The sequence below is a fragment of the Odocoileus virginianus genome, unplaced genomic scaffold (genome assembly GCF_023699985.2).
Source record: "Odocoileus virginianus isolate 20LAN1187 ecotype Illinois unplaced genomic scaffold, Ovbor_1.2 Unplaced_Scaffold_20, whole genome shotgun sequence".
NCBI classification, from domain to species: Eukaryota; Metazoa; Chordata; class Mammalia; order Artiodactyla; family Cervidae; genus Odocoileus; species Odocoileus virginianus.
This window is the reverse complement of record NW_027224282.1, coordinates 448,840-509,787: the sequence shown is the minus strand read 5'-3', so window position 1 is coordinate 509,787 and position 60,948 is coordinate 448,840. Positions and strand designations below refer to the sequence as shown.

The following is a 60,948-nucleotide window of genomic DNA, read 5'->3' as shown; positions in this document are numbered from 1 at the left end:
ATGGGTCTGTTAAGATCTTCTATTTCTTCCTGGTTCAGTTTTGGAAAGTTATACTTTTCTAAGAATTTGTCCATTTCTTCCAAGTTGTCCATTTTATTGGCATAGAGCTGCTGGTAGTAGTCTCTTATGATCCTTTGTATTTCAGTTTTGTCTGTTGTGATCTCTCCATTTTCATTTCTAATTTTGTTGATTTGGTTCTTCTCCCTTTGTTTCTTAATGAGTCTGGCTAACGGTTTGTCAATTTTATTTACCTTTTCAAAAAACCAGCTTTTAGCTTTGTTGATTTTTGCTATGGTCTCTTTTGTTTCTTTTGCATTTATTTCTGCCCTAATTTTTTAAGATTTCTTTCCTTCTACTAACCCTGGGGTTCTTCATTTCTTCCTTTTCTAGTTGCTTTAGGTGTAGAGTTAGGTTATTTATTTGACTTTTTTCTTGTTTCTTGAGGTAAGCCTGTAATGCTATGAACCTTCCCCTTAGCACTGCTTTTACAGTGTCCCATAGGTTTTGGGTTGTTGTGTTTTCATTTTCATTTGTTTCTATGCATATTTTTATTTCTTTTTTGATTTCTTATATGAGCAGATTTCATTTTAAACATTCTTAAACTTTTCAGTTTATTTTTTACATCTGTCATTCAGGTTAACTTCTCACTTTATCACTTTTATATTGGCTACTATTGACTTTTGACTTTGGGAAAAATGAAAAATTCTGGGACTATGAGATCGTGATCTTTTTTTTTCTTCCCTCCTTTTGTTCAAGTTTAGTTGTTAAGACATAGGAGGGAAGCGGGGAGGGGATAGTAGAAGTTTTGGCTGTTTTTGTTAAGGTTGTTTTGAACTGCATTATTATGTGCCTAAGGTAAGTTTAAATTATCTGAATGATAGGGAATTTCAGGCTCTGCTGTTATAAAATGCCCTCTCTCCTTATAAGCTAACTTCCCAGATGATTCAGATGGTAAAGAGTCAGCCTGCAATGCAAAAGACCTGGGTTCGATCCCTGGGTCAGGACGATCCTCTGGAGAAGGGAATGGCAACCCACTCCAGCATTACATTAGTTGAAAGTATTTTTTTTAAGTTTTAAAACAAAACAGTGAAAGTATACTTGATATGCTTTATTAAAGTATAAATTAAAAATTTACTACTTAACATATTCTAGGAAAATGTCTACCTTTAACCCACAGTTAATGAACTAAACAGCCAGTTGGCACGTGGCAACATTTATGATGACTGAATTTGAAGTGATTGTGATTTATCATCTTTGTTGCCTAGCCTAATATATCTATTATTTCCAAAAGTTGAAACTAGGTCCCAAATTTGTGAGTCATAATCTGTCCATTTCCCTGTGTGATAAAGTGTAAATTTTTATTTCCCATCTAAAAATTTTATTCTCAGGAATTCCCCAATAGTCCAGTAGTGGTGAGGACTCTATGCTTTCACTGCTGAGGGCCCAAGTGCAATCCCTTGTCAGAGAACTGAGATGCCACAAACTGTGCAAAAGGGGGCCACATTTTTAAAAAATTTTTTTTCTCTAAGAACATTAGTTTTTGTTACTAGTTCCTAGAGACTGAATGGGATTGTTCTCTGATTTTCATTCAGTAGGGAAGGTAGTTTAAATGCAACAGTTATTAAAAACTTTTTATTTTGTATTGGGCTATAGCTGATTAACAATATCATGATAGTTTAAGGTGGACCGCAAAGGGGCTCAGCCATACATAAACATTCTCCCCCAAATTCCCCTCCCATACAGCCTGCCACATAACATTGAGCAGAGTTCCCTGTGCTATATGGTAGTCCTTGTTGGTTATCCATTATTAAATATAGCAGTGTATATGTGTCAATTCCAAACTCCCTAACCCTTACCCCTACCCTTCCCCCTAAATGTAACAATTTTGTGATATGTGAATATTATGGATTTCCATTGGATTCTCCTGTCTCCTCTACAGAGTAGATACTCAATAAATGCTTATTGAGTAAATGAAAGAAAATATATTAATTTATTTCAGAAATTTATCATATCTTTCATTGAGATTTTTTCAGTAAAGATCTGCCAAATAGCAGCTTCGGTAGCATATTCTTTGGGAAAGAGGAGGGAAGAATAAAAGAGCTAAGAGTATTTCATTTTCAGCCCATTAGAGTTACTGCTTCAAGCTGTGTTTTAGTCACCTGAGCCATAAGTTAAATGGGAGGGCTGTTGTAATTGAAATATACTTTTTTGTTCTCCAAGGAGACTTACCTAGTTCTCCCACCTCCTCACCTGTTGCTCTGATAAGATTTTCCCTCCTTTTCAATTTATTTCACAAATGTAACAGTTGAAGAAGAAGAAAGAAAAATTACCCACAGTTTTACCCCATCAATTGTCTTTAGTATTCTGTGTTCCTTTCAAGTACTTGTCTACATAAATATATATTCTGATATACCTATAAGTAATCACTCATAATTTTGTCTTTTGTGTTTTAAGATTTTGGCACCCAGGCAAGACAGCTTCAAAGAGATGGTAGGAACAAATGATCTGATGTGAGGATGGAAGAAGGCCAGAAATAGTAAGGGTGGTGATTGAACCTTCCCTGTTTCATCAAGCCAATCCTCAAGCCACCCTAGAGCCATCACAGTTGCAGTGGGCAGCATGCCCAGTTGCAGAGTTTCAGAATGTATTGTTTAACAGTGAGGCTTAACTTGCATTAAATAAAGGGAACTGTGAGTAGGGAAACACTTCAGACTGGTTATATTATGAGCTGTAGAACTGTTGCCATTTTTCTGTTCCCCAGTTGTGCCCATGAAAGAGGTATGTTCAGGCTGGAGACTCAGGCTCAAATGGGGGAACAGAGAGCCAAGGACCAATCTCAGTTTGGTCTGACAGGTGAATTTAATCTACTCCCTAAACTCAGCGTTTGTATCTGTAAGACTGAGAGATACAGATAGTGATGGGAAAAAACCTTTTAGAAAATAGAAGACAACTTAGTGGTTACTCTGCTAATGTAATGGAAGTTGCCAACTGGAAAATGAATGCAAAGAAAAACAATGCAGTAGATTGTGTGCCACAAATTTATTATTCAATAAATATTCTGTGGTTTGATGTACAGTATCATATTTTTAACATGCTCTTATTAGAAATCTCCTAAAATATTCTGGAAGACTCCACTACTGTTGAATTGGAAGATATTTGGATATATTAAAACATATTTGGCCTCAATAATGTCCCTTAGCCACTTTTCTTGAAAGCGAATCTTTCCTGGTCTGCAGAGGAAGAAAAACAAACACAACAAAAGCTTTTAAAGGGAAACAAAACACTGAGCCAGGGATCCATTGATTCCCTGTTTACTCTGTTATATTCCTAGTGAGCAAAATGCCTTTTGGGGGTGGGGACAAAGATTGTCTCCATTCCTTAGGCCAAGTCAATAAAAGGGTGAGTTTATATGTAAAGATTCTGTAAGAGAGCTGCTGTACAAATAAAAGGAGTTATTGAATATTATTTATGAGTGAGTTCCATGTGATTGTGAAGTTTCCCATTGAAACAATAGACAGGACCTACTTTGGCCCCACCCTACTCCAGCAACTAACCTCAAGTTGCTAGTCACTGAAAAGCAAGACATTGCAGATAAAATCCATTTTCTAGAACAAAAGCAGAATCTTACTTTCAGCCCATCTTAATGGAGTAGGTGGTCCAAAGAAGAAAAGTGACCATTACATAAATTATCTGTCATTGAGGGCTTCCCAAGGTGGCTCAGTGGTAAAGAATCTGCCTGAAATGCAGGAGACTCAGGTTCAATCCCTGGGTTGGGAAGATCCCTGGAGAAAGATTTCCCAGTATTCTTGCCTGGGAAATCACAAGGACAGAGGAGTCTGGAGGGCTACACTCCATGGGGTTGCAAAAGAGTGAGACAGGATGTAGCAACTAAACAACAGCAACACAAAACATGCCCACTGGCTTCTTGGAGTGTGATGACCTTGTCCTACTACCCTTTTAAAATCTCTAAATTTTCTTTACCTGTGAACTAATGAATGGCCCTCAAAGACATAAGAGACATCAATGGGTGTGTCCTAAGAGAAAAAGACAACTGTCAGCCAAGACCAGTCATACCAACTCATGATTCTTTCCATTGCTACATGTATCCATAAATACACTCTTTAATTTCTAGAATTCATCTTCCCTGTGAATTGGAGATCTGTGGGTGGTAGTTCTTTGTCACTTCAAACCTGTGTTCCCCCAAAAGATCTTTTAGGGAATAAATACCCTAAGAGTCTCCACAAAATTGAAAACAAGTCAGGGGAGGCTGTGCTCTCATTACTTAGGAGCATAAGGAAGTCGTGTGCCTTCTTTACGTGGTCCAGTTTACTCAGCCAACAGCACCAACTTACTTTGTAGGGACAGCCTAAGAATGAAACTATATAGATGAACACGGTACAAAAACATTTAAAAAATGTCTTTTACAGTTATAATTCTGTCTCAGTGACCCCCATCCAGTGTCCCCTCCAAAATTATACTTGGAATTCTGAGCAAGAGCCTGGCTCCGAAGTCCTCTCTCTGTGTGGTCTCGTTGACCTCCAGCAGCCTCCCTTTCCAATGTTAGAACTTGCCAGTTAGCAAGATAGCTGATGGTGGACTGTATGACCAGGAGAAATGAGAACTCCTTATAGTCTACCTCTTTAGATCACTCCAGTTCCAAACTCTCCAAATAGGTAAGTTTGTACTAGGATAGGATAAATATAGGACATGGTTGGCTCACTATGGTGTGGTTATCTATAAAGCCTTAGAGTCAGGAGAGCCTCAGATAGCTTGGGAAAGGATGAAGGCAAAGGGTAAATAACACTTTTATGTCTCCTGTCTTCCAGGCATCATGGTTAGTACCACCCTGGTTCTAAGGATCCTAACCCTGGATTTTGGGGTGTCATTTGGACTCCTTTCACAGCAGCTGTCAACATATTTCATATTCACAGTCAACCTAGTGGTGACAAGCAGTCATTCCTTCAAATACTCAGTGCCAACTATTTGCCATGTCTTGTTTTACAGCAGCACCAAAATCCCTGCCTTCATGGAGCTTACATTCTGGTGGGGGTGCAGAGTATAACAAGAAATTACATAGACGATTAGAAGATGGTAAAGTATTAGGGAGGGAAGGAGGGTTCCAGTCAGAGGGAACAGCAAGTACGGAAACCTTGAAGTGGAACTCTACCTGGCTTATTTGAGGAGTAGCAAGATCAGAGTGACTGGAGCAGAGTAAGTGAAGGGGCAGGGGTAATGGGAAAGCAGAAATAACAAGGGACCAGATCACACAAGGCCTGTAGGCCCTCACTACTCAGGGTGTCGTCTGTGGATCTGCAGCATCAGCAGCTCCTGGGAGCTTCTTAGTAATGCAGAAGCTCAGACCTGCTGAATTTGAATTTTCCTTTTAACAAGATCCCTGAGTAATTCACATGCATTTTGAAGTTGGAGAAGCATGTTGGAACATTGGAGGTGTGACATAACTTCATTTTTCCAAGACCCCCTATGGCTGGCTGAAAAGAGACAGGATGCAGGTAAAGGTGGAAGCAGAAAGACTGGCTAGAAGGCTATTGAAATAACTTTGGTGAGGGATGATGGTGTCTTGGCCTAAGGTGGTAGAGGTGCAGTGGGAAGAGAGGCTTGGATTGAGTGCCTATTTTGAAAGTAGGGCCAACAGGATTTTCTAATGGATGTGACTGAAAAAGAAGAGTCAAGGAAGATGACAAGGATTTTGGCCATCAGCTGAGATGAGGAAGGCATAGATAGGTCAGACTTTGAAAGGAAAATCAGAAGTTCAGCTTTGGATACAGTAAGGGAGATGTTTAAATATCCAAGTGACAGAAGTCTGGGCTGGAGACAGAAATTTGGGAATCATAAGCTAGAGGTGGAGCTTCCCTGGTGGTCCAGTGGTTGAGAATCCACCTGCCAATGCAGGGGACACAGGTTCGATCCCTGGTCTGGGAAGATTCACATGCCAGAGCAGCTAAGCCCATGCACCCTAGGCCTGTGCTCCGCAGTGAAGAGTAGTCCCTGCTCACTGCAACTAGAGAAAGCTCACACATAGCAACAGAGACCCAATGTAGAAAAAATAAATGTTTTTTAAAAATAAGCTAGAGGTAGCATTTAAAGCCAGGAGACTGGATAAGGTTGTGCAAGAAATGAGGATAGAGAAGATATCCAAAGGCTGAGTTTCGGGACATGCAAACATGAAGAGGTCAGTGAGATAAGAGACCAGAGAACCAGTAGAGTAAAAAGTGGTCAGTGAGGCAAGAGGAAAACCAGGAGAGACTGTTGTTGTTCTAGAAGCCAAATGGAACATTTCAGAGAGGAGGGCGTGATCAGTGATGGCAGGTGCTACAGATGGGCTCCACCAGATTGAAGACAGAAATATGACTGTTCAGTTTCACAAGGAAGGGGCCATCAATGGCCTTGACATGTGAAGTCTGTTCTCATTGAAGTCTCACTGAAGGGAACAGGGCAGCCAAGGAAGCGCTTACCGGAGGTTTGTTTTTGTTGACCTTGATGGTGAAGTACACACTGGCAGTGATTCGGGCTATGGGTCTCCGAGCAGTTGGGATGCTCCAACGTACACAGTAGATGTAGTAGAAGCTGTGAAGCACATCTTCCTTCCTTAAAAACTCTGTGTAGTGCTCCCAGTGGCTTTGATACTCCCAATTCTATTTCACAGGAGAGAAGAAAAAGCACACAGAGGAAGAAAAGCAGACTTCTGTTCAAGTCCTCTCAGTGCACCCCAATCTTTTTGGCACTAGGGATCAGTTTTGTGAAAGTTTTTCAACGGCCAGGGTGGAGGGGGGGATGGTTTGGGGCTGATTCAAGTGCATTACATTTATTGGGCACTTTTATTCCTAATCTAATGCCACCACTGATCTGACTGGAGGTACCTACCGGTCTGTAGCCCACAGGTTTGGGACCCCTGTGATGAAGGCAGCACACAACAGTAGGGATTATAGCCCCACTTCTGGAATCCATTTCTAACCTTTTAGACTGAGGTTCAAACTGTAGTCAACTCTCACTTATCTCCAAGGGTAGAGGAGAGAAAAGGTGGAGCTAAAATGGGAAATAAGCTAACAGTGCAGACATTGCTTGAGATTGGATTTTGAAGTGCAGGGGCGCACACTCAGGTGTGTGTAGATACATACTGCATGCATGTCCACAGTGACCTCCTTCCAGACCCTTACTTGGAAGGCAAGTTTGGTTAATTGGAAAGTAATTAGAAAGTGCTTAGAACATGTGTTCTGCTCACTCCAGGAGACCTAAATGTGTGACTAGGAAGTAATGAGGCTGGGACTTCCCTGGTGGTCCAGTGGTTAAGACTTCACCTTCCAATGCAGGGGGTGCAGGTTTCGATCCTTGGTTGGGGAACTAAGATCCTACATGCCTTGTGACCCAAAACATAAAACAGAAACAATATTGTAACAAATTTAATAAAGACTTTTTAAAAAAATAAAAGGAAAGTGATGAGGCTGATTTCATCACCTGTTTGGGAAAATCAGACTCACTTCATTGCAGCCCTAGGTGGTAAGTAAAATAAGATCAGAAAAGGAGTAGGTCAGGATCATCCAGATGGCTTGGAGAAGCTTCCCCCTCCAAAGCGCACACCTTAATAACACCTCAGGTCCACACAAGTCGTGTTGCACCCTTGAGTCTCAGCACCAAGCCTTGAAAGCCGGAGATATTCATCAAGTTCAACAAACCCCCGTTACTCTGGCTGTTGGGGCACAGAAAGCTTCCAAATTGAAAAAGATCCTAAATTAAGATGAAGGTCCACAGAAGGACAGGAGTAGGATTCTCTAACAATCCCAGTGATATCAGAAGAGAGTTTGGGAGGAGATGGTAAAAAGACTTCAGGCCTTCCTTTAAAAAAAAAATATTGGGACTTCCTTGGTGGTCCAGTGGTTAAGAATCCATCTCCCAGTGCAAGGGACATAGGTTTGATCCTTGATTGGGGAACTAAGATCCCACATGCTGCGAGGAACCTAAAGCCTGTGCGACTGCATACCACACGAAGAACCCACATGCTGCAACAAAGACCCAGTGCAGACAAAATAATAATAAAAAGAAACAAAAACTGTAAGCTGGTCTTCTGCCTCAGCTGATTTTATTCAAACTTAAACCCAGTTGGCTGTTAGAGTTGGCCAGAGAGGAACATCAGACTCTAAATTTCTTGAGATCAGGTCTGTGTGTTCTTACACAGATCATTATTCCTTTGAATGAAGGAGTCAACAGTCAACCCTATGAGGACCGTTGGACCATGCCTTTTATTTTCAACCTTTCTGTGTTATACTTGATACACTTTTTTAGGCCTAATGTTTAATCTGTCACAGAGACTTCTCTGATGGTCCAGTGGTTAAGACTGTACTTCCAATGCAGGGGGTGTGGGTTCAATCCCTGGTCAGGGACTAAGATCCCACATGCCTCTCAGCACAGCCAAAATATTTTAAAAAATAATCTGTCACACAGTCACAGGCTCTGTAGCATTGGAGTGGTCCCTAAAGATCATCTAACAGAGCCCCTTGCTTTGCACATGAGGATCCCGGGACCTAGAAATAAGAAAGGACAAACAAAACAGCTGGAACTGGGACCCGGGCTCCCAGGCAGCCAGCTCAGTGCTCTCTCCACCCCATCAGATGTCTCAGCTCTAGGATATTCTAAAGCAGGCTTAGACACAGTAAATTCAGCTGTCTCCATCAAGCCAATCTCTTCCAATTTTTATCTCTATGCTGTGAGTGTGTGTTACCCCATGTTTTGTCACTTTTACATAACATTGCTTTATATACTCACTTCCAGGAAAAGAGTATCTCATTGTGCTATTCTGCCATGCATGGCTTAGACAATAACATACTATTGGACACTCAAAATCAACAGGCACCTGGAAGTATATGCACAAAACTGTTATCCCTGGTAAGTGACATCTGAGGGAGTAGAACTGGATATTGTAGGGATAGAAGGGGGTTTTCATGTTCTACTTTGTGTCTTTTTGCTCACCGAGTTTTTTTTAATAATGATATCTTAATTTTATTATGAAAATATTGTAAGTGTGTGATAGGCATGAGGGATTTTCCAGGTTTTCTTGTATAAAGAACTTCTTTGTGTATTCTTGGGACTTCTCGGTGGTCAAGTGGTTAAGACTCCATGCTGCCAATGCTGGGGGCATGGGTTCAATCCCTGGTCAGAGGACTAAGATTCCACATGCCATGCAGTGTAGTGAAAAGATAAAAATAAATTAAAAAAATTTTTTTAAAAAGAACTGCTTTGTGTATCCTTGTTACCACATTCCATTGCTGAAGAAAATAAACCAGTGCTGCCCACTGGCAGTGTATAAGTGTACCCATTTTTCCCTCCCCACAAACACACAAGCCTTCTGATACCAGATTGAATCATTCTTATTCACATTGTAATACCTTAAAATCTTTTGAATTTGCATTTTTCATTGATAGTAAACTGTATTATTTTTGGCATCAAAAACGACTCTTCTTATTACAGTGAGAAAAGTGTATCAGATAGACCTACAGTCAAAACTTTATTTTGCTGATTAATCAGAAAGACTTTGGACAAATTACCCAACCTCTGTGACCCTCAAGTTTCATCATCTGTAAAATGGGTACACTGAGGTACCCATACCCAGGTTTTTTGTGAGGATTAAATGAGATAATGCATGTGAAATGCTTAGTGGTGCTTGGCACATTGCAGTGCTCACTCAGTAAATGGTAATAACTCCTAATTTGCCATCCCCTGGTGTGTGGTGAACTCTAAGAAATCTGCAGTAAGCTTGAGAAAGCTCTCCATTAGAAGTGCCTGGCACTTAGATGGTAGACTTTACTTCTAGGGCTTGCTGCATTAGTAGGACTGGAAATGGTGGTTTTATGTCAGGAGTTACATAGAGCTGCTAGCTTTTCCATCACCTTCTACTTTCTAATTTGTCTCTGTCCTCACAACAGTCCTACCAATGAATAAGACAAATACTTTGACTTAGTTTTTCATCTGTGAAGAAATAATGGCACAGAGAATAAATCTGTTTATATATTCAACACATATTTATAGAGCAGCTACTCTGGTGACTCAGCTGGTAAAGCATCTGCTTGCAATGTGGGAGACCTGGGTTCGATCCCTGGGTTGGGAAGATCCCCTGGAGAAGGGAACGGCTACCCACTCCAGTATTCTGGCCTGGAGAATTCCATGGACTATACAGTCCATGGGGTCACAAAGAGTCAGACACAACTGAGCGACTTTCACTTTCACTACCATGTACCTGACCTTTCTAAGGCCTGGGGACATGACAGTGAACAAAAGTCTGTGCCCTCATGGACCATGTGTTCTGATGGCGGATAAAGGCAATAGGGTAAATAAAATCTAATATCCTAGATAGAGCTGAGTTCTGATGGAAAAGAAAGAAGTCAGAGGAGAAATGGGTGCAATTTTAAATCAGGTGGCTGGGAAAGGCCTCAGTGAGCATAAGGCATCTTAACAAAGACCTGAAGAGAGGGAAAACGTGACCCATGAGAGTAGATCTCAGGGGAGAGGGAACAGCAAGGGTAGAGACCCTGAGGTGGGAGCATGCCTGGCAGTTCAACTGCAAGTACAACTTGGATGAGAAAGGTGACCAGGGAGAAGGTGGTAGGTGATGGAGTCTGAGCAGTCAGTTGGGAGGAGGCGGGGATGGAGACTCGGATCACATGGGGCCCTGTAGCCCAGGCAGGACTGACTTTTAGCCTTTTACTCGGGACCAGTAGGATCTCCAGAGGCACGTTTTCCTGCTTGTTCTCTGTCCCATTCAGTCTAATTCATAAACCCTGGATACAGCAGGCAGAACCTTTGGCCCAAACCCAAATGGAAGATGTTCTCCGAGTGGGAAGGCCCAAGGGGAACCAGAACTTTGCACCATTTGTCTTCATTGTGTTCCTGGTACCCCTTGCAATGGCAACAGCAGTCATGCCGCTGGATCACAAATGGAGGGTGTGGAGTCCCAAACCCCTGACCTTTCCTCTTTCCCACTTGACTGGGGCCTTCCTGGGCCTGGGAAAGTGCCCTTAGGCCAGAAGGCTTGGATGGACTGACCAGAGGAACAGAGACAGCTGGACACTTCTTCCAGGCTCCAGGAGTTTGCCTCCACCAGTTTCACCTGGTTTCTCTTCAAGGAAATAGAGTGAGTGGGGGTTTCAGACCAGTCTTCTTCCTCCACCCCACCAGTACGCAAAGCAACCCAGGGCCTTCTTCCCAGAGCTGCCAGGATAAGCCCTACAAATAGGTCAGAGCCAGGACCAGGAGGAAAAAGAAAAGGAGTTAGGAGCATGTGCATCTGACGGTACAGTGAACACATTCCAGAGCTAAGTCAAAACACCTTGTGATCTCTCTACATCCCCTCTGTTAATGTGAGAACTCTAGAGCTGGGACTACAGAACCCCTGTTTTTAGAGAGGCATCTCCCTCCTTAGAAAGGCTTCCCAGTGGCTCAGTGATAAAGAATCTGCCTGCCAATGCAGGAGATGCAGGTTCGATCCCTGGGTTGGGAAGATCCCCTGGAGAAGGGAATGGCAACCCATTCCAGTATTCTTGCCTGGGAAATCCCATGGGCAGAGGAACCTGGTGGGCTACAGCCCACAGGGTCGCACAAATCAGACACAACTTAACAACTAAACAACAATTCCTTCTTAGGCCATTAGTTCCCCATTTAGGGCAGTGGCATGGGGAAATTGCTTAGCTGAGAATATCTGATTTTCTTAGGGAAGTGTACGGTGAAGACAATACAAACACTGGGAAATACAATTGTGCTGTTCACCTTCAAAGACTATCCCATCTTGATTTTGAAATCCAGATGAGACAGCTTTTATTTATTCAAGTCGCCTGTGGTATCATCACTTAGGCTTCCTAGCAGGACTTCCAACTTTTCATCACAGAGGAGTCTTTTTGTCACTCTTCGCCCTTGTGTGCAAAGCTGGAGTGGCCAAAGGACTTACCGAAACAAACTCCTCAACTTGCTTACAGCCCTTTTCTTCTGTGAATTCACCGTGGGTGATCCAGTCGATATTTCTGACGGGGTTTTCAGCTTCTGCAAACAGAGTATGAATGTATTAGTTACCTCCTAGTGGAGCACTACCTAATGAGACCATAGGCACCCAGACAGGTTTGCTACCTTCTACAGACTTGACAGCAGCAGTGATGGCATCCTTGGCTAAAGTTAGAGCTATTTCTGTTATGTCTTGAGGGTCTTCTTTGGCCATTGCCTGGCTTGTGGAACCTTTATCTTCATTTGCTTCCTTCTCAAACTTGACTCTTTTGGTCACATTCATTTTCTTTTCACTGGAAAAAGAAACTCAAGAAGTTACTTTGTGTGTGTGTGTGTGTGTGTGTGTGCATGTGTGTGCACATGCCTGTATAAACTCATCTTAAGTACAGACTATCTATTGAAGAATCACAAGACACAGGAAACAGTTGTTGCCTCTAGGGAGGGTATTAGGTGTTAGGGTAGGAGGGGTCTCGCTGTTTACCTTCTGTGCCTGGATGCTGAGATCCACTATTCCTGAAAACCAAGGATTTTCTGATTCTCATAACCGTGAAGACTTAAGTCAAGGAAGGTGTAGCCAAATGACTCCTAACTTCCTTATAGTTCTACCAGTATTGATTTCTAGTTGAGTCTTTATTAGAACTTCAACCCCCCAGGTTTCCCTGGTGGCTCAGTGGTAAAGAATCCACCTACCAATGCAGGAGATGCAGGTTTGATCCCTGATCTGGGAAGATCCCACATGCTGCAGAGCAACTAAGCTCCTGTGCCACAACTATTGAGCCTGTGCTCTAGAGCCCAGGAGCCGCAACTACTGAGCCCATGTGCTGCAACTGCTGAAGGCCCTAGAGCCTGTGCTCTGCAACAAGAGAAGCCACCACAATGAGAAGCCCGTGCACTGCAACAAAGAATAGCCCCCACTTGCCACAACTAGAGAAAGCCTGTGCAACAACTTTTAAGACCCAGCACAGCCAAATATAAATAAAATTATAAAACAACAACTTCACACCCTGCTTTAGGCTACTGAGGGCATGTGGCTCTTTGAAGATAAAGTGAATTAAAAGGATTAGAGGCAGTACAGTAGAGGAGGGGTTTGCTTTTCAGTTTTTCTCCTCTTGGATTTTCCAGATATGCAATTATCTGTCAGAAACTTATCTTTTCTTTTGCCATCTCTTTCCCTGCAATATATAAGTGTTAGCTTTGGGTAACACTTCCAGAAAAATGGAAAGGAAACGAGACAGTGGCTTCTTTTGCTTCAGGCTTCAAGGGGCGTGCTTTTTGGTGTGGCACCAGTAAGTATGATGCTGGCTCAGAGCTTGAAATTTGTTAAGAAAATATTTGTCTGCTCCTATTTTAGTAAGATGTTTGTGTGTGTTAGTCACTTAGTCGTGTCTGACTCTTTGAGACCCCATGGACTGTAGCCCACCAGGCTCCTCTGTCCATGGAATTCTCCAGGCAAGAATACTGGAGTGGGTTGCCATTCCCTTCTCCAGGGGATCTTCCTGACCCAGGGATCGAACCCAGGTCTCCTGCATTGCAGACAGATTCTTTACCGTCTGAGCCACCAGGGACATCCAAGATGTTTGTAAGAGATAATTAAATTTTTCCAAGTGTGTTTAACACTTGTCCAGATTGTGGAAATTAGTTATCAGGACTGTAAAGGGTTCATCACAGAGCTAGAAGTCTTTGCACATTTTCCATTTTTCCCCTTGAGTCTTGGAGTCTTTCTTTCCCTGCTGTGCTGAAGTCTCTTTACTGAGGTGCACTCACTTCTAACATAGCTATAAACCCCCTGCAGGCAATCCCTGCTTGGCCAGTGCTGCCTGAAAGTGGCTCTCTCGCTCCTAAGGGAGCTATTTATTTCTCTATAAATAGCAACTCCCAATTTGGGGGGTTTAATGTGCCTCATTCCATTTGGCTCTCAGCACGACTGTGAGATCATGGCTGGACATCTATCTTGTGCCTTCCAGGCCCACTTTCCCCACCTCCCCTGCTCTCCAGCCAGGAACACTGACCTGCTGGGACTGTAACAGTGGGCTGTCCCGTGCCCTCTGGCTTCCAGGAGGTGCCACACAGTGGGGAGATCAGGCTGAAAGGAGAGTGAGCTCCAGGCAGGTATTCCCCTGGGGCTCTCTGCCTCCCGGGTCACCCCTGACTGGCTGCCTGAGGAGGTGGCCACCAGTCCCAGGGCAGCTCGCTCACTTCTCAGTCTGGTGAGGGTAACCATCCTCTCCCCTCAACATCAAGGCCCCACTGTTACCAGCCCCAAGGAGCTGTCCTCACCCTCCTTTCCCTACCCTCTGCCCATACCTTTGTAAATATTCCCTTTACTTAACCCTTCTCTCCGACTTTCTTTGTGCCAGCAGTTTCCCCACTGGGGCCCTGAGTCATAAAAAGAGAGACTCTAGTTACCACATGAGCCAGGAAGCCAACCTCACATCAGGCCATCCAGCTCCACAGCCCGCCTCTCCTCCACCCTGCCCTCCTTCCTCTCCTCCATGCTTCACAATGAGTGATGACCTCATCGCTGTGAGCCTCTTTCAAGAAGGTCATCCTTTGTTCCCTTTCTGGACATCATCACTGGTCCCAGGCTGTGGTGGGTGCTGTACTAGGCAATCCAGCTCCCCTGGCTGCAGTGGAGGGGCAGACAGGGTCATCCTTTGGGGGAAAATGGAATCTTCCCAGGCAGCCCATCCCAGAGTGAGGAGGGACTGAAGGGTTGGGGTAAGGGTGTCTGGAGGCCCTTAGCCCACAAGAACTGGCTCTCCCACCCCGAGGCCCATGCCAATTTGGCCAAAGCAGTTTGTCATAAACCCCATCCAGCAACATGATCCTTCAGAAAACGGCCCATTTGGCTACTTGGTCATTCGGTGACTTGACTTTCAGTAAATTGCCTCTTGATGAATTGACTGGAAGCCAAATCTGTGCCCTTCAAGCCCAGCAAATTAGTTGGGGCCTTGTCTATAGAAGGATCCCAGGAGCCCTGTGCTCCAGTGGGGAACAGGCCTCAGGAGGCAGTTCCCATCTTATCCTCACATGCCTGTGGACCACAGACCCAAAGCCTCCCTCCCACCGGCCTTGCCTAGCTCTTTCTCCTCCTCCCCTTCTTAATGTGAGGCCAGAAGGCAGAATGGCTGTGAAGGGCCGGGGTCAAGTTTGAGGTGTGAGTGACGAATGGGGAAAACAAGTGCAGGCCCCTTTTGCAGAGCCCTCCCATCCTTCATAACCCTCAATACCTCTGTGACCAGATCATTTTGTCCTGGATCCTCGTATGAAACAGCAGCGGTCTGGGAAGCCTCAGAAAGAGTCGCTGGGCAGCTTTTCCCCAGGCTTCCCGGCTGGAATGTTTACACCTGCTACCAGGGCAACACCAATTTCAGTCAATAGGAACCAAAGCCCAAATGATTGACGACTTCTGTTAGTGAGAGGGGGGCTAGTAGGGTCACAGCAGCAGTCTGACCTGTGGATCAGGACTAGGCTGTCCTGTCCACGCTAGCTTCCCACCAGCAGGTGGACTTGCAGGGCTGCGCAGGAGTAGTGAGCCTCGCAGCTAGTATATATACTGGGAGTCCTTATTGTGTGCCAGTCACTGGGAAGTGCTACATCACAATAGCCCCAAGAAGTAGGTGTTGGTGTTTTCATTACAGTTGAGCAGGGGCACAGAGTGTATTACATACGTTGGCTAAAACTCAAACCCAGAGCTGTCCACCTTCATTGACTGAGCTTTCACTTATTTATTCCCAACTTCTGAGGTTAGGATCTCCCTTGTGTGCCCGATTGTTTTCAAAGATGTCTTTTATGAATCTAGGATGAGCTTATATGGTAATGGTTATCAGCACATACCCAGGAACAATTTACTTAACATTTCTTAGTTTGTCTATAAAATGGGGATGACAGTGCCTGCAGAATCCTCTTAATGAGGATCAAATCACAGTTTTACAGAAAAGGCTGAGAACAGTGCTTGGTACATCAGAGCCAAGGCAGGAGGAGGGCTCGTGTGGACACTGCCATTGGGGAGCGCAGAGGCTCCTGAGCTATGAAAACGCTGGATGATGAGGACCGGCCTGGGTTCTGTTTGTTGATCTGACTCCCATACAGCCCATCAGACCAACTGCCATGAACCTTCTAGTGCCTCAGCAGGCCCTGATCCACAGCCCTGCCCTCCTCCTGGGTTCCCTGGGAGAAAGAGGGGGAACTGGAAACACTGGGCGGGGTCGCAGCTGCACTCCAAAAGGACAGAGCTCCAGCCGCCTGTATGCGGCAGGGGCTGCAAGACCTAAGAAGCCCTGGGACCACTGGTGCGAGGCCCAGGGTGAGCATGGAAGGGTGGGCAGTGGGATTCTTAACTGCCCAGAGGAGACGTGCAATCCACCAATGAGACGCTCTCAGAAGGTAAAATGTTCTTGCGGGGGAGCCGGGAAAGATTTCCCAGCCGATTAGAAAGGCTCCTCTTTGAAGCAGAAGCTTCAAGTGGGTGGCCAGAACATCACCGTCTACCCCCAGCCAAGCCCCTCACTGAAGCGACAAATTCTGGCCTCTGGGCCTAAGAGATTGAGAGACCTTTTGAACCCTCATCAGCAACGAGGACAGGGACTTCCAAACCATGCCCTCCTCGGATGCCTCCTCCCCAGGTGGCACCGCAGAAGAGTGTTGGGAGGGCCGGGGTGGGGGTGGGGGTTGGAAGTGGGGGGCGCAGATGGGAGAGAAGCAGGTGGGGCAGGAGGAGAAGGAGCAGGAAATAAGCCTCTGGCAGTTCCCCTCTCACACACCCCCGTCCCCAAGCTCTTGCCCTGGAGGGGGGGCCGGGCCCCAGGAGAGTGGGGCAGCACCTGCTCCAGCCGCGTGCCAGCCTGCGCCTTCGAGAACATGGAGCCTGTGTGCAAAGACATGCCCCGCGGCCCCGCTCAGGGCCCTTCTAGACCCTGTGGGCAGCCTGGTGAGTGTGGCGGTCTGCTCGCGGGGGGCCTTGGACACGGGGTCATACAGGGTCTGAAACGCGCCGTCTCCAGCTTCGTCCCTTGCTCCAGCTAGGGGAGGGAGAAGGGGTGAGGTCTTGCTTGCCCCGTGTGTGGAAAGTGGAGTGAATTGGTACCCAGGATGTGGTGCTCAGTAGGGGGTGTTGCTTTGGTCGCTGTCAGCTTCTTCCTGACTTGAGGACAGTTAGGGGAGGAATAAGTTGGGGAAGGGGGGCAGAAGCGGGCAGGGGGTCCCGCAGGGGCAGTGGACATCAGTACAGGAGAAAGGACAGCTACACCCTGGGCCTTGGTTTTTCTTCCTTCCCACCTGTAACCTGTTGAGGCTTGTCCCAGGCCACAGGTGCGAGGCCTTGCAACAAGGCCACAGAATCGAAGCCCAGAACCAAGGGCACCTCCCAAGCTGACTGAGCCCCTTTGTAATGGTTGCCAAAAGCCCCCTTGATCCTCACTAACAAGTTCCTGACTCCCAATTAGGCCAAGGTGCCCACTCCACTAAACACCCCATAGCACCCCAACCCATCACCTAATGCCAGCCTTCCAACAGGAATTTTGTCTTGAGGCTATAAAAATTGTATATGAACTCACGAAAACTGTCAGCTTTCTCTCCTCTGTCAGGAAGTTGTCCCACTGCATTCACAGTACCCACATTATCTCTGCTCTTTGTTCTTAATAAACTCACTCCCTTCTGAAATGCCTGTGTCTGGAAATTCTTTTCCAACCCGCAATCAGACAGCCTCAACATAGCCCTTCAGTCATGTTCGTTTCCTCTAACCTCCTGCCCTCACCTCTCCTGGTACCTTCATGCTCAGCCTGTCACCCGCTTCCCTTGTTTACCTTCTTACTCCCCCAACCCCAGCCGATGCCCCACAAGGCTGTTCTCAGAGATGAAGCTCATGCTATATGCTGACAATCCCCTGGCAAGTGATCCCAGTCAGCTAGCACCGGTCTTCTGAGGACTGCAAGGCCCTGAGGTGAAGTGAAGCTGAAACAAGTTTCCCACCCTCAGTGCACCTACAGTCTAGTTGGGAGGATAAACTGTGCTCACCTTACAAGAGAAGCAGTGAGTCAAATGTAGCAAGGCACCATGGGTTTGGGGAGCTTCTCAGCAAGTGTGGCTGACTGACTTCACTTCCACCATGAAAGGCCTGACCAGACTGTCCCCAGAAGGGAGAGGAGGTGATAGGAGCTCAGGGCCTTTCCTAAATGGAGGGCTGTTCTTCATCCATAAAGGCCACACACCCTGTGTACTGTGCCTGTCAGCCCCAGGTGGGCAGACCCCTGAGAGCTGTGATGTCACAAAGACCTCTTGCAATAGTCCAGGGGTCCTTGAGCATGCAGGTCTGCCACTGGGGGAGTGCCTCATTGAACAGCTTCCTGCTCAGAACACAAGTCCTATGGCAGAACTGTTCCCAGACGGCTGGCCTTTTGATGGGGATGCCTAGATGGTCATTCCCACATTGGGCTGCCCTTAACAGACACTGGATGAAAACTCCAGAGTTGCACTAGAGACCTGACCCAGCTTGATCCAAAGACTAGGCTCTTAAACTTAAGAGATGGGAGTGGGCTTCTGGGGGCCTGCACTGTTTTCTGGCCTCTAGAAACAGAGTATTAAGCCTAAAAGGAAAACAATCTGTCTGCTAAGTGAAACAGACATTCCCCAGTCGTGTGGTAGGTGGCACACAGGGGGAAAGGCAGGTATGCCAAAGAAAATCTTAAACACACAGGAAAGATTCTTGTTTTCTTGGGGGCAAGTGACACTCAGTGTTTCCATTGTCTTCCCTTTTCTCCTACTGCCTTCGGCATTACAGTTCTTTGGTGTCATAACTGAAATTGCATACTTGTTGGACTTCCCTGGTGGCACAATGGATAAGAATCCACCTGCCAATGCAGGGGACATGGGTTTGATTCCTGGTCCAGGAAGATTCCACATGCTGGAGCAACTAAGCCTGCAAGCCACAACTACTGAGCCTGCAAGCTGCAACTACTGAAGCCCGTGCCCCAGAGCCTATGCTCTACAAGAGAAGCCACTGCAATGAAAGCTTGTGCGCTTCAACTAGACAGTAGCCCCTGCCTGCCACAACAAAGACCCATTTAAGCCAAAAATAAAAAAGTTAAAAAAAGAAATTGCATACTTGTTTGTAAATTTTATTTCCCGACCACCCTCTAACCCATATAATTGATTTTTCCATGTTTTCTGGAATTGAGGGAGACACCTGCTACGAAACAAAACAACAGATGAAACAAAATGTCTGCAAACAAATAAAGCAGTATTTACATGGGTTAACACAAGTCAGATCTGCTAGGCCATTTTCTCAATGATGCCCTGAAAAGAACAATTAGGTCTTTAGTCCTCAGTCAAGATTTGTGGAAATCCCCAAACTGGTGATTTGGCTCTTTATTGTCAAAGAGACTTTCGGGGTGGCCAACAGCATCAGACACAGAGGACACACAAATATACCAAAGAAATCTTTAACGATGAAAGATTATGCAAACATAGCCTTGGATTGATTCTTTCCAGAAATGTCCTCATCCTTTCTTTTCTCAACTGTGCACCAAACTGTGAAGGTCCTAAGAACATTCTCCTCCCCAGCTTAGACTCTACTCCAGCTTCATCTGGGAAGCATAAGAAGAGCATATCCCAAAAAGAGCATTCCCGAGTATGCCAACCTCAGAGGTGAGCTATTTGGTTAGGAGCATGTGGATGTGGCGGGGGGAGGAAGGCAGCATTATACCAGCACACAGAGACTCAAATCAAGAAGTTGAATGCTAGTGTCTTTCAAAGTGAAAGTCACTCAATCATGTCCAATTCTTTGTGACCCCATGACTACACAGTCCATGGAATTCTCCAGGCCAGAATACTGGAGTGGGTAGCCATTCCCTTCTCCAGGGGATCTTCCCAACTCAGGGATCGAACCCAGGTCTCCCACATTGCAGGCGAATTCTTTACCAGCTGAGCCACCAGGGAAGTCAATGTCTTTAGACACACAAAATCTGCATCAACACACTTGGGAAAGAAAAACCTCTATAATCGTTCCATGTCTTGTGTGTCACAAAAGTGTGAAAGTACAAAAGTGTAGTAGAATAATTTTGAGTTCTCAGGTCACAAAAGCATCAGAATGATGTGAAATCTTGAAAACCAAGTGATGTTTAAGTCTCCCCCTCACCCTGAAGTTTCCTTCTGAGGACAACCAGCTTCAGTCCCATCCAGTCACCACCTTCCCCTGAAACAAAGCAGGCAGCATCTACCTTGAGGGGTAAACCAGGACCTGGGTTCACACAATGGCAGGAAAATTGCATCTTTCTCTCTTTCAGAACACAACTTCAGAGCAATTCGTGTCCTTATCAAGGTTAGTACCATCTTTGCTGCAGTGTTCTGTGAACCCCCAGACTGTAATCACTGGTTCCAAGAGAGAAGCCAAGACTGCTGCCACTGCCTACACCTGGTTACACACTGGGTCTGAGGGTCCTCCCGACACCACATTTGGGTGACTTTGGGGGAGCTGGGGGCAGACTAGACAGCTTCCACAGGCACAAGGCCATCCAGTTACAAACTACTCCACAGACATGATGTCCTGATAGCCAGAGATACCCAGGGATGGGTGCAGAGCGCCGACCATCCTCCCTTAAAAGATAGGATATCTGAGGCTCAGAGTAGTGAAGTGACTTGCCTGAGGTCACACAGCTGACAGGGGGCAGAGCCTCCTGATGTGCTGGTACCCTCGGTGTTCCCAGTCTCCACAGCCCTTCGGAAAAGAATCGGTTTGTTCTTCGCCCTTCTCGACCTGAGATGCGTCACTCGTGGTGAGCTGGGATACACCTGTGGGAAAACAAAAGTCTCCGAGGATGGGATACAGTTCAGGTTTACAGATGAGCAGAAGGAGAACCCCAGTTTCTCAAGTGATACTAGTGGTAAAGAACCCACCTGCCAATGCAGGAGACGTAAGAGACACAGGTTCAATCCCTGGGTGGGGAAGATCCCCTGGAGGAGGGCATGGCAACCCACTCCAGTATTCTTGCCTGGAGAATCCCATGGACAGAGGAGCCTGGCAGGTTACAGTCCCTGAGGTTGCAGAGTGGGACACGACTGGAGCAACTTAGCATGCACGCACGAGGGAGAATCTGGGATCCGAATTTGAATGAGAAAAAGGACGAGGAATAGGAGGAAGAAGCCATGTTGCTTGATGGAGACCTGGCTGTTTTCAGGGTTTCTGTCTCAGCAGCGTTGATGTCATCATGGACTTCTAAAACCGCCCTGGGAGGGCCAGCCCCTGCGCTCAGGCTGTTGAGGAGCGTTGCCGGCCTCTGGCCACTAGATGGCAGTAGCATCTCCCCAGACTCCCCGGGAGATGGTGAGCCCGTCTCCAAAGTTTTGTCCACCATCTTTTTTTTCCTCACAAATACTTCACTTAAGTGTTTCCCAAACAAAGGGTAGGGCCATCGTCTTCCTCTCCCTTCTGAAAGCGTATGGCTTCCTCTAACCTTTTTCAAAGTCTTTTCTTAGTGACAATTTTATTTGACCCTAGAAATATTGATGGCAGCCTGGTAAATATAATTTCAAAGAAGAACCATTCTTCCAAACAAGTGACAGAGGTAGAATATGTGTCAAGCGTTACCATCACAGAAGACAGAAGAACATGTGTTTATTTTTCTACGTGTCCCTAGGGACAAAACTCGCCCTGGCCGTGCAGTCGGTGCTCCACAGAGCAGCCCCGCAGACAGAGGCGGGTCCCCATCTCACTCTCCTGCCTGCGGCCTGCGGAGCTCCCAGTTGCCCCGGAGAAAGTCCAACACCCGCGGGAGACAGATCAGCCTCTCCATTCTCTCTTCCCTCTCCTTCCTGCCTCGCCCTCTTTGCTCTAGTTCTGCACAACGACTTCTGGTGCTTTCCCACGCAGCCATGCTAGTGTGATGTGCCCACATTCATATTTTTTTTTCTAACCTCAGTTGCTTATCTCCTAAATGCTCCCCAACCTTCAAGACTTGGGTTTGGTATGGGCATCACCTGGAACTTACCTGAAGCCCTTTCCCTTCCCCCCATCCGAAGACTGGGTCAGGCCCCCGTTCTGTGCTGGCAGCACTTTCTGCAGACCTGTCACAGTACTCAGCACCCCATCCTGTAATGGCCTTGCAGTCCTACTGACTGAAGGGCAGGGCTGTGTCTTGTTCACATCTGGGGCATAGTGCCTGGTGTGGCATTCCCTCAGCAGGGTTTAGAGAAAAGAAAGTGAAAGCCACTCAGTCCCGAGACTCTTTGTGATCCCAATGGACTATACAGTCCACGAAATTCTCCAGGCCAGAATACTGGAGTGGGTAGCCTTTCCCTTCTCCAGAGGACCTTCCCCACCCAGAAATCAATCCCAGGTCTCCTCCTGCACTGCAGGTAGCTTCTTTACCAACTGAGCTATCAGGGAAGCTCAGATAAAAGGGTTACTGAAGTGAGCCACAAAGACTAAAAGCACATGAGGTTGGGAGTCAAGACACCAGGATTCTAGTCCCTAGGTCTGCTTCTAGCTAGCCAGGTGACTGCTTCCCATCCCTGAACCAGTTTCCTCATCTGAAGAATCAGAATTTGGACTAAATGTCTAAGGGTCTTGATAAGTTGGTATTGCTGATTCTAGAATGTCTTTTTTCCCCATAAATATTTCACTTGTTTCCCAAAGGGTAGGGCCATCATCTTCCTCTACCTTCTGAAAGTGTATGACTTCCTCTAACCTTTTTCAAAGTCTTTTCCTAGTGACGATTTCATTTGACCCTAGAAATAATGATGGCAGCCTGGTAAATATAATTTCAAAGAAGAACCATTCTTCCAAACAAGTGACAGAGGTAAAATATGTGTCAAGTGTTACCATCACAGAAGACAGAAGAACATGTGTTTATTTTTCTACGTGCATAGAGACCCTTCAGGGTAGTGTGACAGTGGGGTAGGTGATGGGCAGGGAACTGGAACAAAGTCTTTTCACTGAACAACTTCTATTGTTGGATTTTTGAGCTATGTATGGTATCTATTTTAAAAATTAAAGATAAAGAATAAAACCATATGTATAAAATCAGTTACAAGGACGCCTTGTACAGGACAAGGAATATAGCCCATATTTTATAACTATAAATTGAGTATAACCTTTAAAAATTGTGAATCACTATGTTGTATACCTGAAACATATAATATTGTACATCAACTATACTTCAATCAAAAAGGTAATAAAACCAAATGAATGGCATTGTTAACCAAATGTCCTTTCAACTGGCCTTAAAAGCAGGTGAGTAGTGAATCTGAGGTCAGTAGCCAGATCACATCTGTCAGAGCTGCTGTAAGAAAACCCTTCTGGCTAACTGCACTTTCAAAAAATCAAAAGAAACATGGGCTGCAAAGCATCACTATAGTCTTCTGGCTTCAAAGTATTTTAATCTGGTTCACTCCCTGGCAGTAGAGTATAAAAATAAGGCTAAATTTCATAGCAAGTGCTACCAAAAAGGGAGTTGGAGAATTCAGATGCTAATGCTGAACCTGACCAACTGATTTCTGTCACTTTGCAGCTCCTTGCTGTGACAAGCCCTGACATTTATCTAAGGATGAATCTGCTAGTGGATGGGCCCCACCTAGAGGCCTGTGGGCAGAGAACAGACCTAAAAATCAATACATTTAGTGACAGATTTAGTAATGTTAAGTCTCCTGTATTCCTCTCTGTACTACCTGCCGTCTCTCTTCCTTTCCAGATAGTTCTCATAACAATCATAAAATGAGCCCTGTATAATAGCATTAAATAAAGACCAGAGGTTGTGTTAAATTTGTAATCATGACCACAGCTTTCCTTTAAAGTGGCACAATATAGAGTATTCCTCGGAGTGTGACCGCCACCTCTGTCCTCTGTAAGCCCTGTCCTCTAAGATGAGGTCAACAGAAGCCATACAGTGCAGGTCTGTTTAAATTCATCAGTAGATCAAATGTTAAACTAGATTAAAAAACCTGTTGTCATTGTTTAGTTGCTCAGTCATGACTGACTTTTGTGACCCCACAAACTGTAGCCCACCAGGACCCTCTGTCCATGAGGTTTCCCAGGCAAGAATATTGGGATGGGTTGCCATTCCCTTCGAGGCAATGGCACCCCACTCCAGTACTCTTGCCTGGAAAATCCCATGGACGGAGGAACCTGGTAGGCTGCAGTCCATGGGGTCGTGAAGAGTCAGGCACAACTGAGCGACTTCACTTTCACTTTGCACTTGCATGCACTGGAGAAGGAAATGGCAACCCACTCCAGTGTTCTTGCCTGGAGAATCCCAGGAACAGAGGAGCCTAGTGGGCTGCTGTCTATGGGGTCGAACAGAGTCGGACACGACTGAAGCGACTTAGCAGCAGCAGCAGCCATTCCCTTCTCCAGGGTATCTTCCTGACCTGGGGATTGAACCTGCATCTCCTGCGTTGGCAGGTGGATTCTTTACCACCTGGGAAGCACCAGATAAAAGATGGAGAAGAAAGGTAACTTAATTTTCTCACCTAGAGGTTCCCTGGTCACCTGGGGTGTTGATCTGTATACACGGATTATCACCTTCTTCACAGTAGTTACACCTTTTCAGATCTTAATATTATCTGGTTACCTTTAGCACTGGACATGCAATTCTTTATTTCAAATATATTCATTTTAATAAACATAATCGTTGTTGCTGCTCTACATAATAAGCTAAGAATCAACACTTTAGTGACTACTATATGTGGATACAGGATGCACGGACGATGAAGGTGCAGTCTGGAATTTTAAGCATATAGGGATTCACCCAGAAAAGGAAAGAGGAGAAAAAGTACTACTTTTTCTATATTCTTCTAGCAATCTCCGAAGAAACACTGTTTTCCAATATTTTAATATCTACTACAAGAGTAGGAAGTACCTTTGTGACACATAATGCGCTGGGCAGTTATTGGTGCTTGGTGTATATTACAGCTGTAATTTTACAAGCCTCAGTTGCCTTCTAGTTTTTTTTTAAGTGATAATACTATATCGGGTAGACGTCTTGATCTTGGGTAGTACTATTTTAAAAAGTAAAGAAAACCTCTGATTTTTTTATTTTTATTATACACTACAAAATACTCTGCATGCTACACGATATGCTGCATAATCTTCTAGCAGGGATAGAAGAGCATGACTGAGTTGTTTTTCATCAATCAGGAAAACATTTCCTTAATCAATGTTCTCCAAACCCTGAAAAACAGTTTAAAAAGGAAAATGAGAGAATTCTGTTCCTCTCAAAGATGTACAATGACTCCTAGGACCTGTAATGATTCCTAGTTTTCATTTTCTGACAGTAACAAATATATCACTTTAAACTGTTTTATAAAACAACAGCCAACATCAGGAAGAGATGATTAGCCTTATTCTACTTTTTTACAAATGAAAAAAATTAAAAAAAAAAACAATGGAGGCTCAGCCAGGTTAAAAGTCCCTTGCTTAAGTCAGTCAGGAAGTAGTAGAGTCAGAATTCAAGTTCAGGGACCACTCACCCCCTCTAGAACTTTTGCCCTGTAAGCATGACACTGTTCGGAAGACCATTCTATCACACTCAGTTCACAACCAAATGCTTCAGAAACTATAGAGTAAAAGTGTCATCAGTGATGGCATTTCTTCCAGGTTGTTAAAATAACACAGTCCAGGTATTCTGTTTCTATTACAGGAATAATCTTTTTAAAGAATGAGGACGAACTCCTACAACATATAAGAACATACTATTAGGCCGAACCATATGAAAATGCTACTGCTTAACCATTTTTGACCCACAAAAAAAAAAAATTGTTTCGTGATTCAATCAAATATAAATTATAGTAATTCTTTAATGTACTGGTGCATGAACTGGCAAACCAATGGAGTATAGAAGAGTACATTAGTGAAAACAGGCCCATGTATATATGGATATTTAGTTTACTAGAATGGTATCTGAAACAAACAAAAAAATGGACTGTTCTATAAGATAATTCTGACAACTGGCTGTTTCTTGGAAAAAACTAAAGCTAAATCCTTGCTTCACATTATACCCCCAAATGACCTGTAGACAGGTCAGAGTACTAACTGTAAAAAAGGGGAAAGGATTGTTAATTGTATTTGGAGAAACTGTATAAATATTTTTTAGAATCTTGGATACGAAAGTCCTTTGTATCAATGTAAACCATGATAAACAGAACATCCATATTAAAAATCTATCTGATGAAAGCCAGGATAAAGTAAAAAAGACAGCAGACAGAAAAATATTTGCCACACATAAAAGAGACAAAAGATTAACATCTGTAATGTATAATAAGAACCTCTATAAATCAAAAAGAAAAAAGACAACAGAACAAGAAAGGATATAAGCAGACAATGCAGAGAATAAGATGATCATTAGTATGTAAAAAGCACTGTGCTACTTTAATTTGCATTTTCCCAGTCTGCTGTAAGCCCTTTGGCAAAGCGTTAACCAGAATGCATCTCAACCCTGACAGGTGGGCTAGCATCAGAGCCATCTTACCTTTGACACATAGTAACGGTTTACTCCAGAGACACGCCTATCTCTTTCCATCATATACCACTGATATGAATAATGGGCAATCCTTTTTTCCTACAATGAAAGGAAATCATTATTGCAGTTTATAAAGGTGAGTGAACCAATAGAAAAATATTAGAACTTTAATTAATAAGTGACATTCCAGAAAAATGGAATCATCACTCATATAAAAACCAAATTAAGACAGAATCTTAAATAAAATCGGACCACTAAACTTTAGAATTAAGACAGTAACCATGACTTCTTACACATTCTGTTTTAACCAGCATAATTTTTTTTCTTTCCTCTTTTTTTTTTAAAGTCATGACTACTTGTTCCTTTTGGGGACGCTGGGATGAAAGAACAGAGGTAGGTCACAAGTGAAAGACGATCACAAAACCAGAAACCAAATACATTGATACTTTATACTTTAGAGTTAACGTAAAGAACTAGTTAGACAGAAAAATCACAATCCTAAAGTGAAAACCAGGAGCTTGAGCTAAATTCCTAAAGGCTTGCAAGAGAAAGTGGGGGATAAAAGAAAATGTCAAGGTAAAAAATCTAATTAAGGGGAATTCCCTGGCTGGCCAGTGATTAGGACTCGGTGCTTTCACAGCCAGTTGCCCAGGTTCAATCCCTGGTCGAGGAACTGAGATTTCGAAAACAGCGTGTCAAGGCCCCCCACCCCCCCCCAAAAAAAAACCCTAATTAAATCAAGGTTAGGAAAAAGTGAAAAACGAGAAGCTACCGAGATATGGATGCGAAAAATTAAAATAAAAATCCAGCCAGAAAGGAGACTTGGGATGGAGGCAAGACTAATTGACGCCTCTCTCCTCTGCCTAGGTAGGGCTTCCCTAGTGGTTCAGACGGTAAAGAATCTGCCTGCAATGCAGGAGACCCAGGTTTGATCCCTAGGTCGGGAAGATCCCCTGGAGAAGGAAATGATAACCCACTCCAGTATTCTTGCCTGGAGAATTCTATGGACAGTGGAGCCTGGCGGGCTACAGTCCATGGGACTGCAAAGAGTCGGGCACGACTGAGCGACTAATACTTTCTATTTTCTTTCTCCTCTGCCTAGGAATTTGGACTTAACCTCTTTTAATCTACCTTTCCAGCCCCCAGTCTCTACTCCACCCTCCAGCCCTGGCTTCACCCAGTAACCTTACTAAATCTTTACTAAAGTGGAACACGGTTCCGGACGGGTTTCCTTCCGCAAGTCTCCGTTTTTAGGCAATTAAAAACACTGGCGAAAACCGATCTCAGTATTCCCCATCTCGGAGAGAGCCTCCGGGTCCTAAGGGCCTCCCGACACCACCATCCATTACGTAACGGCAGCGATGGAATCAGCCGCCGGGCCTGAGAAGCCGCCTTACCTTGCCCCCGTTACTGAACCTGTGGATGCGCGCGGTGGCCATTCCCGGAATGAACAAGCACACGCCCATGACAGCGATCCCGGGGAGAACCTCGAACCACATCGCGACGCCGTTCCCGAGGCCAAACACTCCCTTCCAGGTCCCTTAAAGGTGACCCGGCTTCGAGCTCTTCCGGGTAAGCTCCGCGGCTGCGCGCGAGTGGGGCCGGAGTCACGTAAGCCGCCAGAGGAAGCGACGGGGCGCGGCAGGGCTCAAGAGGAGCGCGCGCCCGCGCTCTCGCACACTGCCTGCTCTCACACACTCCCTACTCCCGCAGTCCTCTTTTCTGCAGCAGATTTTGCGTCAACTCGCCGCCGCGCGCCGGACGTGCAGCAACGCCAGCCAGCCCCGCGCCAGCCAGCAGGTCATCGCCGTTTCGTACCTCAAGACTCTAAAAATGGCAGAGCAACTTTCCTCAGGAAAGACGACAGACCAGGTGTGCACCTTTCTTTTCAAAAAGCCTGGGCGAAAAGTAGCTGCAGGCTGCAGAAAGCGCCCCATCTGCAACCAAGAGTCTGGAGACAGAACAGCTGCAGTGATGAAGGGAACACTGTGGTTCGCCCGGAAAAGAAGCAAGCTCCCCACAATCCCATGATACGGAAGACCCGTGGCAGTGGTAAACAGAAGGTGGCATACGGCGACCTGAGTAGCGAGGAGGAGGAGGAGAATAAACCCGAGAGTCTCGGCGTGGTCTATAAGTCCACTCGGTCGGCGAGACCCGTGGGGCCAGAGGACATGGGGGCGACCGCTGTGTACGAGCTAGACACCGAGAAGGAGCGTGACGCACAAGCCATCTTTGAGCGCAGCCGGAAGATCCGGGAGGAGCTGAGGGGCAAGGAAGATGATAAGATCTACCGGGGAATGAATAATTATCAGAAATATATGAAACCCAAGGATACGTCTATGGGCAATGCTTCCTCCGGAATGGCGAGGAAGGGCCCCATCCGAGCTCCGGAGCATCTGCGTGCCACCGTGCGCTGGGATTACCAGCCCGACATTTGTAAGGACTACAAGGAGACCGGCTTTTGCGGCTTCGGAGACAGCTGCAAATTCCTCCATGACCGCTCAGATTACAAGCACGGGTGGCAGATCCAACGCGAGCTTGATGAGGGTCGCTATGGCGTCGATGAGGACGAAAACTATGAAGTGGCGAAGCGATGAGGAGGAGCTACCATTCAAGTGTTTCATCTGTCGCCAGACCTTCCAAAACCCAGTTATCACCAAGTGCAGGCATTATTTCTGCGAGCGCTGCCCGCTGCAGCATTTCCGCACCACCCCGCGGTGCTATGTCTGTGACCAGCAGACCAATGGCGTCTTCAATCCCGCGAAAGAATTGATTACTAAACTGGAGAAGCATCGAGCTGCAGAAGAGGGTGGTGCTTCAGATTTCCCAGAAGACCCCGATGAGGATCCAGTTCCCATTACTTAAATTTCCCCATTGTTCTCAAATCTCAAAATAAACGTTTTGTTGTTTTGGAAATCTTAACTCGTGTCCTTCCTTTCTAGGGAAAGTGAGTAAAAGGAAAAGGTGGGTGGTGAAGTGGGGTCCTGGATGGATGGCTTGCAAAAGCATCAAGGTAGGTAAAATCTGGAGTTTAACCTGGCATAAATGCTGCCTGTGTGTAACAGTTACTTTTCATAACCCTTTTATATAAATTTGGGGGATGGGAGAAGTTCAACAAAAGAGCTGGAATTTGCTTGAAGTGACCAAAGCTGTGATAAAAACAAGAACTGAACCTATTTATTATATCACAATTATGCATCACTTAATAATTTACGAAAGTATTTTCATGCATGATCTTTTGGGAGCCTGTAGTACTTCAAAATACACCCCAGCCAAGGTGTGTGTTGGGGTTGGGGGAGCAGTGAGAGTGGGAGAATAAGGATGGGGGACTGGTAGCTAGACCTGCAACCTGTGTGTATGGGGAATGTTCCTTGCTCTCCTTGAAGCATAGGTAACTCCTTCCATGGATGATTGAAATGGTCTATGCTCCGGGGTCCAATATGATAGCCACTAGCTTCATGTGGCTGTTGGAACGTTTGAAATGTAGCTGGGTATGACAAAAACCACTGCAATGTTGTAAAGTAATTAGCCTCCAACTAATAAAACTAAATGAAAAAAAAAAAAGAAAAGAAAAACAAAAGGGCCAGGGGTAGCAAGGCCAATCCTGTAGAATAAAAAAGTAGAGGGGCTGCATAGTGGACAGGAGGACTTGTCTCAAGCACGTAGTTTTGACAAAAAGATAAATCAACAAATAAAACAGAATAGTCCAGAAAAACAGATATACATGGTCATCTGATATACAACAAAGATGCCACTGTAGCACTTTTCAATAAATAGTGCAGAAAATTGACTATCTATATGGGGAAACAAATTCCCAGGTGGCTCACTGGTAAAGAATCTGCCTGTTAAAGCAGGAGACACAGGAGACACGAAATAAAAAAAGAAAAAAAAAAAGAAATGTAGCTGGTAGTGACCCTATGCAGTTCTGGACTGAACTTGTGAACCTGCAGAAGGCAAAAGCCTAACATTTTATAATCCAGTGTCTGAAACTGTATTTTCATAGAGCTGATCATGCCCTATTAATCTATGTACCTGTTTTCCCAACTAGCCTGTGAATTTCTCAGTGACCAGGCCAGTGCTTGGCATATAATAAGCACTTAATAAATAAACTCAGAGAGGCCTGAAAAAGGAGATCAGGGCCAAAGCCTTGAACCCAAGCCGAGGAGCTTTGACTATATTCTGTAGGTAAAGAGATTTGGGGAGGGGAACACAATCAAACTTTTTTTTTTAATGTTACTATGGTTACAGGCTATCAGACTGCAGCAAGATGAAAGGCAGAGAGGCCAGTTAGGACAAATGACTAGTAAATTTTTATTGATCTGACTAGAATTTGGGCTGATCCCAGGGAAAAGATGTAAGAATAAATTGTGGGTTAGTTTTTATATTCATATACATTAATCTACTTAAAGATATTCTTTGAGGAGCCACTCTTGTCAGGCACTGTGCCTAGCATACGGGATATTAGCAAAGAAGATAGACATAGCCCCTGACCTCATGGAGCTGGACATCACACAGTGCAGGTTTGATGAGTACAAAAACAAAAATGCACTGGGCTGACCTCTCAGGATTAAGCCAATTCCAGCCCTTGAGAGAATTCAGAATCAAAGTCATCTCATACAATGTCATATATTCTTTAACAGAATGTTTTAAGTATAGTGGGGATACATGAGAAGCCTAGCGGGAAAAGTGCTTAAGAAAGTATGACACAGAAAACAGCATTTAAGGGATGAGACAAAAAAAAAAAAAAAAACCCAGGAGAACAGGAAAGAGAAAGTTGTAAAGGCAGTTGGAGAAAGAGAAACTTAGGTGGCGCTAGTGGTAAAGAAACTGCCTGCCAATGCAGGAGATGTAAAATGATGTAGGTTCGATCCCTGAGTCAGGAAGATCCCCTGGAGGAGGGCATGGCAACCCACTCCAGTATTCTTGCCTGGAGAATCCCATGGACAGAGGAGCCTGGCGGGCTACAGTCCATAGCATCACAAAGAGTCAGACACAACTGAAGCAACTTAACAGACACACTGAGGTGGAAGGCAAAGGAAGACAGTGTTCTAAAAAGTGTTATGGAAAGAAACAGGACAACGAGTAGCAAAAATCGTGGTATGCTCAAGGTATTTTTCATGTTTACAAGGTTTATGATTAAAATTTTTAAAAGAACTATTTTTATTACTCTAATTAAATGGTGCAACTTAACTTATAGGTGAAAACTAAATAGTTATTCTTACAAATTAGAAAAAAATTAAATACGGGGGTGGTTCCCTGGTGGCCTAGTGGTTAGGACTCTGGGCTTCCACTGTCATGGCCCAGGCTCAATTCATGGTCAAGGAACTGAGATCCCACAAGCCCTGCGGCATGGCCAAAAATAAATAAATAAATATGGAGGGATAAAAAGCATGCCAGCCAAAATGAGTTGCAGCTGGACCCTAAAGGGGCTAACCTAGTCTGAGAGTTCAGAGGAGGCTCCCCTAGGAGATGACCTCAACTGGAGACCTGTAAATGGGGGTTAGGAAGAGGATCCAAGTCAGAGGGTCAGTATATCCCAAGGAACTGAAGTGAGAGACTGGCTTCAGCTAAGAACTCCAAGCAGTCCAGGATACTAGAGGAAAAAGACAGATGGCCAGGTAGTCAGGGCCAAAGAACAGCCACCTTGCTGTCATGTTAAGGACTCTGGACTTTATCAGAAAGGCAAAGGGATGCCATCAAAAGGTTTTAAGAAAGAAAGAGAGCTGATCAGATTTGAATTTTAAAAAGATAATTCTGCAGTGTGAGGAATGGACTGTAGAATGTGCAGCCAAGACAGATCAGACTGGAGGCTGGTGCACCAGTGCACGTGATATCATGGCAGACTGGACTAGACTGGGGACTGTGGACATTCATTTAATAGTGGGTTTTTTTTTTTTTTTTTACCATTCTAAAGCCTTTATTAGCATTAGGTAGATTATTTCATTATAACTTCTTAACTTCAAGACAGCCATTGAAATAACTTACTGGCAGTTATCTAAGGCCCCTGGGAGCAAAATCTCAGTCTGGGGTTGGGTAGATAAATACCATATGATTAATGTACCCCAATTAAAGGGGCAAAGCTACTGTACAGTAGGTCTCCGTACATATCTTAAGTACACAGGTGCCTTGAAAACCTGAAATGCACAAGACCTCCTTTTATATAGTTTGACATTTATAATACATGAATACAACCGAGTTTCTTGGGTGGCATTTGTCAATGGAAGTTGAAGCATTTAAAAAGGTTTGTCATTATGTAATGATGGTGCCTAAAACCTCTATTTCTATGGTATTTTTGTGAATTGCTAGGTTTTATTCACCTTTTAATTCTAATGACATTAATTATAGAAAACTGTACAAGTAAGTTCAGAGTACTAAAGTAGGCAAATGAAATACTTTTTCCAGTTTAGAATTTTCAAATCAGGAATGTCTCTTCCAAACATTCAGGCATTTTTTTTTCTTTTTAGGAATGGGAAGGAGTAAAACTGATAGGATTAGTGTGAAGAAAAGCAATCTTTTCAATGTAGTCTTTACAAAAATGACATAAAACCTTCTCTATATTTGAGCATATAAACCTTGTATAGGAGAATTCAAAACATTTCAAAGTTAAATCTAAAACATTCAAGCATGACAGCATAAAAATATTCAAAATAACTTGATTTGGGTTACTATATAATTCATAAAGCTAAAGTTACATTTAGGTATAAACCTTCGGTAAATATGGCAACAGCAACCATCAAAAGCATATTCGCCAGCAGTTTCCCATACCTCTGTATAAAATAGTATTCCAAAGAAGCACGACCGGATAGCAGAATTACCCATTTTTCTTAAGACTTTCATCACTGGTATCACCCTATACCCCACTTCTGTTGGGTGAAGTGCAACTTATCATGAGATGGTTTTTCCCTTTGAAAAAAGATAAGGAGAAACTAAGGAAGAAAATTTTAAAACATAGATTTAAGACTTATCTGTGGATGAGCCAAAACACCCCAACTTGTCTGCTGCTGCTGTTGCTAAGTCACTTCAGTCGTGTCTGACTCTGTGCGACCCCATAGACGGCAGCCCACCAGGCTCCGCTGTCCATGGGATTTTCCAGGCAAGAGTACTGGAGTGGGTTGCCATTGCCTTCTCCACCCCAACTTGTCTACATTTTAATAAATGTCAGGCAAATTGAAGTAGTTTCTGTCCCAGTAGCTGCCTGAATAAAGCCAGTCCTGGGCTCCGCTGTAGGGATTAGGGCCTTGATGGAACCACCTCGTCTTCGAGTCCTCCTCCGACTTGGACCTGTTCCTGCATGCCACTCTTTGTTTCTCCTCGAGTCGCTTTTTTTCTTCACTAGCTTGATCTATTTCCCCGTTCTCCATGGCTCTGATGTCAGGCCGCAGCCTGCAGTCTGTCTTAGGGATCACGCTCTCCATCTCCTTGTCTACTTCATTCAAAACCATTGCAAAGCTAGTAAAATTGTACATCTGGGCTGAGTTCGGAAGCCGCGGGGCTATTCGCCACAGGAGAACGCTCCCGGGGATGACAAACACGCTCTCGGAATCCGGCATTGGCATTTCATCCGACTCCTCAGAAGCGCTCACCTGTTTTCTGTTCTTCTCTTCAGTATTTTTCTTATCATTTTTTTTGTAAGCATCAAATGTGGCTGGGTCAACACTGTACAAACATTCTGTCCATTTCCCGTAGAGGGCACAGAGCTTCTTTTTGCTTTTATCTTGAATGTAGCCTTCAACTTTGTGTAATTCTTTACCAAAAAGGCCGCACGGCTTAAAATTCAACACACATTTGTCCCCAGTCTTGTGGTTTGTGATCTCCACGTTGCCGTATTGCTCAATCCAGAGCTTTCCCACGATGATGTTGTGCACACAGCAGGTAGGATTCGTCCACGTATATGCTTCATTGTGTTCAAGAAGCTCCAACATGATGGTTCCTTTGGGTTCTGCTTCTACGCTCTTCCCCCAGAACTTCAGTTTGGGATAGATTGAGCCATGAAAGATGAAATCATTGTTTAATCCTTCAGCATGAAATGCACTAATGGGTGGGTGATGGCTGACCTGCTCAGAGATGAGTCTGAAACCAAGGTCATCTCGCACTAATTCATAAGTCTCTCCCAGAAGTGGGTTGAAAGGCTTTCCAGTGCGTTCCCACTGAGAAGCAACAGCGGAGACAGCAAATGCAGCTACACACTGCATCCTTTCCACAGGATCAGCAAACGAACTGGCCTTGTGGATGAGGTATGTATGCTCCATATACTCAGTGAGTCGCTGGAGGAAGCTCAAAGGCTCGTTAAATATAACTGGCATGGTGATCTTGGAGAGTTCCATTCCAATACATTTTCTGAGGATGCTCCAGATACTGAAGTCATTTCTGGAAAACATAGGGGAGGGCAGGCTTGTTCTGTGTTTTTTGATGCCATTGGAGAACACGTCTTCACCACCAGAGTCCTTGCCTTCCGACATTCTGTGCTGTCTACTGCTCCGGGCGTTCTGCTTCCTCTTCCAAGGAGTGCGTGGTCAGTCACTGCTTCCAGTCTACTCGGGGACAGAGCTCGCCCTCACTAAAGATGCTCAGAGGCGGGGAACCTTTAACCAGAGACTGCTCTAATTCGTGATGTTCAGTGGCTAGAGTCGCCAGCGCTTCTGATAAAATTTTGTTTTTTTCTTGTTCCTGTTCCAATTTCAAATTCCTCGCCTGGGCCGGGGCCGGGGCTCTCCCTGGCGGCTCATTCCGCCTGGTGCTCCTCGCTCCGCCCGGGGCTGCTCGAGGCTCCCTCACGAATGCGCTCGGCCTGTCCTTCCGCCTTTTTTCCAGCCCAGCCGGGAGGCGCGATTAAGGGCGACACCGCAAGGTCTCCCTAAGTCACCTTCGCGCGGTCCGTCCCCGGCTCCGGAGAGGTCGAGCAGGAGAGAGGCGCGGCCCAGGACCAACGCCCGGGCCGCCCGCGGCCCGCGCTGGCCGGTCGGCTGCACCGCCGCCCTCTGTGGCTCCCGCCGGCCTAATAAATAGTTTTTAAGCACCCACTATATACCAGGCATTGAGTTAAGCACTGGCGATACAGCCAGAGCAAAGGCACTCCAATCCCCACACTCTAGAACTTACATGAGAGAGCATAGCAGAATCGCACATGCATAATATATAACGAATGGAGCTAAGTACTATAAAGAACACTGGAGCAAGGTAAGGGGATGAGAGAGCGTGCCCGGGGAGGGGGCATGTCATTGTATATAGGGTGGTCAGGGAGGGTCTCTTTCTGATAAGGTGACATTTGAGTAGAGACCTAAATGAAGCGGATAATCTGGGAGAACAGCATTCCAGACAGAGAACACCAAGTACAAAAGCCCTGAGGCAGGAAAGTGCCCAATTTGTCCTGAGAACAGTGAGGAAGAAATTTAATGATCTGTTTTGGAGAGCCCATACAGAATGAACTCAAGGAAGAGGAAAGAACTGTAAGATGAGATAAGAGAAGTAATGGGGGGGGGGGGGGTGAGGGCAGACTGTGTACAGCTTTATGAGCCATTGCTAGAAGTTGAGGTTTTATTGTCAGTGAGGAGGAGGGTTACTGGGAGGCTTTAAGCAGAGGAGTCACATGATCTGACACTGGCTTTAGAAAGGATCCTTCTGGAACTTATGGGGGGTAGTGGAAATGTTTTATATCTTAACTGGGGTGTTTGTTACACTAGTGTCTACATTTGTCAAACTCATTGGAATGTACATGTATGTGCATTTCATTGTATGTGATTAATATTTCATTGAGAAATATCTTCAAGTCAAAGGAGAAAAAAGAAACTGGTTGCTATGTAGAAAATACTCCAGGGTAGGCAGGTCATGGGATGGAGCGGAGAGATCAGAAGGCTACTGCTATTGTCCAGGTGAGAGATGGCAAGTGCCTCAAACCAGGTGGTGATGAGAAGGGGTCAGATTCTAGATGTAGTCTGAAGATAAAACTGACAAGGTGTCTTGGCAGGTTAGATATGAGGTGTAAGATAAAGAATCAAGGTGACTCCAAGATTTTTGACTTGAGTAACTGGGTGGAAAGTGGTACCATTTAGTGAGATGGAGAAAGGCACATACAGAAAAGTACAGAAAACACAACTTTGCAGTATAACGAGTAGCTACATAGGAAGCCTTGGCATAACCACCACCCAGGTCAAGAAATACAAAACTAACAATGCTCAAGAAGCCCCTCAAGTATCCGGATTCTCCAGATCGCACACACAGGTAACCACTCTGCTGATTTTTATGGTAATCACTCCCTTGCTCTTCTCCCATTGATCTTCATCTTTAGCTATTTCTCTCTCCTTCCCTCTCACCAAGCCAAGAATAATGTATACTTGGTATCTTTCATTTTCTCATAACAGCTTTACTGAGATACAACTTACATATCATATAATTCATCATTTTAAAATATGCCCTTGAGTGGCTTTCATTCATAAGTATATTCACAAGGTTGTGTAACCATCCCCACTATAATTTCAGAACATTTTCTCAATACTTTAAAAACAAAAGCATACCCTATATATGAAACTAACACAATAGTGTAAATCAACTATGTTCCAATAAAATTAAAAATTTTTTAAAATTTGCTAATAATAAAAAACAAAAGCATACCCATTAGCAGTCACTCTCCATCTCCCCAGTCATCCAGTAATCTTTCTGTCTCTATATATTTGCCTCTCCTGGACATTTCATATCAATGGAATCACATTGGGTTGGCCCAAAAGTTCATTTGGGTTTTTTATGGAAAAACTGTACTGAACTTTTGGGCCAACCCAATACAATGTATGGCCTTTTGTGTCTGTCTGCTTTCACTTAGCGTGTTCTCAAAGTTCATCCACATTGTCGAGTATATCAATACATTCCTTAATGTGGCTGAGTAATACTCCATTTTACAGAGATACTACCTTTTGTTTATTCATTTATCAATTGATGGACTTTAGATTGTTTCCACATTTTGGTTATTATGAGTAATGATATGTTCATGGGCACACACGTCTGTGTTTATGTGTATCTTCATTTCTCTTGGGGAGATATATAGGAATGGAAATGCTGTTATATGGTTAACTCCTTAACCTTTTTAAAACTGTTTTTTAACTGAAATGAAATTCACATAACATTAAATTAACCAATTTAAAGTGGTTAATTTTAATAAAGTGAACAGTTTGGTGGCATTCACAATGTTGTGCAACCACTGTGCGTGTGTGCTCAGTCGCTTCAGTCGTGTCCGACTCTTTGTGACCCCATGGACCATAGCCCGCCAGGCTCCTCTGTCCATGGGATTCTCCAGGCCAAGAACACTGGAGTGGGTTGCCATGCCCTCCTCCAGGGGATCTTCCTGACCCAGGGATCTCCCATGTCTCTCTGCATTGGCAGGCAGGTTTTTTACCACTAGTGCCACCTGGGAAGCCCTATGAAACTACTGCTACTGCTGCTGCTGCTAAGTTGCTTCAGTGGTGTCTGACTCTGTGCGACCCCACAGATGGCAGCCCACCAGGCTCCCGTCCCTGGGATTCTCCAGGCAAGAACACTGGAGTGGGTTGCCATTTCCTTCTCCAATGCATGAAAGTGAAAAGTGAAAGTGAAGTCACTCAGTCGTATCCACTCCTAGCGACCCCATGGACTGCAGCCCACCAGGCTTCTCCGTCCATGGGATTTTCCAGGCAAGAGTACTGAAGTGGGTTGCCATTTCCTTCTCCTATGAAACTACTAGCTCTATATAATTACAAAACATTTTCATCACCCCAGAAGAAAACCTCATATCCACTAAGTAAATGCTCCTGAGTCTCTCCTCTCAGCATCTTTTGGCAACCACCAATCTGCATTGTTTCCATGGGTTTAGCTATTCTAAATACTTCATGTAAGAGGAATCATACAGTATGTAGTCTTGTGTCTGGCTTTCACTTAATACAATGTTTTCAAGGTTCATTCACATTGTAGTATGTATATGTATCAGCACTTCCTTTTTGAAGCTGAATAATATTCTATTGTATGTATACACCACAATTTATTATCCATCTTTCTGTTGATGGATATTTTTGTATTTTCCACCTTTTGGCAATTTTGAATAGTGCTACTCTGAAAAATGAGTGTCTATATCTTTGAGTACCTGTTTTCCAATTCTTTTGAGTATTCACCTAGAAGTAGAATTGCTGGGTCATATGGTAATGCTATCTTTAACTTTTTGAAGCACTGGCAAACTGTCTTCTTTTAGCAGCTAAGGCATTTTATTTAGGAAACCCGAACAAACTTTTTTTTAAAATTTATTTATTTTTAATTGAAGGATAATTGCTTCTACAGTATTGTTGTGTTGGTTTCTGCCATACATCAACATGAATCAGCCATAGGTATACATATGTCCCCTCCCTCTTGAACTTCCCTCCCACCCCTCTAGGTCTGAACAAACTTTTGGCCAACCCAATATATTCCTACCAGCAGTGTAAGAGGGCTCCAGTTTCTCCACATCACCAGCACTTGTTATTTCCCTTTTTCTTAAAAGCAATCCTAGTAGGTGTGAAGTGGTATCTCATCATGGCTTGGATTTGTACTTCCCTAATGACTAATGACTGAGCATCTTTACATGTGCGTGTTGGCCATTGTATGTCATCTCTGGCGAAATGTCTATTCAAGTCCTTTACCCATTTTTAAATTGGGTTTTTTGACTCTGGGTTGTTCAGTTGTAAGAGTTCTTTATATATTCTGGATACCAGGCCCATTATCAGATAAATAATGTACAAAATTTTGCTCCCAATCTGAGTTGTCTTTTTACTTTCTTGTTGGTATTCTTTGAACCACAAAAGGTTTTAATTTTGATGAAGTACAATTTAACCACTTTTCTTGTTATTCATGCTTCTGGTGTCACATCTGAAAATACATTGATAAATCTGAAGTCATAGAGATTTACCCTTATGTTTTCAAGAGTTTTATATTTTTAACTCTTTCATTTAGGTTTTTGATCCATTTTAATTTTTGTGTATGGCATGGGATAAGGGTTTGATTTCATTCTTCGGCCTGTGGCTATCCAGTGATCTAGCACCATTTGTTGAAAAGTCCATTGAATGTTCTTGGTACTCTTGTAAAATGAATCAGTTGACTATAACCAAGTGGGCTTGTTTCTGGACTCTCAGTTCTACTCCATTTACCTATATGTCTATTCTTATGCCAGTACTACAAGGTCTTGATTACTATCATTTTATAGAAAGTTTTAAAATCAGAAGTGTGAACCTCCTTGTTGTTTTGGATATTCTGGATCTCCAAAATTCCTTATGAATGTTTGAGTCAGCTCATCAACTTCTACAAATAAATCAGCTGGGATTTTAATAGAGATTTCACTGAATCTGTATATCAATTTAGGGATTATTTCCATCTAAATAATGTTAACTAATATGGGGAATTCCCTGGTGGTCCTGGGGTTAGGACTACATGCTTTCACTGCAGGGGGCCTGGGCTCGACCCCTGGTCAGGAACTAAGATCCTGCAAGCTGAGAAGTGGCAAGGCCAAAAATAAATAGATAAACAATATTAATTAATAGTAATCTTCTAATCAAACTCAGTGAACATAGGATGGTTTTCCACTCATTTTAACCTTTAATTTCTTTTACAATTATTCAAGGTATTCATTTGTAATCCTTTTTATCTGTATGAGATCAGCAGTAATGTGCCCTCCTCATTTCTTTTGTTTTTTCCTTTTTTGGCCATGCTGCATGTCTTGTGGATATAAGTTCCCTGACCAGGAACTAAACCCAGGCTGGGCAGTGAAATGCTAAGTTCTAATCATTGGACTGTCAGGGAATTTCCTACTGATTTCTGATTCTAGTCATTTGAATCCTCTTCTCTTTTGTTATTTTTGAGTCAATCTAGCTAAAAGTTTGCCAATTTTATTAATCCTTTCAAAGAACCAACTTCTGGTTTCATTGATTTTTCTCTGTTGTTTTTCTAGTATCTCTCATTAATTTCCTTCTAATCTTTATTATTACCTTCCTAATACTTGCTTTGGCTTAGTTGGAAAATACACTTTTCCAGTGTTTTTTTAATAATTGTATTTATTTATTTTTGGATATTTTGGGTCTATGTTGCTGCACTCAGACTTTCTCTAGTTGTAGCAAGTGGGGGCTACTCTTTGTTGAGGTGTGTGGGCTTCTCACTGCGGTGGTTTCTCTTATTGCAGAGCACGGGCTCTAGGGCACACAGGCTTCTATAGTTGCAGCATGTGAGCTCAGTAGTTGTGACACATAGGCTTAGTTGCTCTGGGGCATGTGAGATCTTCCTGGACCAGGGGATCGAACCTGTGTCCCCTGCATTGGCAGGTAGATTCTCAACCACTAGACCACCAGGGAAGCCCACCATTCATGTCTTAATGCATCAGAACCAGCTTCAGATTTATAGCAATCTAATTCCAGTGAGACATAAAACATTCCTAAATACTTCTCTTTTGTCCCTTTTCATGATACATATTACATCTGTAAATGTTATAAACTGACAATACATTATTACAGGGGTCCCCAACCCCCAGGCCACAGACTGATACCGCTCTGTGGCCTGTTAGGAACCAGGCCACACAACAGGAGGTGAGTGGTGGGTGAACAAGCATAGCTTCATCTGTATTTACAGCTGTCTCACATGGGGAATATGAGCCTGAGCTCCCCCTCCTGTCAAATCAGCAACAGCATTAGATTCTCAGAGAAGCACAGTAAATGTAATGCATCTGAGTCATCCTGAAACCACCCCTACCACCACCCTGGTCCATGGAAAAATTGTCTTCCATGAAACCGGTCTTTGGGGAATGCTGTGTTATAATATTATTTTACATACTTTTATGACTTTTACAGGACCTAAGAAAAGAAAGGAAAACAAGTACATATTTATACCTTCTGTTATATTAACCTTCTTTTTACCATTTCTGATTCTCTTTATTTATTCTGGTAGATCTGAAAAACCAACTGGAGTCATTTTCTTAGCCCAATACATGTTTGTTCCACCCACCTCTTTTGTGCTATTATTGGAAAATATATTACATTTCTGTTATAGATTCAACAATACAGTACAGATATATTATTTTACACAGTTAATATATAAATTGGTTGACAGAAGAAGGGAGAAGAAATAGGCATTTATATTGTTTTTTAAATAATTCAGTTCAGTCGTTCAGTTGTGTCCGACTCTTTGCAACCCCATGGACTGCAGCACGCTAGGCCTCCCTGTCCATCACCAACTCCCGGAGCTTGCTCAAACTCATGTCCATCGAGTCAATGATGCCATCCAACCATCTCATCTTCTGTCGTTCCCTTCTCCTTCTGCTCCTTCAATCTTTCCCAGCATCGGGGTCTTTTCCAATAAGTCAGTTCTTCGCATCAGGTGGCCAAAGTATTGGAACTTCAGCTTCAGCATCAGTCTTTCCAATGAATATTCAGGACTGATTTCTTTAGAATTGACTGGTTGGATCTCCTTGCAGTCCAAGGGACTCTCAAGAGTCTTCTCCAACACCACAGTTCAAAAGCATCAATTCTTTGGCGCTCAGCTTTCTTTATAGTCCAACTCTCACATCCATATGTGACTACTGGAAAAACCATAGCTTTGACTAGATGGACCTTTGTTGGCAAAGTAATGTCTCTGCTTTTTAATTTGCTGTCTAGGTTTGTCATAGCTTTTCTTCAAGGAGCAAGCATCTTTTAATTTCATGGTGGCAGTCACCATCTGCAGTGATTTTGGAGCCACCCAAAAGAAAAGTATTATACAACTACTATTGGTTTGTAGTCTCAGGAGTTCCCCTGAGTGAAATCTGAAATTGACCCCCTTACATGGAGCATAAGGAGAGACCAATGAAAGAGGCAGACCACTCCAGATTTTCAGGTTGCAGTTTTAATAAACAAGGGAAGTTACATAGGAGACTTGTCTTGGGTGGCTGCAAGCTGAATAAATCCTGCATCCACCCACCAGATTCACTCTCGTAACAACTTTCATATATAATGTAAAGCAGTGTTAATTATATTTATTTTTCTTATAACTTGAAGTTTGTACTGTAAACAGACAACGTGGGGTGCCATTCCAGTTCTACAAGGATCAAGTCATTGGCCACTGCGGTCACTGACCTACAAGGACACCCTGAAAGAATTTAGGATGAAGCATTGTGTGTTTTAGATATATGGGCCCCTAGATAGTTAAAATGCATATCTAAGGAAGAATTTCAATTACCCCATTATTCTTGCATCTTCCCATACTTAGAAAAGTACTAAAATCATTAACTGAGATACTTGATCCTCATGAGCAGTAAACTTTCACCAAGATCTTGACTGCACTATATGTACTAGCTCTTCCCCTAACTCTTTGAAACTATTTCTCAGAGTTTTCTGAGAGGCTGTCTCCTGGGCTACAGTCCTCAGTAAGAGTCAGAATAGATTCAACTCACAGTTCTTACACTGTGTTCTTTCCAGTACCTTTTGATTACTTTCATTCAGCTCCCCCTCCCTCCACCCCCCCACCTCTGGTAACCACAAATCTGATCTCTTTTTCTGTGAATTTGTTTGTTTTTGAAGTATAATTGACCTACAACACTAGGTTAGCTGCTAGTATACAGCATAGTGATTCCATATCTATATACATTTCAAAATGAGCACCATAATAAGTCTACTTACCACTGAGCAGTATCCTTATGAGAAGAGGAAATATGGATACAACAAGAAATCAGGGCCTTCCCTGGTGGTCCAGTGGTTAAGAATCTGCCTGCCAATGCAGGGGACATGGGTTCGATCCCTGGTCTGGAAGATTTCACATGCCTCAGGGCAACTAAGCCTGAGTGCTACAACTGCTGAACCTGCACCCTAAAGCTCCACAATGAGAGAAGCCACTGCAGTGAGAAGCCTGCATACCATAAATAGAGTGGCTCCCACTCACCACAACCAGAGAAAGTTCGTGCACAGCAAGGAAGACCCAGCACAGCCAAAAAATAAAAATAAAAAAGAAACATCAGGGGTACATGTACATAGAGGAATGACCATGTGAGAACATAGTGAAAGATAGCCATCTGCAAGCCAAGGAGAGAGTCCTCAGAAATAAAACATGCTGATGCGTAGATCTTGGAATTCTAGCCTCCAGAACTGTGAGAAAGTAAATATATGCTGTTTAAGCTGCCCAGTCTGTGGTATTTTGTTATGGCAGTCCTAGCATGGTAATATAGGGCTTACTTTGGCCACCTGATGGGATTCCCTGGTGGCTCAGATGGTAAAGAGTCTGCCTGCAATGTGGAAGACCCGAGTTCGATCCCTGGGTCGGGAAGATCCCCTGGAGAAGGAAATGACAACCCACTCCAGTATTCTTGCCTGGGAAATCCCATGGACAGAGGAGCCTGTGGGCTACAGTCCATAGGGTTGCAAAGAGTCAGACACGACTGAGCGACTTCACTTTGGCCACCTGATGTGAAGAGCCAACTCGTTGGAAAAGACCTGATGCTGGGAAAGACTGAGGGCAGGAGGAGAAGGGAGTGACAGAGGATGGGATGGTTGGATGGCATCATCGACTCAGCATCATCTCCCCAAATTTGGGGAGATAGTGATGGACAGGGAAGCCTGGCATGCTGCAGTCTACAGGGTCACAAAGAATTGGACATGACTGAGAGACTGAACAACGACAACAGGTGGCACTAGTGGTAAAGAACTTGCCTGCCAAAGCTAATTAATATAAGACCCTCTAGTAAGTTTTTCATTTAAGTTACTGTACCTTTCAATTCCAGAATTTCCAATTCATTTTTATATATAATTTATTCTTATTGAGTTCTCTATTTCATACATTGTCTCATACTTTTATTTATTTATTTAATCATGGTTTTCTTTAGTTCTTTGAATGTATTTATGATGGATACTTGAAGTCTTTGTTAAATCTGATACCTGGTTCTTCCCTGGTGGTTCAGTGGCTGAGACTTTGTGGTCCCAATGCAAGAGGGCCTGGGTTTGGTCTCTGGTCAGGGAAATGGATCCCACATGCTACAGCTAGGACCTGGCACAGGCAAATAAATATTTTTTAAAAATCTGACACCTGGTTACTCTCACAGATGGTTTTTGTTACCTGTTCCTCCCCAAGTATATGGGTAATATTTTTCCGTTTCTTTGTATATCTCCTAATATTTTCATTGGAATCTGAGTGTTTTAGGTAATATACTGACTCTGGGTATAGGATCCCCAGCCACCACTCCAGGCTTCTTATTGTTACTTGCTTACTGAAAGGCTGGATCATTATTAAAGTCTCTTCTTGCTATCCACCCCCCACTGTACCCCTCCCAGTGTAAACCTCTGATCTTGGTTCTAAGAGAGTATGGCCTTGGTGAACCCATAGTCTCCCAAGATGACAGTGGTTTTGACAGGTTTCTCTGTCTCTTTTCCTGACAGTACCCAGCTGTTAGACTGCTTTATTTGCAAAATTGTTGTTCTACTGTCTTCGACAACACCCCGAGGCATAAACTGCTCTACTGTCCATCCCAATCAAACGAGAGTTCCTTTGGAGGACCAGTTCCTGAGGTCAGTGTTTGAGCTTTGTTCTGCACCTTGGAGGGCTCCTTATGCAGTTTTCTTCTTAGAGGAGCTGGCCTACAATTTAGTTTATATCTCCACTGAATCTAATAATCTTAAATCCTCCCAAAGAGCAAACTCCTCCTTTTACCACAACCTCCACTGTGTTTGAGAATACCCTTAAAGCTCAAATTTCCTCATCCCGTGTTGCTAATGAAGTCAGTTCCTTTGGGATGAGATTAACGACTGTTTTGTGACCTCCCCCAAAGAAAAAGCTCCAAGCCAAGACTCTGGGATTGAGGGCTGAGGTTATTTCTTTCTGCGCAACCTCCACACTTTAGGACTTGAGTGTTAGGTAGAGATGCGGCAGTAGACTCAGGTCTTCTCAGCTTGCCTCTACCAGTGTGGAACCACCATATCAGCCAGGGCAGTGGTGATCAGGGCCCCAGTATTTTCAGCCCCACCATGCTCAAGGTAGAGCCTCTGTCCCACCAGAGGGAGCTGGGTGAAAGAAGGGACCCCGACCTTTCAGCCACATTACCCCAGTACTTAGCCATAGCAACAGGTAGCCAGAGGCAGGATGAGAAATGGCAATGTTTTGCCCTTCCGAGGAAGACAGCCCTCTACAGGAGCTACAAAGAGAGGGAGCCCTGTATTCTTGGCTACACCAGTCTGGAATGGAACTTTCATCTCACTGAGCTGGGAAGTGGGAGGGAGAGAGCAATTTTGGTTCAAATACCATAGGCTCTTGCTGTTCTTATAGAATCTTAGTAGACTTTCTTTCTTTCTTTCTTTCCTTTGTTCTTTCTTTTTGCTGCATCACATGGGAACTTAAGTTTCCCAACCAGAGATCAAACCTGAGCCCTCTGAAGTGGAACCATGGAGTCTTAACCACTGAATGGCCAGGAAAGTCCCAGTAGATTTTCTTGGATAGGTATTTTCTTCATTTGGTATATACTCTTAGGATTATTTCCAGAGACTAAATGGTTTTTTTTTTTTTTAATAATCTTCACCAGTTTCACTGGGGAGTGGGTCCATGGAGCTCCTCATGCCATCTATAAGAATTCAGTCTTTCCTCCCACTTCCTCTTTAGCTCACCAAAAAGCCTTCTTTTGGCCTTACCATTTCTCTGGGACATTATTAGTGATGACCAATATCTTGTTTCCCTTCCTTCTGGGGCACAGGAGACTACACTTCTAAATACCCTGAATTACACAATGCCACATGGCTAGATCTGACCAAGGAAATGTGAACAGAAGCAATATCTGCACAAAGCCTCTATGTGGGTCTCCAGTTTCTCCCTTCCCCTGCCCAAGTGAACCTGGAAGCCTCCTGTTGTGATGATGAAGTTAACATATCAAAGCATAATAAATTTTTAGTCACCCCAGGGGGGGACAGATGTTTTGATGAGTTTTCTGGACCTGATGCAGACTTAGGGAAAGGTAGAGTCTTGTCTCACACCACTGAAATTTCTGGTGTTGTCTGTATTGCAACATCGCCTACCCTGTCTTGATAAATTCAGCATTCCAAGAAATTCCCTGGCGGTCCAGTGGTTAGGACTTGGCACTTTTACTGCCAAGGCCTGGGTTCAATTCCTAGTTGGGGGAACTGAGATCCCACAATCTGTGTGGTGCATTCAAAAAATAAAATAAAGAGGTTAAAAAAATTCACCTGGAGAAGGAAATGGCAACCCACTCCAGTATTCTTCCCTGGGAAATCCCTATGGACAGAGGAGCCTGGTTGGCTATAGTCCATGGGGTTGCAAAGAGTCAGACATGATTTAGTGACTAAACGAGGACAGCTGGGTTTGAAACCCAAGGTCTTCCTGGCTGTGTGACCACAGGCAAGTTACTTAGCCTCTCTGAGCCTGTTTTACCTTTTGTAGAAGAGACACAAATCCCCCATCTCAGGATGGTCTGAAGGTCCCTGAGGACATGGAGCTCAGACACTGTCCCTCCCTGGCCACCCTCAGAACCCATTCCAGTCCCCGGGAAACTCTAGTTAGGGCCAACCCTCTGGCCAGTTACCAAGGCTCAGAAGGGAGGGAGCTGAATAACTGAAGGCTGGGGGTAGCAGTCCCATACTGACAGCGGGGACTGAGGTCTGCTGAGACATGCCTACTGGAATGGGGGCTGGGAGGCACCTCCCTCCTGGCTCTGCAGATCCCCACTCTGGCCCAAGTTCCCCTCCTACAACTTCACAGCCTGGGTGCCAGCTAGGGACCTGGGTTTGGGGCCTCCTGCCTCTCAGTCAGGTCAGGGGTGGGAGCAGGTCCAGGCCTTCCTAGGTTATGCTTTGGTAGAAAGACTGGCGAGCCTGGCTGGGTATAGTGGCAGCCTGGGTTCCTGTACTGGGTTTCCTGCGGTCTAATGCACATCCTGGTTCTTGGTTTTCCCATCTCTAAAAAGGGCATCATGATAGCACCTGCACCGAGGCTGGGGAGGGGAACGAAGCTGAGAGGACACGGGCTAGCAGACATGAAGAGGACTGAGGGGGTTCCTGGAATGTGATACTCAGTTTTCAAACCAGGAAGGTCTTAGGCAGATGGGGACAAGTTGGTGACTCCACATCTCAGGCACCTAGATAATAGTGCCTGGCAGGTGGTCCGAGCTCATAAAAGCTGGTTCTGGGGACACAGATGGGACAGACTCCCTATAGTACCCTAGGGTCCCCAGGAATCCCCAGGACCGTAGTTGTGTAGTCAGAGCAATGGTGGACTACAGTTTTAGGATCAATCATCCAGAAACATGAGACTTGTGCCAAATTAACATCAGATGGAGCAATGCGGGGGATGGGACATAGAACAGGGACCTTGGATTTCCTCATGGACAAGGGCAGGGAGGTCAAGTGAACAAAATAGAGCCTGAAGTGTTGAGGAATCAGGTTAGTCCTGAGCCTGGGAAAAGGAGGGCTGGGGAGGGGTCAGTATATGAAGAATTGAGGTTAATTTCAACAGAGGTAGAGCTAAATGATTATTAATTTTGTCTGAGTAGACAATACATTCACATCGTTCAAATATCCCAAAACCTAAAAAGGCCTTTGTTCTCCCCTCTTCTTCATTCCTACCCCACTCCCTTCATAACTGCTGTTAGGTTATTTACCTCTCTTTGAACTTCAAAGACAAGCAAACCTGCATTTGTATTCTTATAGATCTCTGCATCTTTAGACAGTATTTTCAGTCCTGTTTTATTACTTGCATCTGAATCCCCCAAATTCAGCACTCCACTGTAATGACTTTTGCTAAGGTCACCCAGCCTTAACAAAAGGTTTATACCTTTCTAAAGTATAACCCAGTTCCAAATTACAATTTTTAGCATTTACCTTATTTGATTTTTCTGCAGCATACAACTGCTACTATTTATAGAGACACGGGTGGCTAGCATTTTATAAATAGTATCTCATGATAATAAAATGAAATCAAACGTGTCAGATCAGGGGTCCTAATTTGGCGGTAGTAGAAACTAAGTCACTGTGGCAGAGAGGTTAGCCTCTGTTTCTAGAAAAATAGCTCCTGGTTGAAACCACTGGTCTAGGTATACCAGACAGCCAGCATTTCCTAACATGACATGCTGTTTCATACCTCAGATAATTTGCATAAACTATTTCCTTCATCTGTTATATCTTCCCGCCTCCTCCTCTGCCTGACATTTGTTAATGGTTCAAATACCTGCTTAAAACACCTTTCTTGGGTAAAGTCTTTGTTTTCTGTGTTAACTTCTTTTCTGTTTTTTGGCCATGCCACACAGCATGTGGGATCTTAGTTCCCTGACCAGGGATTGAACCCGTGACCCCTGCATTAGAAGTGCAGAGTCACCACTGGACCACCTTAATTTCATTTTTTTTAGCTTCAGTGCCTAACACAGTCCCTGGCATAGAGTAGGTGCTGAATGAAGAAAAGGTAACATTAAAATATAGGTGCTGAATAAATGTTTGCTAAAAGGATTAATCATCATTATTAGGAGATTTTTATTGAGATCCTTGAGCACTGAATTTCATAAAGGGTATAAAGCAGGATCCTAATTCTAGGGTGGTTTACAATTTAATGGGTGTGATAGAAACTGTTAATTATCCTCCATTATCCTTTCTATCCTTTTGTCTTGAATAAAAGAAGCCCTGATGTCTGCCTAGTAAAAACATTTCCCAACCTCCCTTACTAAGTCCTAGTCTTGTGATACAAGTGAAAGTGGTATGTGTCCTTTAAAAGAGGAGGGCATGTTCTTCTTACCTTCCTCATTCCTTTTGGCTAGAATGCAGATGAATTGGCTGGAGCCCAAGCAGCTATTTTGGGTTTTTTTGTTTGTTTGTTTTCAAGCAGTTATTTTGGACTATGAAACAGAAGGCTCATGCTAAGGCTGGTAAAGCAACAATAGAGAACAAGCCTGTGTCCCTGATGAACATGAAGCCACTATCCCCACCTTGGACTTCATGCCTTCTGACTTCATTTATAGGAGAAACAAATAGAGTTTTATCTTGTTTTAAAAAGTATTAAATTTAATCTTAAGTAATTGAGTTGGGAAGACCAAAAGCAGACAAGATATGGATTGAAGCAGAAGAGCAAAACAGAATCCCAGGAGGCCTGAGGTAGTTTGCACAAGGGTATACAATTGCAGAAGGGGTTCAACATCAAGGATGCATCAGGCCCAGAGGCGCTTGGGAGCACAGTTTAAATTCTTTACACCTGCAAAGTGCAGGGTCCCTCAAGCTGAGAAACAAACAATAGTAACAACAAAAATGACAGTGAAACAGATCTGAACTGGTGGAAATCAAGGGACCCAGTAAAGGCAAACACACAATTTATCTGTAAGGACATTCTTATACCCAGACACATGGGACTTCTACAGAGAGCAAGCCCAATGAATATGGGCTTATAGCTAAGATTATAGACCACATCAGGAAATCTTCCCTCTGCCTGAGGGAGGAGTCAGAAGAGGCAACAAATGGGATAATTTACATCTGAGGAACTAGGGATAATCAGTTCAGTTCAGATCAGTTGCTCAATCGTGTCCGACTCTTTGCAACCCCATGGACTACATACAACACGCTAGGCCTCCCTGTCCATCACCAACTCCCAGAGTTCACTCAAACTCATGTCCATTGAGTCGGTGATGCCATCCAACCATCTCATCCTCTGTCATCCCCTTCTCCTCCTGCCTTCAATCTTTCCCAGCATCAGGGTCTTTTCCAGTGAGTCAGTTCTTCACATCAGGTGGCCAAAGTATTGGAGTTTCAGCTTCAGCATCAGTCCTTCCAATGAGTATTCAGGACTGATTTCCTTTAGGATTGACTGGTTGGATCTCCTTGCTGTCCAAGGGACTCTCAAGAGTCTTCTCCAACACCACAGTTCAAAAGCATCGATTCTTTGGTGCTCAGCTTTCTTTATAGTCCAACTCTCACATCCACACATGACTACTGGAAAAACCATAGCTTTGACTAGATGGACCTTTGTTGGCAAAGTAATGTCTCTGCTTTTTAATATGCTGTCTAGATTGGTCATAGCTTTTCTTCCAAGGAGCAAATGTCTTTTAATTTCATGGCTGTAGTCACCATCTGCAGTGATTTTGGAGCCCAAAAAATAAAGTCTGTCACTGTTTCCATTGTTTCCCCATCTATTTGCCATGAAGTGATGGGACCGGATGCCATGATCTTAGTTTTCTGAATGTTGAGTTTTAAGCCAACTTTTTCACTCTCCTCTTTCACTTTCATCAAGAGGCTCTTTAGTTTTTCTTCGCTTTCTGCCATAAGGGTGGTGTCATCTGCATATCTGAGGTCATTGATATTTCTGCTGGCAATCTTGATTCCAGCTTTGTGCTTCATCCAGTCCAGCATTTCTCATGATGTACTCAGCATATAAGTTAAATAAGCAGGGTGACAATATACAGCCTTGATGTACTCCTTTCCCAATTTGGAACCAGTTCCTGATTGGAACCACTAGACCATTCAGGTATGACCTAAATCAAATCCCTTACAATTATACAGTGGAAGTGACAAATAGATTCAAGGGATTAGATCTGATAGAGTGCCTGAAGAACTATGGACAGAGGCAGTGATCAAGACCATCCCCAAGAAAAAGAAATGCAAAAAGGCAAAATGGTTGTCTGAGGAGGCCTTACAAATAGCTATGAAAAGAAGAGAAGCAAAAGGCAAAGGAGAAAAGGAAAGATATACCCATTTGAATGCAGAGTTCCAAAGAATAGCAAGGAGAGATAAGAAAGCCTTCCTCAGTGATCAATGCAAAGAAATAGAGGAAAACAACAGAATGGGAAAGACTAGAGATCTCTTCAAGAAAATTAGAGATACCAAGGGAACTTTTCATGCAAAGATGGGCACAATAAAGGACAGAAATGGTATGGACCTAACAGAAGCAGAAGATATTAAGAAGAGGTGGCAAGAATACACAGAAGAACTATACAAAAAAGATCTTCATGACCCAGATAATCATGATGGTATGATCACTCACCTAGAGCCAGACATCCTGGAATGTGAAGTCAAGTGGGCCTTAGGAGCACTATGAACAAAACTAGTGGAGGTGATGAAATTCCAGTTGAGTTATTTCAAATCCTAAAAGATGATGCTGTGAAAGTGCTGCACTCAATATGCCAGCAAATTTGGAAAACTCAGCAGTGGCCACAGGACTGGAAAAGTTCAGTTTTCATTCCAATCCCAAAGAAAGGCAATGCCAAAGAATGCTCAAACTACCACACAATTGCACTCATCTCACATGCTAGCAAAGTAATGCTCAAAATTTTCCAAGCCAGGCTTCAACAGTACATGAACCGTGAACTTCCAGATGTTCAAGCTAGATTTAGAAAAGGCAGAGGAACCAGAGATCAAATTGCCAACATCTGTTGGATCATTGAAAAAGCAAGAGAGTTCCAGAAAAACATCTACTTCTGCTTTATTGACTATGCCAAAGCCTTTGACTGTGTGGATCACAACAAACTTTGGAAAATTCTTCAAGAGATGAGAATACCAGACCACCTGACCTGCCTCCTGAGAAATCTGTATGCAGGAAGCAACAGTTAGAACTGGACGTGGAACAACAGACTGGTTCCAAATCAGGAAAGAAGTATGTCAAAGCTATATACTGTCACCCTGCTTATACAATTAGGGATAATAGAGCAATCCAAAAGAGCTTTTGGACAAAGGAAGGAATAAGAACCATAATACAAAAAAAATGTTAAAGCATTAAAAAAGATGGATTTGAAAAATATCCAAAGAGAAATTTTAGCAGCATCTCTGTCTACTACCCACTACATGCCAGTAGCACTGGTAACAACTAAAAAATAATCACTAAACTTTGAACAAAGTTTATAAATGGATAGACTAGACACAGCCAAGGAAAAAAGTCACTGAATTAGAATACAGATCAGAAGAAATGACCCGGAACCCAACATAGTAAAACAGTAAAAACAAAACCTGGTTACATGGTAGGGGGAATGAGACATTCCAACACACATCTAATAGGGAGTCAAGAAGGAGAGAATGAGAGACAGACAATATTTGAAGAAATAACAATTGAGAAATTTTTAAGAAATAAAGTAAATTTTTAGAAACTTTTAAGTAAATTTTTAGAAAAATACATCTTCAAGGTAAAGGAGCAACCTCAAGTACTTGGCAAGATAAATAATAACAGATCCACATCTGACATGTTGTAGTAAAATTGCAGAGCATCAAAAACACAGAAAAATATCTTAAAACATAAAAGAGAGAGATTACCCACACAGTAACAACAGCAGAATAACTACAGAATAACAGGCTTCTCAAAAAAATAAATAAATAACAGATGACAGAATAATAAGATGATAAAATAATATCTTCAAAGTGCTGAAGAGGGGCTTCCCTGGTGGTCCAGTGGTTAAGAATCTGCCTGCCAATGCAGGGGACACAGGTTTGATCCCTGCTCTGGGAAGATTCCACATGCTGCTTTGTTTGAGCTTATGGAGTATGACTTTACATCTCTGGAGGGGTTTGGCAGAAAAATTAGTAACAGGTAGTACAAGGAGAAGGCAATGGCACCCCACTCCAGTACTCTTGCCTGGAAAATCCCATGGACAGAGGAGCCTGGTAGGCTGCAGTCCATGGGGTCGCTAAGAGTCGGACACGACTGAGCGACTTCACTTTCACTTTTCACTTTCATGCATTGGAGAAGGAAATGGCAACCCACTCCAGTGTTCTCGCCTGGAGAATCCCAGGGACGGGGGAGCCTGGTGGGCTGCCGTCTATGGGGTTGCGCAGAGTCAGACACAACTAAAGCGACTTAGCAGCAGCAGTACAAGGAGACAAATCAGTCAAACTAAGTAAATAACCAAAGTAAGAATTTCCTGGCAGTCCAGTGGTTGGGACTTCTCGCTTTCACTGCTGAGGGCATGTGTTTGATCCCTTGTCAGGGAACTAGGATCCTACAAGCTGCAGGGCATAGCCAAAAAAATAAAATAAGCAAAGTAATTAATAACTCCAGGGGGAAAATGTCATATACTAAAGGAAGAATAATAACTGTATGGTATACGTCTCAGCTAGGAACAACATTTACATAATCAATGTTAACAGGGCTTTCCTGGTAGCTCAGTGATAAAGAATCTGCCTGCAATGCAGGAGACACAGGTTCGATCCCTGGGTTGGGAAGATCCCCTGGAGAAGGAAATGGCAACCCACTCCAGTATTCTTGCCTGGGAAATCCTGTGGACAGAGGAGCCTGGCAGGCTACAGTCCATGGGGTCACAAAGAGTTGGATAGGACTAAGCAACTCAACAAAAAAACAAATAATGTTAACACTGAATTAGGATTAAATGAAAAAATAAAACTAAATGGAGTAAAGAAAAGTATATGCAAGAACAAGATGTGGCATTGTGAATAAATCCTGTTGGAAGCTGTTATTTACTTGCGGTTTATCACTCTGCCATGACTTGAGTGATTTATAACATACAATTTGTGAGCCAGAACTATTTTCTACAATAGACATATTTATGACATCACAAAATTCTCCAAAACATGTTTTACAAGCTACTGGAGCTAATACATGCCTAAAATAAGATGGGTAAAGACAAGTTCTTCAGCAAAATATTATGAGTCCTTAAGTCCTTATGAAATGGAGCAGGGTTTTATGGTCCTTCCCCCCTGCCACTCCTCATATTATCTGTGAAAGGAGTTAATATAAAAGGGACAATACAACTGATAAAAAGCTGCCTGCTCAGTGAAGGCCAGGGAAGAATTTTCAAGTAAGAATTTTTCTATTGAATGTGTAGACAGACAAAATTCTTTCTGCTTTTCTATGGTAGGGTCCCAACCATGATATTGCCAGCTTGGGAAGCTGGAAGAAGGATCTTGCAATGTTCAACCAAATGCTGAGAATCAATGATGTAAGGAACTTTGGGGAGAGTTCTTTCTGTCTCTCCTTTGCTCTCCCTTAACTAGTGAAAAGGAGCCATAACACCTCTTCACCGTGGTTATGTTCTTTTCTTTTGCTTTGGAATAAATAATATATTGACATGGTGTGATAATCAAAAGATTAAAAAGGCATACAGCAAAAAAAAATATGAAAAGGTGCTCAACTGAATTAGTCATCAGAGAAATGCAAAGTAAAGCTACAATGTGTGCTTAGTCGCTCAGTTGTGTCCGTCTCCATGTGACCCCATGGACTGTAGCCCACCAGGCTCCTCTGTCCATGGAATTCTCCAGGCAAGAATACTGGAGTGGGTAGCTGTTTCCTTCTCCAGGGGATCTTCCCAACCCAGGGATCAAACCCAGGTCTCCCACACTGCAGGCAGATTCTTTACCATCTGAGCCCCAGGGACACCCCAAACTATAATGAGCTACCACTATACATCCACTAGACATTACCAAGTGTTGGGAACAATGTGAAGCAACTTGGACTCTCACACACAGTTGTGAGAGTGTAAAGTGGTACAACCTCTTGGAAAACTATTTGGCAGTATCTAATAGAGTGAAGCGTATGCTTACTCTATGATTCAGCAATTCCACTCTTAGATATGTATCCATAGATATGTAAATGCATATCTATGATCACCAAATAACACGTACTACAACGTTCGGAGTTGCATCTCAAATACTGGGATGGATAAATTTTGGTAGATTCATTCAATGGAATATTACACAGCAATGAGAATGAACAATTCAGAGCTACATAGGACAACATAAATGAATCTCATAGTCATAAAAATTGAAAAAGGGAGTTCCCTGGTTGCCTAGTGGTTAGGATTCTGGGCTTTCACTGCTGTGGCCTGGGTTCAATCCCTGGTCAGGGAACTGAGATCCTGCAAGCCACATGGTGCAGCCAAAATTAATTAATTAATTAATGATAAAAATTGAGAGAAAGAAGCTCAACATAAAAGAATACATACTCTGTGATTCAGTTTACATAAAGTTTAAGCAAACTAGTTTAAGCAAAACTAACCAATGGTGGGGGAAGTGACTGGGAAGGAACACAAAGAGAGCATCTGGAATGTTGGCATTGTTCTTCTTGATCTCAGTGCTGCTTACACGAGCGTATTCACTCTGTGAAAATACATCAAGCTATATGTTTATTTTGTGTGCACTTATCTGTGCATGTGCTACACTTTCAAATTTTAATTTAAAAGAAACTTTACAGTGTGTAGTAGACAAAACAATGCTCCCTTCAAATTGTCTACACCCTAATCCCCAGAACCTGTGACTATGTTAAATTACTTGGCAAAGGGAATTAAGATCACTAATCAGCTGACTTTAACATAGGGAGAGTATCCTATATTATGCAGGTGGGCACAACGAAGTCACAGGGGTCCTTAAAAGGGGAAGAGGGGGCTTCCTGGTGGCTCAGTGGTAAAGAATCTGCCTGCCAGTGTGGGAGACATGGGTTTGATCCCTGATCCAGGAAGATCCCACATGCCATGGGGCAACCAAGCCTGTGCACCACATCTATTGAGCCTATGCTCTAGAGCCCAGGAACTGCAACTACTGAGCCCATGTACCACAACTGCTGAAGCCCACACACCCTGGAGCCTGTGCTCTGCAACAGGAGAAGCCACCCCACAATGAGAAGCCCAAGCACCACAACTAGAGAGTAGCCCCTGCTCGCTGCAACTAGAAAAAAGCCTGCACAGCAATGAAGACCCAGTGCAACCAAAAAAAAGGGGGAGGGGGAGGAAGAGAGAGTGAAAGAGACATAGATGAAGCAGGGTTAGAGACAGGTGCCATGTTATTGGCTTTGAAGATGGAGGAAAGGGCCACAAACTGAGGAATATGAGTAACCTCAAGAATCTGAAAAAGACAAGGAACTAGATTCTTTCCTACAGCCTCCAGGAAGGAACTCAGTCCTGCTATCATTTCAGTTTTAGTCTAATGACATCCCTGTTGGGCTTCTCACCTACAGAACTGTAAGATGATAAAATTGTGTTATTTTAACCCACTGAATTTGTGGTAATTTGTTTCAACAGCAATAAGAAACTAATACAGGCCATGTCAGGAGAGATCAGGTGTTTGGTTTCAGACATGTTCAGAGAATCTCAATGTGTTTGACATCTTCAAAGTAGGCAGTTAGATACATGAGTCTGGAATTCACAAGAGAACTACGGGCTGGTGGTATAAATTTTGGAGTTGTCAGCGAAGAGAGAAAAGCCAAAAGAACAGATGATAGTAACAAAGGAGTGAGCACAGATAGAAAAAAGGTCTAAAAACTGAGCCCTGCCTGGTGCACTGGGAAGACCCAGAGGGAGCGGGTGGAGAGGGAGGTGGGAGGGGGGACTGGGATGGGGAATACATGTAAATCCATGGCTAATTCATTTCAATGTATGACAAAAACTACTGTAATGATGTAAAATAATTAGCCTCCAACTAATAAAAATAAATGGAAAAAAAAAAAAAAACAAAAACCTGAGCCCTGGAATACCCAACTCTGACAACTGAAATAGAGTTGTTTAAATCTAGCAAGCACCCCCAAACAAGCATATACCAAGATATAAATGCAGAGCTAAGTAGGAGGTCAGAGGCAGATAGATAATTGGCTAGGCTTGTAAGAGTGGGCAGATACTGGAGGCAAGAGTGACAGATCTCAAATACAGGAAAACAGTCTTGGCAACAGGAATTATAAACTCAAACATATGCTTGGCAACAGAGGTAAGAAAATTTAAGTACAGAATCTGGGTAATATATTCTAGATGTCCGCAAAAAATGGAACCTTGGCCCTGAGCCAGCTTTCTGCCTTGTGTTTCTATTACATCCTTAATTTGATTCCTGCCTGCTGTGGGTGTCTGTCTCTCTCTCTGGCTTATCATTTGCCCTCCTCTCCCATTTTACCTCTTTTTACCTTAATGGCACATAATACAGATATAATATGTTCAATTCATGCTAAGACTTTTTTTTCACATTTTAAAACTTTTTATTTTATATTGGAGTATAGCTGATTAACAATATTGTGATAGTTTCAGGCTCACAGCAGAGCTCTTCAGCCATGTGTATACATGTATTCACTCTCCCCCAGGGGCTTTCCAGGTGGTGCTAGTGGTAAAGAGCCTGCCTGTCAATGCAGGAGATGCTGGTTCGATCCCTGAGCTGGGAAGATCCTCTGAAGAAGGAAATGGCAACCCACTCCAGTATTCTTGGGTGAGAATTCAAATGGACAGAGGAGCCTGGTGGGCTCCTCCATAGGGTTGCAAAGGGTCGGATACAACTGAAGCAACTGAGCACACACTCTCCCCCAAACTCCCCTCCTATCCAGGCTGCCACATAACATTGAGCAAGTTCCCTGTGCTACACACTAGGTGCCTGTTGGTCATCCATTTAAAATATAGCCATGGGTACACGTTCGTCCCAAACTCCCTAACTAACTCTTCTTCCTCACCCTTCTCCTGCCCCAACCAAAAGTTCATTCTCCATAAGACTTTTTTTTTTTCACATTTTAACACCTCCTCGGTCCACAGGATTCTCTAGGCAAGAATACTGGAGTGGGCTAGCGGAGAATCCTGTGGACCGAGGAGCCTGGTGGGCTGCTGTCTGTGGGATCGCACAGAGTCGGACACGACTGAAGCGACTTATCATGCATGCATATCCCAATAAAAAGGAAAAAAAGGAGAAGTATTGCTCTAAGTGATAGAGCATTTGTATTTCATCAAAGCTAAGATACCATTGAATCTAAAACCATTATTTTATATACCAAAAAAAGAAAAAAATGCTACCAATTGAAATATGGCATACCATCAATTTTAAGATGCATCTTGGTTTCAGAGGTGTTAAAATGCAGAAAAAAGAAAAAAGTCTTACGGAGAATGAACTTGTGGTTGGGGCAGGGGAAGGGTAAGGAAGAAGAGTTAGTTAGGGAGTTTGGGACGAACATGTACCCACTGCTATATTTTAAATGGATGGCCAACAGGCACTTACTGTGTATAGGGGTCTGCAAATTATTCCTCACCAGGGAAATGTCCATTCTATTAATAATCTTCCTGGAATAGCTTTTTGGAGCTTTTTCTTGGAGCTGTTGCTCTTGCTGACAGCAGCCTCTTCAAGTCCATGGTTGAGTGGCTCCTCCTTGAAAGAGAATTTCCTCTTTTTCTTGGGGACCCTCTTGTCTCCTGACTCTTCAGGGTCACTGACTGGTTCCTCTTTGGGGAAAGATTTGTTCCTCTTGGAAGGACTTCCACTGCCAGCTGTCTCTTCAAGATCACTACTAACCAGCTCCTCTTGGAAAAAGATTTCTTTTTCTTGGGTTTGGAGAAGGAGACACATGGGTCTTCCACTCCGTTCTCCTAAGGAGCCTTCTGGGACTTTTGCAGAGCAATATTTTTCAAATTTTGCATTTCTTTTCATTTCAGGGGCTGATCTTTGAAAAATAATTTACATAAAATAACATTTGCCAATTTTGTATACAATTCAATGAGTTTACACAAATGCAACCACCACAATCATGATAAAAAATATATTTTTTCATTATTCCAAAATGTTTCCTGAAGCCCCTTTGCAGTCTGTCCCTTCTCCCCAACCCTGCCCCTGGCAATCACTGATTTGCTTGTGTGCATGCTAAAATGGCTTCAGTAGAGTCAGGACTCTCCAACCCCATGGACTGTAGCCTGCCAGGCTCCTCTGTCCAAGGAATTCTCCAGGCAAGAATACTGGAGTGGGTTGCCATGCCCTCCTCCAGGGGATCTTCCCAACCCAGGGATCGAACCCACATCTCTTGCATCTCCTGCATTGACAGGCAGGTTCTTTACCACTAGCGCCACCTGGGAAGCCCTTCTCTCACTCAGTTCAGTTCAGTCGCTCAGTCGTGTCCCACTCTTTTCGACCTCATGAACTGCAGCACCACCTGGGAAGCCCTTCTCTCACTCAGTTCAGTTCAGTCGCTCAGTCGTGTCCCACTCTTTTCGACCCATGGACTGCAGCACACCAGGCCTCCCTGTCCATCACCAACTCCCAGAGTTTACTCAAACTCATGTCCATTGAGTCGGTGATGCTATCCAACCATCTCATCCTCTGTCGTCCCCTTCTCCTCCCACCTTCAATCTTTCCCAGCATCAGGGTCTTTTCCAGTGAGTCAGTTCTTCATATCAGGTGGCCAAAGTATTGGAGTTTCAGCTTCAGCATCAGTCCTTCCAATGAGTATTCAGGACTGATTTCCTTTAGGATTGACTGGTTTGATCTCTTTGCAGTCCAAGGGACTCTCAAGAGTCTTCTCCAACACCACAGTTCAAAAGCATCAATTCTTCGGAGCTCAGCCTTCTTTATGGTCTAACTCTCACATCCACACATGACTACTGAAAAAAACCATAGCTTTGACTAGATGGACCTTTGTGGGCAAAGTAATGTTTTTAATATGCTGTCTAGGGTGGTCATAGCTTTTCTTCCAAGGGGCTAGCGTCTTTTTTTTGGGGGGGGAGGAAGCGTCTTTTAATTTCATGGCTGTAGTCACCATCTGCAGTGATTTTGGAGCCCAAAAAAACCATAGTCTGCCACTGTTTCCACTGTTTCCCCATCTATTTGCCATGAAGTGATGGGACCAGATGCCATGATCTTAGTTTTCTGAATGTTGAGTTTTAAGCCAACTTTTTCACTCTCCTCTTTCACTTTCATCAAGAGGCTCTTTCTTTACTTTCTGCCATAAGGGTTGTGTCATCTGCATATCTGAGGTTATTGATATTTCTGCCAGCAGTCTTGATTCCTGCTTGTGCTTCATCCAGCCCAGCATTTCTCATGATGTACTCTGCATATAAGTTAAATAAGCAGGGTGACAATATACAGCCTTGACTACTCCTTTCCCGATTTGGAACCAGTCTGTTGTTCCATGTCCAGTTCTGATTGTTGCTTCCTGACCTGCATACAGATTTCTCAATAGGCAGGTCAGGTAGTCTGGTATTCCCATCTCTTTAAGAATTTTCTCTCACTAGTTTTAAAAACCTTATCTGTAATTTCATATCAATGAGATCATACAGCATGTACTCTTTGTGTTCTGTTTCTTTCACTCAGCATGATCATTTTGAGATTCATTCATGTGGATGGACATATGGGTTCATTTTTAATTAAGTAGTATTTCATTCTATGGATGTGCCATATTTTGTTTATGCATTAGTGGGCTGACAGACATTTGGGTTGTTCCAGTTTGGAGCTATTATAAATAATGCATAACTGGCCTTTTTAAAAGCGGGAAGGAGGTCAATCCTATCTAAAGTGAGTTGGATTTTATTTTCTCCTACCTACAGAGGATCAGTACCATGATAGATTCCTATTACTTTTAAAAAGAGTGGTGAAAACAAATCTCACACATTTTTGTCATAATGCTCCTTTAAATGTCAGTGTTTTGTGCATATTTATTAAATATCTGTGAATCCTAAAAAATATAAGGAAAAGAAATTCTAAAGGTTCTGAAAGCTCACTTTACTACCAATAATAGAAAATACAAGTCGTTCCCCTAGTGAGGTAAACTTTGGATAACATCGGTTTTATCTCTGGAAAACGAAGCCCGCAGAATGTATTTTTTGATCTGAAAAACATTAACCTTTCAAGATTAAAGAGTCAATTTACTTACA

At 43.6% G+C, this 60,948-nt stretch overlaps 3 protein-coding genes, 1 non-coding gene and 1 pseudogene across 7 annotated transcripts; 2 read left to right on the top strand and 3 right to left on the bottom strand.

Moving 5' to 3' along the window:
• Positions 1 to 2,504: 2,504 nt before the first annotated feature.
• Positions 2,505 to 18,238, bottom strand: AKAP14 (A-kinase anchoring protein 14). 4 transcript variants are annotated; one of them, XM_070463012.1, is made up of 6 exons: positions 18,016 to 18,238; positions 12,127 to 12,293; positions 11,951 to 12,042; positions 6,474 to 6,653; positions 3,982 to 4,034; positions 2,505 to 3,230 (listed from the first exon to the last, which is right to left on the bottom strand). In XM_070463012.1, the coding sequence occupies exons 2-6, from the start codon at positions 12,281 to 12,283 to the stop codon at positions 3,101 to 3,103; spliced, it is 612 nt and encodes a 203-aa protein (XP_070319113.1). In that variant the 5' UTR covers positions 12,284 to 12,293; positions 18,016 to 18,238; the 3' UTR covers positions 2,505 to 3,100. The 4 variants fall into 4 exon arrangements, with proteins under 4 accessions (XP_070319113.1, XP_070319112.1, XP_070319111.1 ...); XM_070463011.1 differs by lacking the exon at positions 18,016 to 18,238 and adding an exon at positions 15,231 to 15,509; XM_070463010.1 differs by lacking the exon at positions 18,016 to 18,238 and adding an exon at positions 14,407 to 14,548.
• A 6,778-nt stretch (positions 18,239 to 25,016) lies between these two features.
• NDUFA1 (NADH:ubiquinone oxidoreductase subunit A1) lies at positions 25,017 to 28,048 on the bottom strand. Its single transcript, XM_020888093.2, has 3 exons — positions 27,848 to 28,048; positions 26,460 to 26,549; positions 25,017 to 25,162 (listed from the first exon to the last, which is right to left on the bottom strand). The coding sequence occupies exons 1-3, from the start codon at positions 27,947 to 27,949 to the stop codon at positions 25,142 to 25,144; spliced, it is 213 nt and encodes a 70-aa protein (XP_020743752.1). The 5' UTR covers positions 27,950 to 28,048; the 3' UTR covers positions 25,017 to 25,141.
• Positions 28,049 to 28,068: 20 nt separating this feature from the next.
• RNF113A (ring finger protein 113A) lies at positions 28,069 to 29,372 on the top strand. The gene is given in 3 exon segments (XM_020888092.2): positions 28,069 to 28,407; positions 28,410 to 29,038; positions 29,040 to 29,372. Coding segments are annotated over 3 exon segments (1,029 nt in total). The 5' UTR covers positions 28,069 to 28,283; the 3' UTR covers positions 29,316 to 29,372.
• Positions 29,373 to 33,563: 4,191 nt separating this feature from the next.
• Positions 33,564 to 34,924, bottom strand: LOC110133876 (oxysterol-binding protein-related protein 1 pseudogene; annotated as a pseudogene).
• An 11,552-nt stretch (positions 34,925 to 46,476) lies between these two features.
• TRNAK-UUU (transfer RNA lysine (anticodon UUU)) lies at positions 46,477 to 46,549 on the top strand. Its single transcript has one exon. It is a non-coding gene; the product is annotated as a tRNA-Lys (tRNA).
• Positions 46,550 to 60,948: the final 14,399 nt, after the last annotated feature.

Excerpts from the sequence above, each read along its gene's own strand:
- AKAP14 (XM_070463010.1), bottom strand. The coding sequence starts at position 14,519 with ATGAGGTCATCACTCATTGTGAAGCATGGAGGAGAGGAAGGAGGGCAG. Across the intron at positions 12,294-14,406 it reads TTGGCTTCCTGGCTCATGTG|TGAAAAGAAAATGAATGTGA; the intron begins GTAACTAGAGTC and ends TTCTTTTTCCAG. Across the intron at positions 4,035-6,473 it reads TCAACAAAAACAAACCTCCG|GACACACCCATTGATGTCTC; the intron begins GTAAGCGCTTCC and ends TTTTTCTCTTAG.
- NDUFA1 (XM_020888093.2), bottom strand. The coding sequence starts at position 27,949 with ATGTGGTTCGAGGTTCTCCCCGGGATCGCTGTCATGGGCGTGTGCTTG. Across the intron at positions 26,550-27,847 it reads GGTTCAGTAACGGGGGCAAG|GAAAAAAGGATTGCCCATTA; the intron begins GTAAGGCGGCTT and ends CTTTCATTGTAG. Across the intron at positions 25,163-26,459 it reads ACCGTTACTATGTGTCAAAG|GGTTTGGAGAACATTGATTA; the intron begins GTAAGATGGCTC and ends ACTGTTTTTCAG.